Source organism: Salmo trutta, chromosome 19, assembly GCF_901001165.1.
Source record: "Salmo trutta chromosome 19, fSalTru1.1, whole genome shotgun sequence".
In the NCBI taxonomy this organism is placed as follows: Eukaryota; Metazoa; Chordata; class Actinopteri; order Salmoniformes; family Salmonidae; genus Salmo; species Salmo trutta.
In genome coordinates this window covers 55,612,107-55,663,420 of record NC_042975.1, presented here as the reverse complement: position 1 = coordinate 55,663,420, position 51,314 = coordinate 55,612,107, and the positions used below count along the sequence as shown (strand labels likewise).

Below are 51,314 nucleotides of genomic sequence, written 5' to 3'. Positions count from 1 at the left end.
ATGTATAGTGTTTTCCCCTTTATTTTTAGATAACATAATTGTGTATAAGCCTTAATTGTAATTTATAACTGAACTTCAATGATGGTGGCAAAAAAACATTTTTGAGACTTATTTAATTGTTTTTAGAAGAAGCCTAATTTGGCTTAGACGCTGTCCTTGAATAAAATAACATGGTTATATACTGAACAAAAATATAAATACAACATGCAACAAGTTTAAGATTTTGCTCAGTTGTAGTTCATGTAAGGAAATCAGTCAATTGAACTAAATAAATTGGGTCCAACTCTATGGATTTCACATGACAGGGCAGGGGCGCAGCCATGAGTGGGCCTGGTAGGGCATAGGTCCATCCACTTGGGAGCCAGGCCCAAATCAAATGTATTTGTCACATGTGGCGAATACAACCGGTGTAGACCTTACCGTGAAATGCCTTCCCTGTAGCTCAGTTGGTAGAGCATGGTGTTTGCAACACCAGGGTTGTGGGTTCGATTCCCACAGGGGGCCAGCACAGAAAAAAAAATGTATGAAATTGTATGAAATGTATGCATTCACTACTGTAAGTCACTCTGGATAAGAGTGTCTGCTAAATGACTAAAATGTAAATGTAAAATGTAAATGCTTACTTACAAGCCCTTAACCAACAATGCAGTTGAAGAAATAGTCAAGAAAATATTTACTAAATGGAATTAAATAAGTAACAAAGAAAATTACATTAATGAGGTTATATACAAGGGGTACGGAGTCAATGTGCAGGGGTACAGGTTAGTCGACGTAAAAAGTTACAATGTATAGATAATAAACAGTGAGTAGCAGCGGTGTAAAAACAAGCAGGGGTGGCCATTGATTCATTGTTCAGGAGTCTTAATAGCTTCTACCCCCAAGCCATAAGTCTTTTGGACCTCGATTTGGCGCTCCGGTACCGCTTGCCGTGCGGTAGCAGAGAGAACAATCTCTGACTTGGGTGGCTGGAGTCTTTGGCAATTTTTAGGGCCTTCCTCAGACATCACCTGGTATAGAGGTCCTGGATGGCAGGAAGCTTGGCCCCAGTCCTGTAGCATCCGCGTCATCTGACCACTTCCGTATTAAGCGAGTCACTGGTACTTCCTGCTTTAGTTTTTGCTTGTAAGCAGGAATCAGGAGGATAGAATTCTGGTCAAATTTGGCAAAAGGAGGGAGAGGTTTGTATGCGTCTCTGTGTGTGGAGTAAAGGTGGTCTAGAGTTTTATTTTTTATTTATTTTCCCCAAGTGAAGGGAAATCTTAATGCCACAACATACAATGATATTCTAGACAATTTTGTGCTTCCAACTTTGTGGCAACATTTTGGGGAAGGCTCTTTCAGCTTGACAATGCCCCCATGAACAAAGCAAGGTCCATACAGAAATGGTTTGTTGAGATCGGTGTGGAAGAACTTGACTGGCCTGCACAGAGCGCTGACCTCAAACACATCGAAAACCTTTGGTATTAATTGTAACGCAAACTGCAAGCCAGGCCTAATCACCAAACATCAGTGCCCGACCTGACTAATAGTCGTGGCTGAATGGAAGGAAGCAAGTTCATGCAGCAATGTTCCAACATCTAGCGGAAAGCCTTCCCAGAAGAGTGGAGGCTGTTATAAGCAGCAAAGGGGGAACCAACTCCATATTAATGCCCATGATTTTGGAATAAGCTGTTTGAGCAGGTGTCCACATACACTAACATGACCAAAGGTATCAGTACACTCGTAAAAACTTAAGCATAACGAAACTTGTATTTGATCAAATAAGCCATTACATTTTTTGTTGACCAAATTCGACACTCATTGACATACAAAAACTCCTTGCTTGGTGAGAGAAAAAACACCACCTGCTGGAGAAGACAGATTTTGGGCCCAGTTATCCCTCTCGCTTTGCCTCTTCCTCTCTGGCAACTTCACTATTGATTAACTAGATTCAGGTTCACTCAAACATTTTAAGCATTGTTTTTCAAATGATAGTTACAGCTGATTTGGGAATTTTATATCGATTCACTCTCCTTAAATATTTGTCATCTGATGTATTAGTTTCTACGGAATTCCAGAGAGGACATGTTAATAACAAAATATACACTGAACAAATCTATAAAGGCAACATGTAAAGTGTTAGTCCCATGTTTCATGAGCTGAAATAAAATATCCTAGATGTTTTCCATCAGTACAAAAAGCTTATTTCTATCACAAACTGTCATAAACCGTCTCAGGGAAGCTCATCTGCATGCTCGTTGACCTCACCTGCGTCTTGAATTGACTGCAGTTCGGCGTTGTAAAAGACTTCTGTGGGAAAATGCTCACCTTCTATGGTCATTAACACACTGGAGAAGTGTGCTCTTCACAGATGAATCCCGGTTTCAACTGTACCGGGCAGATGGCAGACAACTGATACATATCGGTAGTCCTGGTCAGGTAAAATCCATATATTAGGGCCTAATGAATTTATATCAATTGACTGATTTCCTTACATGAACTGTAACTCGGGTAACTATTACAAATTGTTGCATGTTGCGTTAATTTATTTCAGTGTATTTCCCTCGTTATGTCGATCACGACTAATTTATCTTATGATCACTACATAAAAGTTGTTTTGTCGAACACAAGATAATCAAAAGTACCACAAATCATCCATTCATTTGTTCAGGTGCAGGATAACCACATCATCATGTGGCTGTTGTTTGTTCGCAATGTGGGGCATTTAAGCCCTGAACGATGCCTGACAGGCAACCTGTCTCCCAGACTGTGTGCCACTCCCAAGACCACAGCCCATTGCATGCAAGGAACAACCCAGCCAACTTGGCTAGTCTTGTGAGCTAGCTAGGTAGTCTTGTTGGCTAGCAAGCTAGCTTGTTATCTATGCTGGTTATTATCGAGCAGAACTGATATATGTATAATTGCAAGGGGCACTTCATGTTTTGTGGATAATATTTACATTTACTGTGGGTGAGCTCCATTCCTGGCAGGCTGATCAGATTCAATAGCAGCCTCAGAGGCTGATAAGTCAGGATGCTGCCTTGTAGGCTGTTTCATATGTACGGCTTCTTGCAGACAGCCGGCCGGGCGCATGCACGCTGACTTCGGTCGCCAGTTGTACAGTGCGGCTGGCTTCCTGGTTACGAGAGCAGAGTGTCAAGAAGCAGTGCAGCTTGGCAGGGGAGTTGCAGCGATGGGACAAGACTAACTACCAATTGGATATCACGAAAATGGGGAGAAAAAGGGGTTAAAAGTACAACAAAAAAATGAAACTGGTATACTTTTTTATTTAACCAGTTTTGGTCTTTAAAGTAGGGCCGACAGACAAGTTCCTTACTTTCCCCCCTTCATAAGACTCCTGAATAGCTAAACAGGTGGCTACCCAGACTGTTTGCATTGCCCGCTCCACCCTCTTTTACACTGCTGCTGCTGCTGCTCTCTGTTTATTATCTATGCATAGTCACTTTAACTCAATCTACATGTACATATTACCTCCATTACCTCGACCAACATGTGCGCCCGCACATTGACTCTGTACCAGTACCCCCTGTATATAGCCTTGCTACAGTTATTTTTTTCTTAACACATTTTTTTTAACTGCATTGTTGGTTAAGGGCTTGTAAGTAAGCATTTCACTGTTATGTCTACACCTGTTGTATTCGGCACATGTGACAAATAAAATAAGATTTGATTCCACTTGCCTCTTCCATTTTTGCGGTAATGCTGCAATTTTGGGTAGAGCAGATATCTCCATATTTTTATTACCTGCATGTGTGACAACTCCACCAGTCCTATTTATCATATAATTTACAAAGTTTATATAATTTTAAAAAATGTATTCCCCAAAATAAATATTTTTTATCAATTAGTATATTTGAGTTTAACCATAATATGTTGTATTATTTGTTCTGTCTTTTCTGGTGGATTAAACTAAAATTGCAACCAACTTTCTGTGGCTTGTTTTAATAATAGCTATACTTTGGAGATGATTTCATTTTCAAATAACCGAAAGTGAGAGGTGGTCATCTGAATAAAGGGAAAAGGGCCATTCTTGAACATTCTGACTAATCTGCTAGATAACCAGCTCAGATTTACCTTTTGTATGACTGAAGCCTTTAGTGAGAGGTCTAACGCTTTAATATTTCATTTCTGCCCTCTGAATTCATATTCATTATATAAATAGGCCAGTTTAAATTTTGTTTGGCTTGCCATTCCAAATAAAATATATTTTTTGCTCATATAATTTAAAAAACAGGTCGCTAGGTAAAGAAAATAGGTCAACTGGGATATGACTAAAGAGTTAATCAGAGTGATTTTCCACAAATAGACAGGTATTTACCTTTCCATGTTAGCAAGATCTTATCTATTTTTGCTAACTTTCTATAAAAATGTATTGGAGTGAGATCATTTATTTATTTCGGGATATGTATACCGAGTATATCCACATCACCACCAGACCATTTTATTGGTAAACTACACAGTAATGTAAAAGTTGTATTTTTAGTGATCCAATACGTAATATAGTACACTGATCATAATTTGGTTGTAATCCAGAGAGGTTAGAAAACGTATCTAGATCCTCTGAGGCTGTGGAGAGATCAAAATTATGGATTTAAAAGAAAACATGAATCATCAGCGTACAATGACACCTTTTGTCATGCCTACTCCCGTTCCCGCTCTCCGGCGCTCAAAGTCGCTGCTCTACTAACCACCGGTCCTGTCAACCCACATTTACGCATACCTGGCAACTATCATTACGCACACCTGGACTTCATCCTTACCTTGACTATTTCCCCTTTATTTAGCCCTCAGTATTCAGGCAGTATTGGTTTTGTTCACGTTCAGTACGTTGTTCCTGTTTTTAATCGGCTTATGCTCATTATTAAACTCACCTTCTGAACCTGACTCCTAGCATATACGTTACACCTTCGCTTTTAAGCCCTGCATTTCTAGCCCCTTGATATTATTGTTGGATACGATTTTAATAGTTAACACTTCTAAAGGCACATTTAAAAGTGTCCCATACAATAAGGGGATCTGCTGTACCTACAGTACCAGTCAAAAGTTTGGACACAACTACTCATTCAAGGGTTTTTCTTTTTTTTACTATTTTCTACATTGTAGAATAATAGTGACAACATCAATACTATGAAATAACACATATGGAATCATGTAGTAACGCGCTTCTACACTGCATTGCTTGCTGTTTGGGGTTTTAGGCTGGGTTTCTGTACAGCACTTTGAGATATCAGCTGATGTAAGAAGGGCTTTATAAATACATTTGATTTGATTTGATGTAACCAAAAAAGCGTTAAACAAATCCAAATATATTTCAGATTCTTCAAAGTAGCCACCCTTTGCCTTGATGACAGCTTTGCACACTCTTGGCATTCCCTCTACCAGCTTCACCTGGAATGATTTTCCAACAGTCTTGAAGGAGTTCCCACATATGCTGGGCACTTGTTGGCTGCTTTTCCTTCACTCTGCGGTCCAACTCATCCCAAACCATCTCAATTGGGTTGAGGTCGGGTGATTGTGGAGGCCAGGTCATCTGATGCAGCACTCCATCACTCTCCTTCTTGGTCAAATAGCCCTTACACAGCCTGGAGGTATGTTGGGTCATTGTCCTGTTGAAAAACAAATGATAGTCCCAATAAGCGCAAACCAGATGGGATGGCGTATCGCTGCAGAATGCTGTGGTAGCCATGCTAGTTAAGTGTTCCTTGAAGTCTAAATAAATCACTGACAGTGTTACCAGCAAAGCACCCTCACACCTTACAAAGAGACGGCAGTTGGAACCACAAATCTCAAATTTGGACTCATCACACCAAAGGACAGATTTCCACTGGTCTAATGTCCATTGCTCGTGTTTCTTGGCTCAAGCAAGTCTCTTCTTCTTATTGATGTCCTTTAGTAGTAGTTTCTTTGCAGCAATTCAACCATGAAGGCCTGATTCACACAGTCTCCTCTGAACAGTTGATGTTGTGATGTGTGTAGCACTTGATGGTTTTTGCGACTGCACTTGAAGAAACGTTCAAAGTACTTGAAATTTTCTGGATTGACTGACCTTCATGTCGTTTCCCTTTGCTTATTTGAGCTGTTCTTGCCATAATATGGACTTGGTCTTTTACCAAATAGGGCTGTCTTCAGTATACCACCCCTACCATGTCACAACACAACTGATTGACTCAATGGCAGTAAGAGGGAAAGAAATTCCACAAATTCACTTTTAACAAGGCACACCTGTTAATTGAAATGCATTCCAGGTGACTACCTCATGAAGCTGGTTGAGAGAATGTGCAAAGGTGTCATCAAGGCAAAGGATGGCTACTTTGAAGAATCTCAAATATAAAATATGTTTTGATTTGTTTAACCCTTTTTTTGGTTACTACATGATTCCATGTGTGTTATTTCATAGTTTTGATGTTTTCACTATTATTCTACAATGAAGAAAATAGTAAAAAATAATGAAAAACCCTTGAAAAAGTAGGTGTGTCCAAACTTTTGACTGGTACTGCATGTTATGTCGGAAAAAAATAAGTTATAAATTCTTCTGTCCTAGTTAAAAACAAGTTATCATCCAATAGGCTTTGATTACATTTCCAATGACATAAGAAAGTAGACGACAAGGTTGATTAAGCCTCCTCCATGTATATCTCACTTGGTCAGGATATTGAAGCCTCCATATATCCACTAGTTCCAATATATCCACGATGTTCATGATCTCCTTAAGTACATGAGGGTGATAGTGTGATTTCCTTTACGGTCCATTGAGGTATTTAAAACCATATTATAATCTCCCACCATAATAATAGTCTTGTATTGCTTGTAGGTTTGATAAATTATTATACGTATTTTCAAAGAAGCGTGGACCATCATTATTTGGACCATATAGATTAATGAGCCAAATCTGTTTATAGTCTACCTCTACCTCTACCACATCTACCTTGTGGATCTCTTAAGACAATTTGCACATTCGGATCAAAATTATTATTAATGAATATCATCACCTCATATCATCACCTCTTTTGAGTTTCGTTGCCCATGGGAGAAGTATATTTCACCCCCAGTCCTTTTTCCACACAACTTCAGATGTATTTTTTGTGAACTTGTTCTGATAGCCTTTTGGTAAAGTTCTCCATGTTTGTTGTCAAGGAAGCGAATTTGTTTTTATACAGGATGTACCGCCCCCACCTACTGTCAACCAATCATGTCAATACGGAGCTAACCGGAGATATGTGGAGCCTTCCACATTGTTACAACATTTGGGAGGCTCATGGCATCATCGTACTGAGCTCGATTTGGCCTTCGCAAGCCTCGGAGGCTCCGCACATGAGTGACACCCTCCACACAGAGCCTCTGGACCACATGTTCGGATCAAGCACAAATGGGCTTTAATCCTGCTGTAGAATTCATTCCAGCCAGCAAGAAGGTCAAAAGAATTAGTGACTAAAATGAACCAGTCACTCAGAAAAAAAGAATAATGACTCTTGAGTCAATAAAATTTGTGGTTCAAAAAGAACAAGTCATTCCCGAACTGCACATCACTATTGTTCACACGCATATCTTTGGGCAGATACGCGCTAAAGTCCAACTTCAAAACATAAATGAACCAAAAAAAATGAAACAATATACAGATCAAAAACATGAAAACAACCCATTTATCATGTTCTGTGTTGTCAGGAAGCCACGACTATTAATTGGTCAAAACGTAGAGTATGCCTTCAACCAGCGTAGATTAGAGCGTTGGACTAGTAACCAAAAGGTTGCAAGATCGAATCTCCGAGCTGACAAGGTACAAATCTGTCGTTCTGCCCCTGAACAAGGCAGTTAACCCACTGTTCCTAGGCCGTCATTGAAAATAAGAATGTGTTCTTAACTGACTTGCCTAGTTAAATAAAGGTAAAAAAAACCCAGAACTGATAATTAAAAACACAACATTTGAATAATCAAATCATTATTTAAATTCTCATTATGTAATATTTCCTTAGACAATAAAAACAAAAAACAAAATAATTTTTGTTGTTTGATTTCAGATTCAAATAAAATAAAGAGGCAGCAGGGCTCTTTTCTCGTGTTTTATCTTGTCATGTAATAGGAAATATTAATTAGACAAAAAGTACTGCTAGTTTTCATCCACATTTCCACACTTCATAAATACTGCACCCTCAACTTCAAAACTCCTAGTTATACAACCATGTAACTTAGAAATTTGATGGAAAGAAACTTGACAATTATTTATTGTTTTGGTGAATAGTCATGACTGGTTCAGTCTATCTGTTGTGTGGTAAAACAAGGATTATATTGCTGCTTATACCTTGATCACACCAACAGTATTTTGGTGCATCAGAAGTACATTCCTTTCCAATGGAATGCGGCATTAGCCTTGCAGCATTGCTTTGCAGAGGAAGTTACAGTGCGTTCTGTGTGGTGAATGTGTTGGAATTATCGAACATATGCGTCAAACTGTATGCGTGCGGCTTGAGAGAAATTGTAGCAGACGGTGAATGTTGAACTTTTGTTGCACACATATTCAGATGATGATGTGTTCTATTTTGCGCAAATGTACTATCGGTGTGATCAAGGCGTGACAGAAATGGTAGCAGAAGGTGAATGATTAATTTTTGTTGCACACATATCCAGATGACGCTGCGTACCATTTAGCGCAAAACACTTTCGGTGTGATCAAGGCGTTAATCTGGATGCAAATTCAGTTTTGAGATCCACAGGAGTCATTTGCGTAGCTGGACGTTTCTGACTGGTCTTGGAACTATGATAACTGGATGGGATATGTAGTGATTTTGCCAACACAGCCTATGCCCCTTAACCTTTTATAAACTATCGCATTTGTTGATTTAAATCGGAATGTATTAGTATAATGAGTAATCCAGGAATGGAACAAGCTAATTGGCTCGAGAAAAGTAGATAAAATAGAAACTCTACAGAGCTACAATGAATTGCTAAATTACCTCTGGACACGAAGGGTCTACAGAGCTCCTCCTCATGACGCGATGCAGCCTACACTTCCGTATTTCCGCTGTGTCATGTGCATAGATTTCAAGAAGCTAGACAAGTCTTCCGTATGCGCTGTCTAGACCCGGTGTGTCTAGAATCCTTCTTTCTATGCTGTGGCCATTTTCTTCAGTGGAACGTTTTCTTGGTTACACAACGGCAGTAGACTACTTGAATAAGCCACAGGTTTTGACTCAGAAGGACAAAGTCGTCCATTTGGAGCGCTTATTCGGGACACAAGATCAAACAGATCTCTTTGACCTAATTCTGAAGATAGTTAAGGCGGTCGTTCAATATGCTTTTGGGCAAAGTGAGCTTGACTCCTGCTTTGTGCACAGCACTTCGTATCTCCCCTGCCTTTTCCGGGTAAGTAAATACGTTCTCACTGACAAAACAGCTTTAAAATGATTTATTTCTATACATTCAATCATTTTCAATTCGTATTTCTATTCGTGTAGGATTCAGAAGCAGATCGGAGTAGCCGCCACGCAGAATGCCCGCCTCTATGCTTCTTCTCAGGCTGCGGAGGTAGGCAATGTAAGGACGGGGCAATGTAAGGACAGGGCGCTGTCATAAAAAAGAACTCTCACAGCCATGCACTCGTTTTCCTGGTACAATTGGAAACATTGTATCAATGATCAAACATTGTAACAGTGATAATTCTAAGCAGGAGCGTTTGTTGCCATCTTGACAGCTCATAGGTAATGTGTTCAGGTGTTGAAACAAACGATTCTGCGTCATAATGTTGTATTAATAAAATGTTATCCAAATTAGATAATAAAGTGTAACTGATAAAAGGATGGCATTGCTTCCAGTGGAGGTAACCTATATGGACCTACCATATCCATCAGGATATGTAATAGCATCGAGAAGTGGGGGAAAGTTCACCGTGGACTCACGTGACTCCAATGTAGGTTATAGGTGGTTCTGAGTTCTATTTCCATTCAATGATAGACAGGGGACAGCAGGACATAGCCAGGTCACACAGTACATGTTTCTGACCAATGACCATGTCAATAGAGTACATAATAACCATAAAACCTAGTGGTCAAACAGGGAAATGGTTCCAATTGTTTTTCCACCATACATTTTTCCCATAGGGGATTGTAGAAACACTTAAAATAAGGGCTGTTGGGTGTAGGCTTACCCTGGCGTGAAGTTTTGATAACCATGTAAATCTCTCTCAGACAAGGTGACTTTTATCAATATATTTTCCTGTATTTACCTCCCAAAAATAAAACGCTAATGTGGCTATCATAAAGGATATTTTCTCCAAACAATTTGAGGGAGTGTGCACATGTGGCTATTCTGTGTTGAGTGTTAACAAAGAAACAGGTCCTCCTTTATGCTTAATTTAGAGTTATGTAACTTTAGTTGTCATACATATGTTGGGCTATATGTTTTGATTTTTAATACATTGTAAGGCTGCATGATATGACTAATGATGATTTGAAAAAAGTCACTTAAAAGGCATGAGCTCTACTTAGTTTTTTTGCGCAGGCTGTACACAACTCATCAGTCTCTCATTCACAATTTGACAAGCACTTGATAATGCCTCAATTTCCCCAGCTGCATCCCCTATATGTGTGGCCGTAATGCCCCCTAAAAAAAATCCATGCCTTTTGCGGTCAGTGGCCGTTGTGCCCTTGGGCTGAAATAATAATAATTATAATTCCCTTCTGGCTGCGTGCCAAAGCAGCTCTCATTCACATGGTTCTCTGTCACACGATTGGGTCTTTCTCACAGGCTAGTGAGAAAGTGTGAAGACTGACATATCGGAGACGCAACTGCACACATCCTTATCGCATTCCAAGGTGCATATTGGAAGAACTGTCCACATTTACTTTTTGTCAGCCAACAAGATGAGTATGCCTAACGAACAGCAAAAGTGCTAGCCTATGTCAATCTACTATCCCCCATAGTACAAAAGTTGACCTATTCTGTGCAATAAATAATATTCCAAACATAGTCTGGGATAGTTGTGGGATGCGATAGATCCCAAATTAATACAACCACTAGCATCAAAAAACTATTTTACGCAATGTGGCTGACGCAACAGATCAGAACGTTTAGCTTAAAATGTTGATAAACTATTAGGCTATTTCTACACATTATAAGCACAGCAATGCGCACACCGCAGTAGGCTAGAAGCATGAATGTCCCATTAGCTTGAAAACACCATTATCAAAAGTGACCCAAATGAGATTATGCATGTAATGCTTTTATTATAAAGGTGCGTTCTTATGGTGAAAATGATCTTCCCGAAACTTCAAACTCACGCTCTGTGTATGTATGCCAGTTAGGCTCTACACCCATTGTAAAGCGGATTAATGTGCTTAATTGTAAGAAGTTATTTGGCTACTAGTTGTGATACAAACCTTATCAAAACATATAGGACTATGGGCTGGGCTGGGCTACATGAGGTGTGATACTAACCTTATTAAAACATATAGGACTATGGGCTGGGCTACATGAAGTGTGATACTAACCTTATTAAAACATATAGGACTATGGGCTGGGCTACATGAGGTGTGATACAAACCTTATCAAAACATATAGGACTATGGGCTGGGCTACATGAGGTGTGATACTATGATTTGAAAAAGTTGCAAAAAAAGGCAAAGGGCTGTTTTTTTGCCTCAAGCTGGGCATCATTCACAAGTGATGGGCTATTGTTGTCTGCCATCACACTATTCTTGATTTAATCTTTACATACACTAAATAATATATGTGTGAAATTAGTTTTGATTTAGAATGGACCATTATCATGCACCTGTCTCAACAGGGGCAGCTGAAAAATACATGTCATCTCTACACTTAAGTAATGAATGTAGCATGTTTTTCCCATGGTTCATTTTCATGCCAGCCAGGTAGTCTATACTCCTGTTGTAAAGATAAGCAGTGTACTTAATATTAGGAAAGTTGAGAAATAAATATAGTAGGCCAAGCCTATAGAAAGCTGATGGGATCCTCCTCTTTTTAATACATCACACTTTCTCACGAAATTGCATAGCCTATAGAACTGTTGCTCAACAGGAGCTCATGGGCTCTCATTAAGTGTTTGATTAGATTTGATTATATTTGCATTGATGACAGAGTTATTAGAGGGACAATAGAGTGCTGAGTACCAGGCAGTTAGCAAGTTTGGTAGGCTACTAATGACCATCAGCAGCATCAGAGCTTGGAAAAGCCTAATTACTGTGATTAAACAGTCACATGGAATTAGACTGCCTTCATGACTCGTGATCAGCGGTGTGGCGGTAATACTGTCACCGTAACAACCCTAATCAAAACGTCACGACAGGGTGAACCTACACAAAACACAGCCCTTATTTTAAGCCTTTCTAAAATCCCCTATAGGAAAAATGAATGGTGGAAATACGATTGACCACTAGGTTTTATTAGCGATTTCAGGCCATGTTGAACATTTGTTTTTGTTGACTGAGTGAATAAAATGGCACCTCTGAAATAAAATTCCTCTCTCTACAGTTTATTATTGTGCCCCACGATGGAATCGGGGAGTTGACTGGGGATCTTTCTGTCTGTCCGTTTGTTCGTACGTTACTCACACGTGATATTTGAGAGCACTGGCATTGGGTGAATGATGCGTCTTGCCATAGACATCTGGCACTTACAAAATATCACTGGTAGGCCAGATGGTGGCGCTATAACAAGTGATTGAAAATGCATACATGAAAAGGTCACGCCCTCACCCCGTTTGATCTAAAGTCATGAAATTCAGTACATATGGTGCTTTCACTTCAAGTGGGAACTCGAAAACAAGAGGTCAAATCATGACGTCAGTGATCTCCAGGTCGGAAAGTCGGAGCTCTAGAAAGATGCCCAAGTTTCCGACTTGGAATTTTGAGTTGGATGACCGTTCAAAAAAAAATCCCAGTAGGAGCTTGTTTTTTTTCCCCCCCAGAGTTGTTTTTTTCCCCCCCTCTCACCTTCCCCCCCCTCTCCTCACAAGGAACAAATTTGCCTCATGGACCCATACGGTCCGCCATGATGGATTTTCTGCCATTAACAATTTTGTGAAAAACACTTAAAACGCTACTCTTCTGGCACCGAATGACCGATCTGCATGAAACTTGATATGTGGCATCTATGGACAACTGTCTCTCAACGCAATATTTTATAGACTAGTACTGAAAACATCATGGCTGCTATTGACCAATAAACAGTCACATGGGCATAGTCTTAAAATATATAAATCAGTCAAGGATATTTGTTTTGTCACACAATGTGGTACACATGTTCCAAACACTGTCAAGACTTGACATATGCAAGAACATTCATATCAACCACACGGTGGCGCTATAATGGACACATGTTTATAGCTCTTGATTTGTTTGACTCTAGGCATAAATTTGGCACATGTTCAGGGATATGAGTCTTGCTAACCCACTCGATATCCCAGACACCACTGGCCTGATTTTGACAACTTGGGTGAATGATGCGTCTTGCCATAGATATCCGTAATTTACAAAATTACACTGATAGGCCCAAGGGTGGCACTATAGTAATCAACTGAATTTCCGAACATATATCAAGCATGTTGTCCCATTTTGAGCTTAGTGTTGTGACTAATTGCCCCATTCGTGGGGGACATGTTTAATGTTGCCTTGTTTTTAAATGAACACTCAGATTCTTAAGAGTAATATATTATTGTTTCTTTCATATTTAATCCTTGTGTATAGGAGCAGGGTCTTCTACTGTAGCTTTGACAAACCCTTCGCTATTGTTGCCTGTTTCCCCTGTCTAAAGTACTGTACCACTCCATTCAATTATCCTGATCCTACCTATCAATAATCCATCAGAAATTCAGTTCTTTCAGTCCCTATCTCTCTAACATATTGTAACCGTAGAATTAGAATGAGATTATATTTCTATGGTGGTAATCTCTTCCCTCTTTTCTCTGTATGACATTGCTTGTTTGTGTTTGTCTCTCTACAGGCAGTGCTGGACAAACAGGCTGTTGGCACCGCCACAGCAACCAAGGCAGCCACTGCCAAGAAGGCACAGAGCGTGGTATGAGTGGAAGACTTATGACAAAAATAACAACACTCATATTCACCCCTGTGTTTTTAGATCAACCTTCCTCCCTATAAAGTACTGCTTTGCTGAACTTGTCCATACTGGATGAGGCTACTGTTTGGGTCTCCATGTTTTAAAGTTCAAGATCAACAATTATGACTGAGCTGCGCTTAGATCCCTCTGAAATGCGTTAGAAAGTACAGTATGCATTTCCTGCTTTTTTGTGACAGTTGATGATAATCAACATGACTCCATATATCTCTTGTAGGAGTCCCAGTCTTTCGCCGTCAACATGTTCAAGGGTCAGATCAACCCCTCACAGGTCTTTCCCTTCCCCTCAGGTGAATGGACTAGTCATGTTTAGCTGTCAATGCATACATGTGTTGTTATGCAGCCACTTAGCTATTATGTAAAGGAGAGATGTTGGAAAAACTAACGGTTGTGGACTTTTTGCTGTTTTCCAGTGATGAACGAGGAGCAGACCCAATTCCTCCAGGAGTTAGTCCCACCCGTTTCCAAATTCTTTGAAGTGAGTTTCAATTCACCTTTTCTTTTTTTGTGACCAAATGTTTATTTTATTTTACAAATAGTAAACCACAGCACATAATTCCTCTTAAGTTATTCAAGCTACATTTCTTCACTGCCACTAGATTTGTCATCAGGGTCATGTTCATTAGGGAACACCGTAGCAAAATGTTTCTCAGCGGAAAACGAAAACAAGCCTTTCTTATTGGACAAGTTCAGATAGTTTCGATTATTGTCTGTTTTGGACCGTATTCCTCCATTTCATTACTATTGAACATGACCCAGGTTGTAACTGACCTCTGTCTCTTGGGCTGGCTCATGGGTGCTGTAGAATAAATATACATACATACATACATACATACATACATACATACAGTTGATGTCGGAAGTTTACATATACCTTAGCCAAATACATTCAAACTCAGTTTCACAATTCCTGACATTTCATTCTAGTAACAATTCCCTGTCTTAGGTCAGTTAGGATCACCACTTTATTTTAAGAATGTGAAATGTCAGAATAATAGTAGAGTGATTTATTTCAGCTTTTATTTCTTTCGTCACATTCCCAGTGGGTCAGAAGTTTACATACACACAATTAGTATTTGTTAGCATTGCCTTTAAATTGTTTAACTTGGGTCAAACGTTTTGGGTTGCCTTCCACAAGCTTCCCACAATAAGTTGAGTGAATTTTGGCCCATTTTTCTATGAGATTAAGGTCAGGGCTTTGTGATGGCCACTCCAATACCTTGACTTTGTTGTCCTTAAGCCATTTTACCACAACTTTGGAAGTATGCTTGGGGTCATTGTCCATTTGGAAGACCCATTTGCGACCAAGCTTTAACTTCCTGACTGATGTCTTGAGATGTTGCTTCAATATATCCAAATCATTTTCCACCCTCATGATGCCATCTGTTTTGTGAAGTGCACCAGTCCCTCATGCAGCAAAGCACCCCCACAACATGATGCTGCCACCCCCGTGCTTCACGGTTGGGATGGTGTACTTCGGCTTGCAAGCCTCCCCCTTTTTCCTCCAAACATAACGATGCTCATTATGGCCAAACAGTTCTATATTTGTTTCATCAGACCAGAGGACATTTCTCCAAAAAGTACGATCTTTGTCCCCATGTGCAGTTGTAAACTGTAGTCTGGCTTTTTTTTTATGGCGGTTTTGGAGCAGTGGCTTCTTCCTTGCTGAGCGGCCTTTCAGGTTATGTTGATATGGGACTTGTTTTACTGTGGATCTAGATACTTGTTCTGTTGTTCTGGGATTGATTTGCACTTTTCGCACCAAAGTACGTTCATCTCTAGGAGACAACGCGTCTCCTTCCTTAGCGGTATGACGGATGCGTGGTCCCCGTGTTTATACTTGCGTACTATTGTTTGTACAGATGAACGTGGTACCTTCAGGCGTTTGGAAATTGCTCCCAAGGATGAATCAGACTTGTGGAGGTCTACCATTTTCTTTCTGAGGTCTTGGCTGATTTCTTTTGATTTTCCCATGTTGTCAAGCAAAGAGGCACTGCGTTTGAAGGTAGGCCTTGAAATACATCTGCAGGTACACCTCCAATTGACTCAAATGATGACACTTAGCCTATCAGATGCTGCTAAAGCCATGCCATAATTTTCTGGAATTTTCCAAGCTGTTTAAAGGCACAGTCAACTTCTGACCCACTGGAATTGTGATACAGTGAAATAATCTGTCTGTAAACAATTGTTGGAGAAATTACTTGTCATGCACAAAGTAGATGTCCTAACCGACTTGCCAAAACTATAGTTTGTTAACAAGAAATTTGTGGAGTGTTTTAAAAATGAGTTTTAATGACTACAACCTAAGTGTATGTAAACTTCCAACTTCAACTGTATATATGGTGTGCTGTAGGAGGTGAATGACCCAGCAAAGAATGACTCCCTGGAGAAGGTGGAGGACAGCACCATGGAAAGCCTGAAAGAGATGGGGGCCTTTGGCCTGCAGGTCCCCCAGGACCTGGGGGGCGTGGGGCTCACCAACACACAGGTGAGAACATACACCTTTATCTCTATACACACAGTCTTTTACAACTAATCTTGTGGGGACACACAATTCAAAACATTTTTTTTCTCCCTAACCCGTACCCTAGTTTCTAACACTAAACCCCATTGAAATAGCATTTGACCTTGTGGGGATAACAAAATGTCCCTGTTTGGTCAAACTTTTGTTTGTTTACTATTGTTGTAGGGAATTCTGGTTCCCAACAAGTATAGTTAAAAACACACACACGCACACACTGACCTGGGGGGCGTGGGGGTATCAACACACAGGGACGCAGACAGACAGACACACACACACCTTAAGAGCTATACCCCAACCAGGATGCAGGTAAGCAGGGATACCCTTTTACCTCTATATAGTAAGAACACACTCTATTCAGAGTACTGTACCAACGCAGAAATACCCTTTTACCTCTATACAGTAAGAACACACTCTATACAAACTTTGAATTGCTGTGGGTTCAGAGATGCTATCTGTCTCCAGATAACAGGAGATACTGTGTTTTAACATAGCACAGAATGGGTGACTTGTTTGCGCTTTTGAGATTTTCAGTCATCTATTTCAAGCCTGTCACTTCATAGACTGATGTGAGATATGTTCATCTGGCAACAATTAGAGAATATCACCGCCGGTCTGGAGCAAGCAGTCGCACTTCGCTTCGCTCCACAGGTAATATTACACTTCATTACATTACAACGGTTTGGTTTGTTTGATCTGAGCAATTTTTCTTAGCTAGCTACATAGCCGTCTTTGTTTCAAAGATAATTGTGTAGTTTAGAGTAATTATCGAGGCTAGCTATTTTTTCGTCCTCCTAACGTAGTCAACACTGCTAGCTAGCTAGTCAACACTGCTAGCTAGCCAACCTCTACCGACTAGCAGCACTGTAGAAACTATTACATTACAACGGAACGACTTGATTAGTGTAGTGTTAGTTAGCTAGCTACATAGTTGTCTTTGCTGTCTTTGAATCTAAGATAATTGTGTAGTTTAGAGTAATTATCGAGGTTAGCTAGCCAGACGCGACGCCTTGTCCAGACTCCAGACTTAGTCAACACACCTAGTCATCAAACCCACTGCTAGCTAGTGGGTTTGCTAGCTAGCCAACCGTTACCGACTAGCAGCGCTGTAGATACTAATACATTACAACGGAACGATTCGACTAGTGCAGTGTTAGCTAGCTAGCTACATAGTTGTCTTTGTCATAGCTTGATAATTGTGTAGTTTAGCAATTATCGAGGTTAGCTAGCCAGCTATTTCCGTCCCCCGCGACGCCATTGTTCCATACCTAGCCAACTATTACCGACGAGCAGCATTGTAGAAACTAAATGCATTACAAAGGAACGTCTTGATTAGTGTTATGTTAGCTAGCTACAAAGTTGCTTTTGTATCATGACAAGGTGTAGTACTGAAACTATCGAGGTTACCTAGCCAGCTACACGTTCAAACAAAGTCAACAACGCAGCCACTGCTAGCTAGCCTACTCCACCAGCCAGCAGTACTGTATCATTTTCGTCATTTTAGTCAATAAGATTTTCGCAACGTAAGCTTAACTTTCTGAACATTCGAGACGTGTAGTCCACTTGTCATTCCAATCTCCGTTGCATTAGCGTAGCCTCTTCTGTAGCTTGTCAACTATGTGTCTGTCTATCCCTGTTCTCTCCCCTCTGCACAGGCCATACAAACGCTTCACACCGCGTGGCCGCTGCCACTCTAACCTGGTGGTCCCAGCGCGCACGACCCACGTGGAGTTCCAGGTCTCCGGCAGCCTCTGGAACTGCCGGTCTGCGGCCAACAAGGCTGAGTTCATCTCAGCCTATGCTACCCTCCAGTCCCTAGACTTCCTGGCGCTGACGGAAACATGGATCACCACAGATAACACTGCTACTCCTACTGCTCTCTCCTCGTCTGCCCACGTGTTCTCGCATACCCCTAGAGCATCGAGCCAGCGGGGTGGTGGCACTGGAATCCTCATCTCTCCCAAGTGGACATTCTCTCTTTCTCCCCTGACCCATCTGTCTATCTCCTCATTTGAATTCCATGCTGTCACAGTTACCAGCCCTTTCAAGCTTAACATCCTCATCATTTATCGCCCTCCAGGTTCCCTTGGAGAGTTCATCAATGAGCTTGACGCCTTGATAAGTTCCTTCCCTGAGGATGGCTCACCTCTCACAGTTCTGGGTGACTTTAACCTCCCCACGTCTACCTTCGACTCATTCTTCTCTGCCTCCTTCTTTCCACTCCTCTCCTCTTTTGACCTCACCCTCTCACCTTCCCCCCCTACTCACAAGGCAGGCAATACGCTTGACCTCATCTTTACTAGATGCTGTTCTTCCACTAATCTCATTGCAACTCCTCTCCAAGTCTCCGACCATTACCTTGTATCCTTTTCCCTCTCGCTCTCATCAAAAACTTCTCACTCTGCCCCTACTCGGATGGTATTGCGCCGTCCCAACCTTCGCTCTCTCTCTCCTGCTACTCTCTCCTCTTCCATCCTATCATCTCTTCCCTCTGCTCAAACCTTCTCCAACCTATCTCCTGATTTTGCCTCCTCAACCCTCCTCTCCTCCCTTCTCTGCATCCTTTGATTTTCTCTGTCCCCTATCCTCCAGGCCGGCTCGGTCCTCCCCTCCTGCTCCGTGGCTTGACGACTCATTGCGAGCTCACAGAACAGGGCTCCGGGCAGCCGAGCGGAAATGGAGGAAAACTAGCCTCCCTGCGGACCTCGCATCCTTTCACTCCCTCCTCTCTACATTTTCCTCTTCTGTCTCTGCTGCTAAAGCCACTTTCTACCACTCTAAATTCCAAGCATCTGCCTCTAACCCTAGGAAGCTTTTTGCTACCTTCTCCTCCCTCCTGAATCCTCCTCCCCCTCCCCCCCCTCCTCCCTCACTGCGGATGACTTCGTCAACCATTTTGAAAAGAAGGTTGACGACATCCGATCCTCGTTTGCTAAGCCAAACGACACCGCTGGTCCTGCTCACACTGCCCTACCCTGTGCTTTGACCTCTTTCTCCCCTCTCTCTCCAGATGAAATCTCGCGTCTTGTGACGGCCTGCCGCCCAACAACCTGCCCACTTGACCCTATCCCCTCCTCTCTTCTCCAGACCATTTCCGGAGACCTTCTCCCCTACCTCACCTCGCTCATCAACTCATCCTTGACCGCTGGCTACGTCCCTTCCGTCTTCAAGAGAGCGAGAGTTGCACCCCTTCTGAAAAAACCTACACTCGATCCCTCCGATGTCAACAACTACAGACCAGTATCCCTTCTTTCTTTTCTCTCCAAAACTCTTGAACGTGCCGTCCTTGGCCAGCTCTCCTGCTATCTCTCTCAGAACGACCTTCTTGATCCTAATCAGTCAGGTTTCAAGACTGGGCATTCAACTGAGACTGCTCTTCTCTGTGTCATGGAGGCTCTCCGCACTGCTAAAGCTAACTCTCTCTCCTCTGCTCTCATCCTTCTAGACCTATCTGCTGCCTTTGATACTGTGAACCATCAGATCCTCCTCTCCACCCTCTCCGAGCTGGGCATCTCTGGCGCGGCCCACGCTTGGATTGCGTCCTACCTGACAGGTCGCTCCTACCAGGTGGCGTGGCGAGAATCTGTCTCCGCACCACGTGCTCTCACCACTGGTGTCCCCCAGGGCTCTGTTCTAGGCCCTCTCCTATTCTCGCTATACACCAAGTCACTTGGCTCTGTCATATCCTCACACGGTCTCTCCTATCATTGCTATGCAGACGACACACAATTAATCTTCTCCTTTCCCCCTTCTGACAACCAGGTGGCGAATCGCATCTCTGCATGTCTGGCAGACATATCAGTGTGGATGACGGATCACCACCTCAAGCTGAACCTCGGCAAGACAGAGCTGCTCTTCCTCCCGGGGAAGGACTGCCCGTTCCATGATCTCGCCATCACGGTTGACAACTCCCTAGTGTCCTCCTCCCAGAGTGCTAAGAACCTTGGCGTGATCCTGGACAACACCCTGTCGTTCTCCACTAACATCAAGGCGGTGACCCGATCCTGTAGGTTCATGCTCTACAACATTCGCAGAGTACGACCCTGCCTCACACAGGAAGCGGCGCAGGTCCTAATCCAGGCACTTGTCATCTCCCGTCTGGATTACTGCAACTCGCTGTTGGCTGGGCTCCCTGCCTGTGCCATCAAACCCCTACAACTCATCCAGAACGCCGCAGCCCGTCTGGTGTTCAACCTTCCCAAGTTCTCTCACGTCACCCCGCTCCTCCGCTCTCTCCACTGGCTTCCAGTTGAAGCTCGCATCCGCTACAAGACCATGGTGCTTGCCTACGGAGCTGTGAGGGGAACGGCACCTCCGTACCTTCAGGCTCTGATCAGGCCCTACACCCAAACAAGGGCACTGCGTTCATCCACCTCTGGCCTGCTCGCCTCCCTACCTCTGAGGAAGCACAGTTCCCGCTCAGCCCAGTCAAAACTGTTCGCCTGCTCTGGCACCCCAATGGTGGAACAAGCTCCCTCACGATGCCAGGACAGCGGAGTCAATCACCACCTTCCGGAGACACCTGAAACCCCACCTCTTTAAGGAATACCTGGGATAGGATAAAGTAATCCTTCTACCCCCCCCCCCTTTAAAAGATTTAGATGCACTATTGTAAAGTGGTTGTTCCTCTGGATATCATAAGGTGAATGCACTAATTTGTAAGTCGCTCTGGATAAGAGCGTCTGCTAAATGACTTAAATGTAATGTAAATGTACTGTACCAACACATAATACACAGGTTAGCAGAAATACCAGCACACGTGCGCAAGGATGCATATACAGTGCCTTTGGAAAGTATTCAGACCCCCACATTTTGTTATGTTACAGCCTTATTCTAAAATGGATGAAATAAATATTTTAATCCTCAGCAATCTACACACAATACCCCATAATGACAAATCGAAAACAGGATTTTTAGAAATTTTAGCAAAATTATATATAAAAAATATATTTTTAAATTATTTCCGTAAGTATTTAGACCCTTTGCTTTGAGTCTCGAAATTGAGTTTAGGGTCATCCTGTTTCCATTGATCATCCTTGAGATCTTTCTACAACATGATAAATTCAATTGATTGTACATGATTTGGAAAGGCACATACCTGTCTATATAGGGTCCCATAGTTGACGGTGCATGTCGGAGCAAAAACCAAGCCATGAGGTTGAAGGAATTGTCCGTAGAGCGCCGAGACAGGATTGTGTCGATGCACAGATCTGGGGAACGGTACCAAAATATATCTGCAGCTTTGAAGGTCCCCAAGAACACAGTGGTTCCATCATTCTTAAATGGAAGAGGTTTGGAACCACCGAGATTCTTCATAGAGCTGGCCGCCAGGCCAAACTGAGGGAGAGAAGGACCTTGGTCAGGGAGGTGACCACGAACTCGATGGTCACTCTGACAGAGCTCTGGAGTTCCTCTGAGAACCTTCCAGAAGGACAACCATCTCTGCACCACTCTCAGGTGCCTTTATGGTACAGTGGCCAGACGGAAGCCCCTCAGTAAAAGGCACATGACAGCCCGATTGGAGTTTGCCAAAAGGCACCTGAAGAATCTGACCATGAGAAACAAGATTAACTGATCTGATGAAACCAAGACTGAGCACTTTCTGACCTGAATGCCAAGCGTCCTCTCTGGAGGAAACCTGGCACCATCCCTAAGGTGAAGAATGGTGGTGGCAGCATCTTGCTGTGGGGATGTTTTTCAACTGCAGGGACTGGGAGATTAGTCAGGATCGAGGGAAAGATGAACGGAGCAAAGTACAGAGAGATCCTTGATGAAAACCTGCTCCAGAGCGCTCAGGACAGACTGGGGTAAAGGTTCACTTTCCAACAGGACAATGACCCTAAGCACACAGCCAAGACAACCCATTAGTGGCTTTGGGACAAGTCTCTGAATGTCCTTGAGTGGCCTAACCAGAGCCCGGACTTGAACCCGATCGAACAGCTCTTGACCTGAAAATAGCTGTGTAGCAATGCTCCCCATCCAACCTGACCGAGCTTGAGAGGATCGGCAGAGAAAAATGGGTCAAACTCTCCAAATACAGGTGTACCAAGCTTGTAGTGTAATACCCAAGAAGACTCGAGGCTGTAATTGCTGCCAAAGGTGCTTCAACAAAGTACTGAGTAAAGGGTCTGAATCCTTTATGTAAATGTGATATTATTATTATAATTATTTTTTTTTATACATTTGTACACATTTCTAAAAACCTATTTTTGCTTTGTCATTATTGGGTATTGTGTGTAGATTGCTGAGGGGGAAAAATATATTTTAGAATAAAATGCGGAAAATTTCAATGGGTCTGAATACTTTCTGAAGGCACTGTAAGGTGTTGGTGGTGTAACTGCTGTTTGTGAAGGATGCTACCATGCTACCATAAAGTTCAAGCCATGTCTTAGACCACTGGATAAAGAATGTGCCTGTAGTAGAATATCCATCCCTATGTCAAAACAAGTCAGCATGAAACTGAGCTATGTATGTTGCTTTTGATAAGGATGGCTGCAAAATAACCTTCAAGACTCAACAATTTTTTTTTACCTTTGTGTCCTCTGACGATAGTACACCAGACTGGTAGAGTGTACTGTGTAAATTAAGTACGCTAATGTTTTAATGTCCTTTTTATTGAACAGTATGCCAGGCTGGTGGAGGTCGTGGGCCAGCACGACCTGGGGGTTGGCATCACTCTGGGTGCCCACCAGTCCATCGGTTTCAAGGGCATCCTGCTGGTTGGTAGTCCCGCCCAAAAGGAGAAATACCTGCCCAAGCTGGCCACAGGTGAGAGAGAGAGGCGGCAGGTAGCCTAGTGGTTAGAGCGTTTGTCGAATCCCTGAGCTGACAAGGTAAAAATCTGTCGTTCTGCCCCTGAACAAGGCAGTTAACCCACTGTTCCCCGGTAGACCGTCATTGAAAATAAGAATTTGTTCTTAACTGACTTGCCTAGTTAAATAAAGGTAAAATAAAGAGTCTGGAATGGATGTTTCTGATCACTATGCACTATTCCAGCTTTGTCGTTATTCTCTCTTAGTCATTTTATTTGGTTCTGCCTATGTATTATTATTATTATACCTAGACTGTAATTCCATGTATAAGGCATTTAAAATCTGTTGTCCTTATTTCTCTTCTTTTTCTTCCTCCTTTTCTTTCCTATTTTTATCTAGGTGAGACCCTGGCTGCTTTCTGTCTGACTGAACCAGCCAGTGGCTCTGACGCTGCGTCCATAAAGACCCTCGCTACCCTCTCTCCCTGTGGAAAACACTACATCCTCAATGGAGGCAAGATCTGGATCAGGTACTGCAGGACCACCAACATTATGCTATCATTTAGTATGGCAAACACACTGTTTAGCGTGGTTTATGTCTTGTACACATTCATAGCTACATTGGAAGTCGGAAGTTTACATACACAGCCAAATACATTTAAACTCAGTTTTTCACAATTCCTGACATTTAATCCAAGTAATATTAGGGGTTCCTAATATAGAGTTGTGGTTGTATACAGTATTGCTATTGTTTTCTTTGACTTATCCTGACTCTGTGTGTCTGTGTTGTCAGTAATGGTGGTCTGGCTGAGATCTTCACAGTGTTTGCCAAGATGCCCATGATGGATGAGAAGACAGGACAAATGAAAGACAAAATCACAGCCTTTATCGTGGAGAGGAGCTTCGGAGGAGTGACACAGTGAGTGGTGGATGGAGGGATTGGTGATGGATACAGATATGGAAGGGTGGAGGAAGGGAGGAATTTAAGTAAGAGTATGTACTGTATGTTTCTTAGAAGCCTCACATGATTGTTGATTTAATGACTATCCCAGTCTCTATATTACTTTTCTGTCCATCCACAGTCTTGTTTTAGTGAATATTTTAAGAAGTTTTTGTTCTGAAGATGCACATCCAAATTTTAAACAAGTTGCAGACTAAAAGACAAAACAAAAACATTTTAATTAATTTCGGGCTTTAAGCAACCCCCCCCATTTTTCTATTACGATCTTGTCTCATCGCTGCAACTCCCCAACGGGCTCGGGAGAGGCGAAGGTCGAGTCATGCGTCCTCCGAAACATGACCCGCCAAACCGCACTCCTTAACCTCTGGGATTTGTGGGACGCTAGCGTCCCACCTCGACAACAGCCAGTGAAATAGCAGGGCACCAAATTCAAAACAACAGAAATCTCATAATTAAAATTCCTCAAACATACAAGTATTATACACCATTTTAAAGAAACTTCTTGTTAATCCAACCACAGTGTCCGATTTCAAAAAGGCTTTACGGCGAAAGCAAACCATGCTATTATCTGAGGACAGCACCCCATCAAACAAACACAGACAATCATAATTCAACCCACCAGGCACAACACAAAAGTCAGAAATAACATAATGCATGCCTTACTTTTGAAGATCTTCTGTTGTCACTCCAATATGTCCATTAAACATCACAAATGGTCCTTTTGTTCGATAAATTCTGTCGTTATATGTCCATTTATTTGGCGCGTTTGATCCAGAAAAACATGACTACAAAATATCTCATAAGTTACCTATAATCTTTGTCCAAACATTTCAAACCACTTTCCTAATATAACTTTAGGTATTTTTTAACATAAATAATTGATAAAATTTAAGATGGGATAAACAGCGTTCAATACCGGAGGAAAATAAAGTGGAGTGTGCTTTCTGGTCACGCGCCTCTATCAAACAGTACACTTCACTCGAGCCTTGTTCTGAACAGCCATACTTCTTCATTACACAAAGGAAAAACATCAACCAATTTCTAAAGACTGTTGACATCCAGTGGAAGCGATAGGAAGTGCAAGCAACTGCCTTAGAATTCTAGATTCCCAATGAAAACCCATTGAAAAGAGAGTGACCTCATTTATTTTTTTCCTAGTTGGTTTGTCCTCGGGGTTTCGCCTGCCAAATAAGTTCTGTTATACTCACAGACATCATTCAAGCAGTTTTAGAAACTTCAGAGTGTTTTCTATCCAAATCTACCAAATAATTAATATCCTAGCTTCTGGGCCTGAGAAACAGGCAGTTTACTTTGGGCGCGCTTTTCATCCGGACGTGAAAATACTGCCCCCATCCCAAAAGTTCAATCCCGTCCGCTTAACCCGAAAGCCAGGTGCACCAATGTGTCAGAGGAAACACCCGCCTCAAGGAGTCGCAAGAGCACGATGAGCCAAGTTAAGCCACCCCGGCCAAACCTTCCCCTAACCCGGACGATGCTGGGTCAATTGTGCACTGCCCTGTGAGACTCCAGGTCACGGCCGGTTGTGACACAGCCCGGGATTGATCCCGGGTCTGTAGTGACCCCTCAACACTGCGATGCAGTGCCTTAGACCGCTGCTACACTCGGAAGGCCCTAAACAAACACTCTTATCCAGGTGACATATTGTCAATGCATTCATCTAAGGTAGATAAGACACAACAACGTGACTACATGTATCGTTAACATTTCATTACCTTCTACCTCCTCCAGCGGTCCCCCTGAGAAGAAGATGGGCATTAAGGCGTCCAACACGGCGGAGGTGTACTTTGAGAATGTCCCTGTACCCATTGAGAATGTCCTGGGGGAGGTAGGTGGCGGCTTCAAGGTGGCCATGGCCATCCTCAACAATGGGCGCTTCGGCATGGCCGCTGCCCTCTCCGGCACCATGAAGGGAGTCATCACCCAGGCTGTGAGTAACGCTGTGTGGGACTATCCAAATAAAGTGTTACCTCTATTTGCCCTTCAGTTGAGTCTGTCCTAGTCTCATTGAAGCTCTATTACTGTATTGGTTTTAGCACTTCTTGACCTCCCATACTGACTCTTGTCCTGTCTCTTTGCCCAGGTGGACCATGCAGCCAACAGGGTCCAGTTTGGCAGTAAGATCCACACCTATGGAGCTATCCAGGAGAAGTTGTCACGCATGGCTATGCTGCAATATGTCACTGAGGTACACAGAATATCTATTGATTGATAATCGATTTATATCTTGCTTTTCCACACACTCAAAGCTCTTTACATAGTATGAGGAGAAACTCACCTCAACCACCACCATGTGTAGCACCCTATGGGTGATGCCGTGGCAGCCATTTTACTTCAGAATGCTCACCACACTTCAGCTGACATGGTATCAGTGGAGGCTGCTGAGGGGGTGACGGCTCATAATATTGACTGGAACGGACCTAGTTGAATGGCATCAAATATCTGGAAACAATGTGTTTGCTGTATTTGAAACCATTCCAACTATTCCGCTCCAGCCTTTACCACGAGCCCATCCTCCCCAATTAAGGTGCCACCTGTGCATGGTATGCTTACAGCCACTGGCAGAAAGACGGAAGCAATCACATAATACAAATCATAATCCATTACTCAATCAATCAATCAACCAAATGTATTTATAAAGAACATCATCAGATGTCACAGTGCTATACAGAAACCCAGCCTAAAACCCCAAACAGCAAGCAATGCAGATGTAGAAGCACGGTGGCTAGGAAAAACTCCCTAGAAAGGCAGGAACATAGGAAGAAACCTAGAGAGGAAGGCTCTGAGAGGTGGCCAGTCCTCTTCTGGCTGTACCCGGTAGAGATTATAACAGTACATGGTCATTAAGGCCAGATTGTTCTTCAAGATGGTCAAACGTTCATAGATCACCTGCAGAGTGAAACACTAATCAGTGGTTGTAGAGGGAGCAACAGGTCAGCACTTCAGGAGTACATATCAGTTGGCTTTTCATAGCAGGGCATTCAGAGGTCGAGACAGCAGGTCCGGGATAAGGTAGCATGTCCGGTGAACAGGTCAGGGTTCAATAGCTGCAGGCAGAACACCTGACTATGCTGCTGATCCAGTTGACTGGGGATGGGGACAGCCAGGAGTCATCATGCCAGGTAGTCCTGAGGCATGGTCATAGGGCCCAGGTCTGCTGGGAGAGGGCGAGAGAGACATGGGAGAATTAGCGTGAGCATACTTAAGATCACACAGGACACCAGATAGGACACACACACACACACACAGACTATTGCAGCATAGATACTGTGCACTTAGACAGGCGGGGTTGGGGGGCATTGTGGCCCCATCCGACGTTACCCCCGGACAGGGCCAAACAGACGGGATACAACCACACCCACTTTGCCAAAGCACAGCCCCCACACCACCAGAGGGAGATCAACAGACCACCAACTTACTACCCTGAGACAAGGCTGAGTATAGCCCACGAAGATCTCCCCCACGGCACGAGCCCGTGGGGGAGGACCTACTACAGGACCTACTACAGAGATGAGTCTTCAGTAAAGACTTAAAGGTTGAGACCGAGTCTGTGTCTCTCACATGGGTAGGCAGACCATTCCATAAAAAATGTAAATCTATAGGAGAAAGCCCTGCCTCCAGCTGTTTACTTAGAAATTCTAGGAACAATAAGGAGGCCTGATTCTTGTGACAGTACATATAGGCACAGTACCAGTCAAAAGTTTGGCCACCTACTCATTCAAGGGTTTTTCTTTCTTTTTTTTTGTTTTTACAATTTACTACATTGTAAAATAATAGTGAAGACATCACAACTATGAAATAACACAGATGGAATCATGTAGTAACCAAAAAAGTGTTAAACAAATCAAAAATCTATTTTATATTTGAGATTCTTCAGAGTAGCAACCCTTTGCCTTGATGACAGGGAGCTTCTTTTGGTGTCCTACTGTGATTTTCATGTCGTCTTCTCCCCTCCCCTTTCTTTCAGTCTATGGCCTACATGATCAGTGGGAACATGGACAGTGGATCCAAAGATTACCATATTGAAGCTGCCATCAGCAAAATCTTTGCCTCTGTGAGTACAGCACTGTCTGGTTTTATCCTGTCCTCTTTTAACAATTTCACAACTATTACTTCAATTGTGTACATTTTCCATAAGAAATAATACATTGCAAAATGAATGCATTTTCATAAGAAACTTCAGGACACACAATGTATTTTTGAATCAGTCAGAAAATGTATTGATTGATCCAGAAGTGCATAGACTGTAAATACTAAAATAAGACGATTAGTGTGTTTTCTGACTGTAAGACAACAGTTGCCTGCCCAGAATGCAACCCACTTTGAAAGGCTTGACTTAACAAAAGCCCATTGAGATGTGCACGATTCAAGACGGGTGTGCTTCACACTAGTGGTGTCTAAAAAGTTTGATCCCTTCTGGATCCTTGGCTTTCCCACCCGACCAGATATGCATAAATATATTTTTTTAAAACAGAACCGTTCTGAATGGACCTGACGACAGTCAGACCCGTTCCAAAAAGGCCCGTGGAAAAACAGATCCAAACAGACCCGTGCTGGTTCGGATCTGAGAGACCCGTTCAGATTCGAGAGTAGAAGGAGAGAGAGAGAGAAAGAACCCTCCTCAACAAACAAGCGATATTGGCCAAATGATCCACAGTTACGTGTCCTTAACTGTCTTTATAGATGTACTATTGTACATCTATTGTAAAGTGGTTGTTCCACTGGATATCATAAGGTGAATGCACCAAATTGTAAGTCGCTCTGGATAAGAGCGTCTGCTAAATGACATAAATGTAAATGTCTTTAACAAAAGAAAATCGATATGTAGCACACTGAAATGTATTGGTTTTTACTTTCCTTAAACAATGGTTCAGCAATGGTTCAGCTTAAACAAAACACTTTTTGCATATATAAATAACTGGTTTCGATTCTTAAATACATCTACAATAATAATAGTAATGATTATAGCCTAATGATAAAACAAATGATAATAAATACGAAAATAAATACGTTTGAAAATGTGCATCAAACCTGAATAGCAAGTAGCACACAGTCTATTTGGCCGGGCCAACATTCTTCTTAACTTTGTCCTCTAAAACCTGTCCCCAAGGACATTCCCCTTGTAGGCTTCTTTTCACTATAATCTTCCTCCTCTAACTTGTATTTTACTTCAATGAAAAAGGCCTCCATCTTTGCTATCAACAGTAGCCAAGGCTCCTTTCACTTGCGCGCTCTCTCTCTCTCCTCAGCAGCAGGAACATGTGACATGAGCAGCCGAAACCAGTTTCAGCTAGACATAAGCTATACGTTTTGTTGTGTTGCAATTGGCTGACACCGATAACAACACAGTTCTCATCCACTCGCATACATTCAATTAATTGAGCATGGTTCAGTCAGGTCCAGTCGGTAAATCCATTTTAATTGCACATACCTGAGACTCATGGCAATTATATCAAACTGACCCAGATCCGAGACAAAAGTCAGAATTTAGGACTCGTACCCGCTAGGGTCCAGGGTCGGATATCGGATCTGTCGGACCCGTGCCTCTACTTCATGCTGCTACAACAGCAGAGAAGTTTAGCCTGGCGCTCCAACGCTCCTGGTTGTTGTGGAAATTGACCCACTACTACTGTTTACTTTGCATCTATTCTAGGTCATCTCACTGAGTCTACCTTTAAACCCAACCTAACTTGTGGCTTGCCCCATCACCTTATGCACTACTGCCCCACAGTGGCAAGAAGTGACATCCCCAAAAACACACAAACTACACAACACATAAATAACTCCTAGCCTCGCACTCATTGGCTATTTTATGTCCTTAACACTCCAACTGAAACTAAATAATATAAAAATGAAATAAAAATGTTTTTGTAAAACAAAATAATCTTAACTAATAGAAATAAAAATGAATACAGTGGGGCAAAAAAGTATTTAGTCAGCCACCAATTGTGCAAGTTCTCCCACTTAAAAACATGAGAGAGGCCTGTAATTTTCATCATAGGTACACGTCAACTATGACAGACAAAATGAGAAAAGAAATCCAGAAAATCACATTGTAGGATTTTTTATGAATTTATTTGCAAATTATGGTGGAAAATAAGTATGAAAATTACAGGCCTCATCCTTTTAAGTGGGAGAACTTGCGCAATTGGTGGCTGACTAAATACTTTTTTGCCCCACTGTATAAAAGCCCAAAACTATAATAACCTTGGCTCTCTCTCTCTCGTGTAGGAGGCTGCCTGGGAAGTGACTGATGAGTGTATCCAGGTCATGGGAGGAATGGGCTTCATGAAGGTGAGTCTGCATCACTGGATGGCTGCTGGGATTGTTGGGATTGTTGGAAGTGGTTATGTGTGTGTCGTACATAGAAATATAATGGTTTTATACAGGGGTGAAAATAGATTTCTTCCCAGTATGTGTATGCACAAAAAAAAAATTATGAGCCTAATAGAATGACATATAGAATCCCCATTAATTCAATAGGATCTCTGTGGACCTGGAAGTAAATATTATTTTTAAATTTTTTGTAACAATATTTTTATTGGAATTTCACAATTTTCACCCAAATTAAGAGATGCAAAAAAACAGCACACACTTACACACACCTGTGTGTGTGTGTGTGTGTGTGTGTTATTTATATTTATATATATATATATATATATATATATATATATATATATATATATATATATATATATATATATATATATATATATATATATATATATATTATATCTCTCTCATCTTCCCCTCCCCGCCACTCTCACCCTGTCTCCGTCATTGTATCTCTCAATACTTACATTTTAAACGAACATACAGACAGAAATTAAACACAAAAGCTCAGTTTAAATAAAGAAGTTATTAATAAAGAAGTCCAACACATGGAACGTACAGTGTAATTCTGAAACAAATAGATCACCACCATTCTAAGAGAATCCTTGCAGCATAATAGCTGATAAATCAGGTTCTAGGTCATTTAGATAAGGTTCCCATACTTTGTAGAAGTGATCTGTTTTACAATGTGTTAGGGTGCCTGTGTCAGTTTTACATTTAAGACACTGAGGAGAAGAGGAAGAGGGGCTAAAAGCATGCCTGTGATCTGGGGATATATGCAATCTGTGTATTATTCTTAATTGGATTGCTCTAGTACGATTACAGATAGATATTGTTTTTGCATATCTCCAAAATGTCCTCCCTCATCTCTTCGTCAATAGTAACAGACAATTCTTTCTCCCACACTTGTTTCAGCCTCTGTGTGTCAACAGTAGAAAAGGACATTAAAGCATCATAAAACAAAGTTAGACATTTTCCTTTGTGGGGGGAAAAAAGCATTAATTCAATGACAGACACGTCAGGTTGCCAATTAAGGTGGTGCTCTTCAAAATATAATGTCTTACTTGTAGAAAGAGGAAGTCGGTATTTCTCAACCATCTGCTCAAATGACAATAAAATCTGCAAATAAATCATTTAGTCTGCCCATGCCCTTATTAAGCCAAAAGTTAAAGCCAGCATCCAGCAATCCTGGACCAAAATCTGGGTTGTTAAGAATTGTGGTAAGAGCAGAGGTTAGTTTGGACCTTCCCAAAAAACATTGAACTGACCTCCATGCTTTGAGTGTTAAGTGGAATGGGGTTATTGCAGTGATCCTTTACAGATTTGAAGCTTCTGAAAAATAAAAGATCCTGTAAGGAGTATTTAGGAAAAAAAGTCTCAATGTCTAACCAAATAGAGGAGTCATCAGTTGTGATCCAGATAAAGCCTGCATGACCTTTTTTAATGTGTCATAAACTTGATGGATCACTCACATAATAGAGGACGAAACAGAAAAAATGTCTGATTAAACCTGCAGTTCCTCACAATAAAATGACAGCTCTTAATAAGGATTGTTTAAAAAGACCAGCTCTATACAACATTAAAACATTGTTTTGAGCTGTCAAACAATCAATTCAGTAGGCTCCTGTAAGCTTGCCTACCTGCGCGCATTCGTCCACTCTGAAATAATTCCTGCAACCGTACAGTGCACTGTACACCCGCCATTTAATGAATGGAAAAGACATCTGTTACAAAACACAAAAAAATCTAATGAATGAAATTCAGCGATTGTCATTTATTAGGCCTACCTACACTTGTAACCTGAAATGATGTGTCATCTGCTGTCTGTGCGTTTCAGTCTCAGCCACTCATCTCTGCCTTTGGCACGATGAGAACAGAGGCATTCTACAAACTGCATTGTGGAGTGTATTCTATATGTTTTCAAGACCATTCGCTCATGTTTCATGCGACTGACATGGGGTAATGATAAATAATAGCCTAGAGTTTTTGGCATCTTTGTTTTAACTATTGTGATAGACTCATGTTCGACTGGTACGGCGTACTTTCATCCCTGGTTTAATGTCAGCGTCTTACATAGAAATAGATGTAGATCACTACAATGGACATTGTTGGTGTGTAGACATGACTACAGAGAGGCGCTATTGTTTTACGCTGGGTGTGTGTACTTACTGGGAGTGACTAGGTGTGGTGCCTTTGAAGACTGACGTCTTATGGCTGTTTCCTGTGGTCTGTATCCAGGGCTCTGGTGTGGAGAGGGTAATGAGGGATCTTAGAATCTTCAGGATCTTTGAGGGAACCAACGACATTCTCAGACTGTTTGTGGCTCTCAACGGATTCCAGGTACACTACATGTCACCCTTTTTGTCTGAATGATCATACTGTCTTTGTATTTGAAATAGAAATAGAATTTAGTCTACCCAATATTTCAAATCAAATGTATTTATATAGCCCTTCTTACATCAGCTGATATCTCAAAGTACTGTACAGAAACCCAGCCTAAAACCCCAAACAGCAAGCAATGCAGGTGTAGAAGCACGGTGACTAGGAAAAACTCCCTAGAAAGGCCAAAACCTAGGAAGAAACCTAGAGAGAAACCAGGCTATGAGGGGTGGCCAGTCCTCTCCTGGCTGTGCCGGGTGGAGATTATAACAGAACATGGCCAAGATGTTCAAATGTTCATAAATGACCAGCATGGTCAAATAATAATTATCATAGTAGTTGTCGAGGGTGCAACAAGTCAGCAACTCAATAGTAAATGTCAGTTGCCTTTTTCATAGCCGATCTTTGAGAGTATCTCTACCACTCCTGCTGTCTCTAGAGAGTTGAAAACAGCAGGTCTGGGACAGATAGCACATCCGGTGAACAGGTCAGGGATCCATAGCCTCAGGCAGAGCAGTTGAAACTGGAGCAGCAGCACGGCCAGGTGGACTGGGGACAGCAAGGAGTCATCATGCCAGGTAGTCCTGAGGCATGGTCCTAGGGCTCAGGTCCTCCGAGAGAGAGAAAGAAAAAGAATTAGAGAGAGCATATTTAAATTCACACAGGACACCGGATAAGACAAGAGAAATACTCCAGATGTAACAGACTGACCCTAGCCCCCCGACACATAAACCACTGCAGCATAAATACTGGAGGCTGAGACAGGAGGGGTCAGGAGACACTGTGGCCCCATCCGATGATACTCCCGGACAGGGCCAAACAGGCAGGATATAACCCCACCCACTTTGCCAAAGCACAGCCCCCACACCACTAGAGGGATATCTCCAACCACCAACTTACCATCCTGAGACAAGGCCGAGTATAGCCCACAAAGATCTCCGCCACGGCACAACCCAAGGGGGGGGCACCAACCCAGACAGGAAGACCACGTCAGTGACTCAACCCACTCAAGTGACGCACCCCTCCTAGGGACGGCATAGAAGAACACCAGTAAGCCAGTGACTCAGCCCCTGTAATAGGGTTAGAGGCAGAGAATCCCAGTGGAGAGAGGGGAACCGGCCAGGCAGAGACAGCAATGTTCCAGTTGTAGTAATTATATTCCTATGGCGTTTTCTATGTCAGTGTGAGATATGGAGAGTGAATGGTATTGATCTTCCTGTTGTTTCCAGGATGCAGGTAAGCACCTGAAGTCTCTACAGAAGGCTCTGAAGAACCCTCTGGGCAACGCTGGGCTGCTGGCTGGAGAGATGACCAAGAGGGCCAAGAGGTCAGTGTGTAACACGCTGTTTAAGAAGCCCACTTGTCAACACACTAGGGCGGACCCCATTTAGTCGACTAGTCGATTGTTTGGTCGACCGAGATTTCTTTAGTCGGGCAGTAGCAAAAAAACAAATACAAAAAAATATCATGGTGTACAAGACACATGTCTGATTTGCGCTGAGTGGACTGATCCATTGTGGAGGCCGTGGGGATGGCTCAGTCCAAGACGTGCTACTGTAATTGTATATGGATATATTACATAAGAATGATGGTGTAACACTAATAAAAATTATATTATTTTAAAACAAATGCGCTTTCTCCCTCGTTGGATAGCGGTCGCTGTCCACGGTTCTGAAACACATCAGTGCGCTGTTGAATTGGCGACTTTTCCTAGACCGTGTTGTTATTTGCACAATAGTAAAGTTAACCAGCATATTGTTGTTGAGAACAATGCGGCGGAGGCAGCAGCAGAGGGAGGAGATGAGAAGCCCTTGACTTATTGTCTAAGAAAAGTGAGGAGAGAGGAAACCCCAACATAATTAGGTCCTATAATTAACAGTCTAACTGTTAATGTGCCTGGCTTTATAAATCATCAATATATAGATCTACAGCAATAAGACAGATCCTGCTTCTGTTGCCTGTTTGAATGTTTCTTTAATAGCCTACTGATGAGCATCAAGTCTAGCACAGCATGTCAAGTAAACAATTTCACAAATTCGGCTGTTTTAATCTTTACTTTGCTGTAATAAACGCTACACTTTATTTTTTATTTTTTTATTTTTTTTAAATTTAGAACAGCCTCTCTGGTATTATTTATAATTTATTTACTGTTTACACTGTTCTAAATTGTTGGAATATAAAAAATATTTATAATAATAACAACTCTCTTTTTTATTGTTATTATTTGTATAATAATTAATGTCATTATCATTAGGAGGCTTAGTAAGCAGCCTTGTATAACCACCGTCGAGCTGTAGGCCTAAGAGCACATCCTGTTCAGTCTTTAATACCGTAACTTACTTAGGTCTATATTTCAATACTTCTATAGGCTACTGTATCAATAAATCATTCATTAGTTCATGTCATTCATGATTTGAAATTCAATCAAGCATTTTAGTTTTAAAAGGAAATAAATTGAATAAATAATAATTGAATTGCCTTGAATAATTAGCTTACCGTAATTTCCGGACTATTAAGCGCACCTGAATATAAGCCGCACCCACTGAATTTAAAAAATATTTATTATTTTGAACATAAATAAGCCGCACATGTCTATAAGCCGCAGGTGCCTACCGGTACATTGAAACAAATTAACTTTACACAGGCTTTAACGAAACACGGCTTGTAACAAAAATAAATAGGCTTTAACAAAACACGGCTTGTAACAAAAAAGAAAAAATTAGCAGTAAGCTTTAGTTGTCTTTTTGCACTGAGTCAATTCCTCACGCTGCTGTTTCCAACGTCTTATCATCGACTCATTAAGACCAAGCTCCCATGCAGCAGCTCTATTTCCTTTTCCAACAGCCAGATCAATCGCCTTCAACTTGAAAGCTGCACCATATGCATTTCTCCGTGTCTTTGCCATGATGAGGGTGACAAAATGACTACCGTAATCGGAATGATTGGAAGTTTGAGAGCGCTCGATTTAATCTAAACAGTAAACAAAAAAAGTTGTTTGACCTTAACCCGTTCGGCAATTTCATTGGTCTAATGAAAGCTTCATGCCGCCAAAAAACTGAGCACGTCACAGAATGTGTTTTTTTGGAGAAAAAAAATTGAAAGCGGGAAAAATCCATATGTTAGCCGCGTCATTGTTTAAGCCGCGAGGTTCAAAGCTGGGAAAAAAGTTGCGGCTTATAGTCCGGAATTTACGGTAAACAATAAATAAACCTTTTAGATTTTGGAAATTTTAATTCACGAATGAATTCAACTGTTTTTAGTCTTTGCGGTAATAAAGGTGGACAATCAGAACTGTTGTCCGGGAGTTTCACCCTATTGTCATGATCGATGGTTTCAAGTTTGTATCCGTACATTTTTTTGACAAGCTGATCATAACAAAAAAGAAAATACTTCTACATTTTCCGCAGTGTAAATACATTGCAAATAGGCTCGGGATAACTCCTGACAAAGTTGGGTAGTTGAAGTTCAGTGCTTAAATGGCCAAATTGATTAGTCACAGGAATCAGGACTAATAAAGCCAATGTAATGGCCTGTATTACAAACGGTGGGCCTACCACATGGATGGGCATTCATAAAATTACATTGTGGGCCGACATGGTAGGCTACATCCTAGTAAGCACGAGCAAACATCTTTTTTTGGTCCTGTCTGGATGTTGCTTTTTGGTGCTTTACAAACGGTAGGCTTATCACAGATGGGCGTTCATCAAATTATTTTCAGGCAAAACTGTGGGCTACACCTTTTGGACTGTCATTTTTTTGGTCTCACTTATGGAGAGTAACATTTCCAACCAGAATAACCTACATTTGTTTGGCGAACTCCAAGGTCCTCTGGTAATACTAGTCCCAGCGAATCGACATCCCTGTGTTTTGAGAGAAATGCCTGCGTTTGACAGATGTTGCTTGCGGTTTTCACAAGAAAACAACAACTGATTGGATAAATTGAACTAAGTGCTGTGCATAGGCTGCATGTAGGCCATTCACATAGAGTTGATAAACTTTTACAATGAATGCTTTGTTTGTTTTGTGCTTTTCAGTTGAATATTACCAAATGCATCAGTAAGAAATATTGAGCCTATTTAATGCAACCCTTACTGTTAATAGATGGCAAAGCAGCAGCATACAACTGACCTAAACCCTTGGAAATGATAAGTTGCTTTCTCATCCATAGCCTTAAAATGCATCTCAAGTGCAATTGCACTGTTTAGCTCACATCTGAAGGCTGGGGGGAATTTAGGACGTACTGCGGCTCGCTAAAAAATCTTAATGATTATGATCACACTTCCTCAATTGAAATATTATGGCTACACTAAAGGAGAGATGGTTTAGAAACTTGGGAAGAAAGCTGGAGTTCTCAGTGTGACCTGATCACCTGGACATGTTGAAATACTTTATCTTCACGCCTAGAATAAAAACCTCCAGGCTTCCTTCATAACTATCAATTTATTGGGAAAATATAAAGAATTACATGGGGCAGTATGGAAAAAAACTAATCCCATCCGAATCATCCTCTGGAATAAGGGACATTCTGGAGTAATAATTACATGACAAACGTTCTCTAGTAATACTAGTCCAGTGCGAACAGGTCTTAGGTTACTTGCATGCGTCACGTAAAGAGAGCAAGGGTTAAGGGAATAGGGAATGTTTTTCCTAAACAAATGAGGGATTTCGAAAGCAACTTCAGTCAGAAATGGCTGTAATTATGTTGCAGCTTCAGCAACATGGACAGCGCGATTAACACTTTGATGTTCTGTTGTGGTCGCAACAGCAGGGATGAGAGAGAGACAACGGGTGCTAGTCAGTCACTCGCTGTCTTTTTTCTTTTTAGCACAGCAAGTCTGAGCCCGGCCCGGCACAATCAAATCTATTGCTGGTCAGACTCCCTCTAGTCATTTGTGTGTCTTAATTATTTAATCAAACAGTGTGCTTGAAGGATCAGACAAGCTCAGTGAATATAGTTGATGTGATTCAACCACATAGGATGTGTCAATATATGGAAAAATGCATGTTTAAAAATGTCAACCAATCGATTGGTCGAAAGAACAGACAACTCTTGGTCGACCAATTTTTATTTTATTTTACTCGGACAGCCCTACAACACACACTCCCTAACCGTCTGTCTCGTTCTTGTTATCCAGGAGGGCAGGTCTGAGCACTGGCCTCACTCTACAGGGATCAATCCATCCTGAGCTGTCTCACAGTGGAGATCTGGTGAGAGAGATTCAAAGCTTGCATTGACCTCCGTGGCTGTATGTATCCATCCGTGCCATAATGTCACTGTAAGTCTAAGACTCCCAGTTGATTGACGTCTGTATTTCTTCCAGGCTGTTAAAGCTATCGAGCACTTTGGAGTCACTGTTGAGGATATGCTGCTCAAACACGGCAAGAACATCCTCCGTGAGTATTGATAATGCACTGTCAACCTACAGTACATAAGAATAACTAAATGTGTGAACCTGATTTAAGGATACCCAACTAGCACATGTGGATCCTTGAAATTTGTGGGAACGTAGGTTTTTGTTTTCCCATTGGTTCTGGGAACAAAGTCATACATTTCCTGACTAATAAAACTAAATGTTTTTTAAAAGCTCTGAGAACGAAAGTGAACATTTTTTCCCTGTTCTGGGAACATCAATTTTTAGGTTGCTGGGAGATTATGAGAACCAGGATGAAGGTAGCATGTAAAGTTTTTTTTTTTTTTTTTTTTTTTTTTTTTTTTTTTTTTTTTTACTGTTACAAAGCTGTACATTTTTGTCTATTCAAACAGACCCCATAACAAGTGAGAGGATAGAGAAAGGTTTTGTTGAAGCTCAGAATGGAATGTATGTTTTTAAATAATTCTTAGAACGTTATTTGAGCATTACTAATGTTTTCTTGTGTTTGTTATGGAAAGTTTTCTGAATGTTCTGAGAACTTGAGTTTAAAATGAACCATGAGGAAACCTGCAGAAAACGGTGGTGGAAATTCTACCTTTAATTAATAATGAGGAGAGGCAAAATCAATAATCAATCAAGGTATTACTTTTATAAAAAAGTATAATAATGAGGCTGGTTGTGCCACCCACGCAGGTGAAATGGAGCGAGAGCCTCCTGTACAGGATCATTTATATAGTCAAGCTACCCAATGCAAGCATCTGCAAAACGTGTGTGTGTGTGTGTGTGTGTGAGAGGGGAGACAACTGGGTGAAAAGGTTGCCTCAGTCTGTCGCACCTGTGTGAGGACAATATGGCCAGAATGACAGGAAGTCACTCCAGACATACTACCTCTAACAGTAGCTCAACGGTTCCCCCAAGCTGGGCAAGCGAGTGCCTTTGACTGTCGGCCCAGATGATGTATGGTTGTACTGGTCACACACACACACACAAACTATGACTCTTTCGCCCAGAAACAGGCTCCAAACAGAACAATAGCTCTATCACGGGTGTGCAGAATTGAACACTTTTCATTTAACACTGCTCTGTCTTCAGTTAGGCTAAGAGGAACCAGTTAGTTTCTGGCAGTTCTTGGCTGAGCGGCCAGATATCATGGGGTCATTCTACACAGGCCTCTTATTAATGCGCAGACACACTTTTCTATCTTATGAGTTATTTCCTTTGACAATCTCAAGCCCAACGTCTAGGCTTAAAGACAGATATTTCAGTACACAAGCATTAGTAAGGTTTAACTTCAAAATGCCCTCACAAAACGTTATGCAGAAGTACTGAAATTCCCACAGAAGAACGTTTTCACATTCTCTGAATGCTCTGAGAACATGCCTTTTAAATAGAACCATTAGTAAACCTGTAGAAAACGTTATGCTGCTAGCTGGGTATCCTGCACCATACCCAGAACGTTGTGGGAAGGTTGTATGTAAAATAACCATAGGACAACGCGCTCTAAGAAACATATGGTTCTCAGAACATTATGTGCTAGCTGGGTAGTGTTTAATGGCTAATGTTATTTCTCCTCTCCATTGCAGATGAGCAGTTCGTGCTGAAGAGAGTGGCAGACAGTGCCATTGACCTGTATGCTATGGTTGTTGTCCTGTCCAGGTAATACTGATCCTTACTAAACATGTTTTATTTGTAGAAATGCTGTATTAGAATCTGTATGTTGTCTGGTGTTTATTATACTGTACGGCATGTTCTTTGCTTTTGTGACATCAACTCTGCTCTCTGGTCCACTCTTACCCAATGGGTCGTTCCACTTCAAAAAGAGGATTTCCACACCCACCATCTCAGATTGCTCTGAAATAATTTGTTGTTAGAAACAAATGAGATTAACATTCCTGCATCATTATTTAGTTGAAATATAATTGGATCTCTGAGAAATTTAACGGAAAATTCCCCCCAAAAACGATATTTTGGTATTTGTTTCATTAGTCCCAAAATGTTTTGCATGTCAGCCATCAAGATCTGCAGCATCATACAAGCTGCATTTCTGTATTTTGAAAGTTATAGATCTTGATTGCTGACATGCAAAACGTTTTGGGACTACATCAGCAATTAACTAATGAAACAAATACCAAAATATAGTTTTTGGGTGGAATTTTTCTTTAAGCTGTTTAAATGCTTCCAAATTGCCCGTTTTTAATTTATAGGAATCATATAATATTCAGTAAATATAGTACCAAACATCCGATTTGGACAAAACCTTTTTTCTAACACTGAGTTAGACGAGGAATCCTACCACACCCCTGCCAGTCCCACCCCAACAACGAATATGTAGTATCAGTTCTCTATGTCTGACATGTAGTATGGAGTTGCGGCTCAAAGTATTGTTTCTTCATCCTATGTAATGTATTCTCAGTGAAATTATTTTTCTCTTCAGAGAAATTAGTCATCAAATTTTATGTCACATGTGCCGAATTTCAATGGGTGTAGACTTTACCATGAAATATTTGCTTATGAGCCCTTCCAAACTATGCAGAGTAAAAAAAATAAAGAAATAAAAATAGTAACACAAAGAATAAAATGCACAATAATGGAGCTATGTACAGGGAGTACCAGATCAATGTGGAGCTATGTACAGGGAGTACCAGATCAATGTGGAGCTATGTGCAGGGAGTACCAGATCAATGTGGCGCTATCTACAGGAAGTACCAGTACCAGAGTGGAGCTATGTGCAGGGAGTACCAGATCAATGTGCAGTGGTATGAGGTAATTGAGGTAGATATGTTCATGAAGGCAGGGTAAAGTAACTAGGCGTCATTGAAATGTAGATTTATGTCCCATCCTACATGCTGATATTATGAGATTCTGAACACCAAAGGATGCTATTCCTGCGATTAGGTGAAAAAATTGTTTTTAATCCCTTCCCAGTATTAAAAATTCTAGTTTCATGTCAGGTTAAACAGCAGTTACCTAGCCATGCTTTCTACTAGAGCTGTCTTCTACCTCTCCACTGTTTTGAGAGAAACGTCCTGCTGTTCACTGCAGGTGCATCGATGTTCTAGTCCCAAAGCCAGCCAGCCAGGCAAAGACCCCGCCAGCTCTGAGCAGTCCACATGGTCCTAAAGCCAGCCCGTTAAACCGCTAAACTGCATTTGACTTTTAATCAGAATTGGAATGATTTTTAGTAGCCAATTTTTTTTTGTAATTGTTGTTAAGTTAGGGTATGGTGACTGGGAGCGGCAAGTAGCCTAGTGGTTAGAGCGTTGGACTAGTAACCGAAAGGTTGCAAGATTGAATCCCTGAGCTGACAAGGTAAATAAATATCTGTCGTTCTGCCCCTGAACAAGTCAGTTAACCCACTGTTCCTAGTCCGTCATTGAAAATAAGAATTTGTTCTTATTAACTGACTTGCCTAGTTAAATTTTAAAAAACCTTTTTTAAATACTCTGCCATACCAAATTGATGCCTCTGCCTGTAAGCAGTCTATTAACAAGGTACACTACATGACCAAAGGTTTGTCAAACATCTCATTCCAAAATCATGGGCATTAATATGGAGTTGGTCCCTCCTTTGCTGCTATAACAGCCTCCACTCTTCTGGTAAGGCTTTCAACTAGATGTTGGAACATTATTGCGAGGACTTACTTCTATTCAGCCACAAGAGCATTAGTGAGGTCGGGCACTGATGTTGGGCAATTAAGCCTGGCTAATCACCCAGTCAGTGTTCCAATTCATTCCAAAGGTGTCCGATGGGGTTGAGGTCAACGCTCTATGTAGGCCAGTCAAGTTCTTCCATGCCAATCTCGACAAACCACATTTTCTGTATGGACCTCGCTTGTGCACGGGGGCATTGTCATGCTGAAACAGGAAAGAGCCTTTCCCAAACTGTTGCCACAAAGTTAGAAGCACAGAAAGGTCTAGAATGTCATTAATTGTATTCTGTAGCGTTAAGATTTCCCTTCGCTGGAATTAAGGGGCCAAGCCCAAACCATGAGAAACAGCCCCAGACCATTATTCCTCCACCAAACTTTACAGTTGGCACTGTGCATTGGGGCAGGTAGCGTTCTCCTGGCATCCGCCAAACCCAGATTCGCACTGCCAGATGGTGAAGCATGATTCATGACTCCAGAGAACGCGTTTCCGCTGCTCCAGAGTCCAATGGCGGCGAGCTTTACACCACTCCAGTCTACACTTGTCCTTGCGCATGGTGATCTTAGTCTTGTGTGCGGCTGCTCGGCCATGGAAACCTATTTCATGAAGCTCCCGACGAACAGTTCTTGTGCTGACGTTGCTTCCAGAGGAAGTTTGGAACTCTGTAGTGAGTATTGCAACCGAGAGCTACACGCTTCACCACTCAGCGGTCCTGTTCTGTGAGCTTGTGTGGCCTACCACTTCACGGCTGAGCCGTTGTTGGTCCTTGACATTTCCACTTCGCAATAACAGCACTAACAGTTGACCAGGGCAGCTCTAGCAGGGCAGAAATTTGATGAACTGACTTGTTGGAAAGGTGGCATCCTATGATGGGGCAACGTTGAAAGTCAATGAGCTCTTCGGTAAGGCTATTCTACTGCCAATGTTTGTCTATGAAGATTGCATGGCTGATTTTTATGCACCAGTCAGCAACGGGTGTGGCTGAAATAGCTGAGTCCACTAATTTGAAGGGGTGTCAAAATACTTTTGTATATACAGTGCATTCGGAAAGTATTCAGACCCCTTGACTTTTTCCACATTTTGTTACATTATAGCCTTGTTCAAAAATGTATTAAATTATTTTTGTCACTCATCAATCTACACACAATACCCCATGATGACAAATCAAAACTAGGGTTTTAGAAATTTTTGCACATTTTTATATAGAAAAAACTCATCAATTACAGCCTCGAGTCCTCTTGGGTATGACGCTACAAGCTTGGCACTGTATTTGGGGAGTTTCTCCCATTTTCTGCATATCCTCGCAAGCTCTGTCAGGTTGGATAGGGAGCTTCACTGCACAGCTGTTTTCATGTCTCTCCAGAGATGTTTGAGTCTCTGCTCTGGCTGTGCCACTCAAGGAAATTCAGAGACTTGTCCTGAAGCCACTCCTGCCTTGTCTTGGCTGTGTGCTTAGGGTCGTTGTCCTTTTGGAAGGTGAACCTTTGCCCCAGTCTGAGGTCCTGAATGCTCTGGAGCAGGTTTTCGTCAAGTATCTCACTGTACTTTGCTCCGTTCATCTTTCTCTCGATCCTGACTAGTCTCCTAGTCCCTGCCCCTGAAAAACATCCCCACAGCATTATGCTGCCACCACGCTTCACTGTAGAGATGGTGCCAGGCTTCCTCCAGATGTGAGACTTGGCATATAGTCTGAGAGTCTTGAGGTGCCTTTTGGCAAACTCCAAGCAGGCAGTCATGTGTTTGATTTAGAGTGCTGCAGAGATGGTTGTCCTTATGGAAGGGTCTCCCATCTCCACAGAGGACCTCTAGAGCTCTGTTAGAGTGACCATCGGGTTCTTGGTCACCTCCCTGACCAAGGCCCTTCTCCCCGATTTTCTCAGTTTGGTGGCCAGCTCATTTAAGAATGATGGAGGCCACTGTGTTCTTGGGAACCTTCATTGATGCAGAAACGCTTTGGTACCCTTCCCCAGACAAAATTCTGTCACAGAGCTCTACGGACAATTCCTTCGACCACATGGCTTGGTTTTTGCTCTGACATGCACTGTCAACTGTGGGACCTTTTTTATATAGCCTTGTGTGTGTGCCTTTCCAAATCATGTCCAATCAATTGAATTTACCATGGGTGGACTCTCAAGGATGATCAATGGAAACAGGATGCACCTGAGCTCAAAGGGTCTGAATACTTAAGTATTTCTAAAAAACTGTTTTCGCTTTATCATTATGCGATATTGTGTGTAGATTAATGAGGATTTTTATTATTATTTTTTTTACTCATTTTAGATTAAGGCTGTAATGTAACAAAATGTGGAAAAAGTGAAGGGGTCTGAATACTTTTTGAATGCGCTGTATAGTGTATGACAGCAACCCATGCTTTGGTTTTGTTGGAAACTGTTTCAAATTATAGCTTTTTAGCGTTTGTGGTACAAATCCAATGCATGTCAATGGTACATATATTAGCATTTTTACGATTCGTGTTCAAATCATGCTAAAGTAACTCATTTATGCTACTTATAGATGATTTGGATATGAAGCAGGAAATGCTAATAATATATACCATTGACTTGCATTGGATTTGTGCCCCAAGTGCTGAAATGTTAGCATTTGAAACAGTGGCCAGGAAAACAAAACCAAAGCTTGGGTTGCTGTCATACCTTGTCCATAGACTAAGGAAACCAATATGTTGTTTTGTAATTTGAGTAAACTATCCCGTTAACATTGAGGGGGAACAGCACCATCTAGAGGTCAGAACCTGGTAATATCAGGATATAGGATGGGAATTAAACCTAATAACTTCAATGACAGATTTCTCTGAACAGGATAAAGGTTAAAAAAAATCCCCGAGGATGCATTACTTAGGATGACTAAACAATACTTATATGAATCCTATAAATTAAAATGGGCAATTTGGATCGAATCAATTAGCTTAGATTCTCAGAAATGTTGTTGCAGGAATGCTAATCTTATCTGTTTCTAACTACAGAAACTATTTCAGAACAATCTGAGATGGTGGGTGTTATGGCTTGGAACGACTCCAGTAGAAATATAGGTTGCCATTTGTGTAACATGCTATATTCTGTGAAAAAGATGAAAGCATGACTTGGAATGATATCTCCCTCTCTCCTTCTCTCTTTCAGGGCATCCCGCTCTCTGAGCCAGGGTCATGCCTCTGCCCAGCATGAGAAGATCCTGTGTGAAACCTGGTGTATCGAGGCAAGTGTGTCTCTCTCACACACATACACACATACATACATACATACATACATGCATACATGCATACATACATGCATACATACATACATACATACATACATACATACATACATACATACATACATACATACATACATACATACATACATACATACATACATACATACATACATACATACATACATACATACATACATACATACATACATACATACATACATCCATCCATCCATCCATCCATCCATCCATCTCTGGAAAAAATTAAGAGACCACTGCAAAATGATCAATTTCTCTGGTCTGTGTTTGGGTAAAATTAACATTTTTGTTTTATTGTTATGTTCACAAAAAACATAACAATTATTTTAAGAATTATAGATACAGAACTCCTCTATGCACTCGATGTCCGATTTTAAAATAGCTTTTCGGTGAAAGCACATTTTGCAATATTCTTAAGTAGATAGCCCGGCATCACAGGGCTAGCTATTTAGACACGCAGCAAGTTTAGCATTCACCAAAGTCAGATTTACTATAAGAAAAATGTTATTACCTTTGCTGTCTTCGTCAGAATGCACTCCCAGGACTTCTACTTCAATAACAAATGTTGGTTTGGTCCCAAATAATCCATAGTTATGTTCAAACAGCGGCGTTTTGTTCGTGCGTTCAAGACACTATCCGAAGGGTAAATAAGGGTTACGAGCATGGCGCATTTCGTGACAAAAAATGTCTAAATATTCCATTACCGTACTTCGAAGCATCTCAACCGCTGTTTAAAATCAATTTTTATGGCACTTTTCTCGTAAAAAAGCGATAATATTCCGACTGGCAAAGCCTGTTTACATTCAACGAGAGAAAAAGTAAAAGCATGCTATCCCCTCATGCACGAGCCTCGTCTAATGGCCCTCTGATAGAGCACTTGCCAAACGCGCTAGTGTGTTTCAGCCTGGGCCTTGAATTACGTCATTCAGCTTTTTCCCGGGTTCTGAGAGCCTATGGGAGCCGTAGGAAGTGTCACGTTACAGCAAAGATCCTCAGTCTTCAATAAAAAGAGCCAAGATGAACAGCAACTTGTCAGACAGGCCACTTCCTGGTCAGAATCTTCTCAGGTTTTGGCCTGCCATATGAGTTCTGTTACACTCACAGACACCATTCAAACAGTTTTAGAAACTTTAGGGTGTTTTCTATCCAAAGCCAATAATTATATGCATATTCTAGTTACTGGGCAGGAGTAGTAACCAGATTAAATCGGGTACGTTTTTTATCCGGCCGTGTAAATACTGCCCACTGGAGTCCAATCAATGAGACGAGATTGGAGATGTTGGTTAGAGCTGCCTTGCCCTATAAAAAAAAAACACAAAATTTGAGTTTGCTATTAACAAGAAGCATTGCCTGAACCATACATCGAACAAAAGAGATCTCAGAAGACCTAAGATTAAGAATTGTTGACTTGCATAAAGCTGGAAAGGGTTACAAAGTATCTCTAAAAGCCTTGATGTTCATCAGTCCATGGTAAGAAAATTGTCTACAAATGGAGAAAGTTCAGCACTGTTGCTACTCTCCCTAGGAGTGGCCGTCCTGCAAAGATGACTGCAAGAGCACAGCGCAGAATGCTCAATGAGGTTAAGAAGAATCCTAGTGTCAGCTAAAGACTTACAGAAATCTCTGGAACATGCTAACATCTCTGTTGACGAGTCTGCGATACGTAAAACACTAAACAAGAATAGTGTTCATGGGAGGACCACAGAAGAAGCCACTGCTGTCCAAAAAGAACATTTACTGCACGTCTGAGGTTTGCAAAAGTGCACCTGGATGTTCCACAGCGCTACTGGCAAAATATTCTGTGGACAGATGACACTACAGTTGAGTTGTTTGGAAGGAACACACAACATTATGTGTTGACAAAAAAAGGCACAGCACACCAACATCAAAACCTCATCCCAACTGTAAAGTATGGTGGAGGGAGCATCATGGTTTGGGGCTGCTTTGCTGCCTCAGGGCCTGGACAGCTTGCTATCATCGACGGATTAATGAATTCCCAAGTTTATCAAGACATTTTGCAGGAGAATATAGGCTATCTGTCCGCCAATTGAAGCTCAACAGAAGTTGGGTGACGCAACAGGACAACGACCCAGAACACAGAAGGAAATCAACAACAAAATGGCTTCAACAGAGGAAAATACGCCTTCTGGAGTGGCCTAGTCATTGTCCTGACCTCAACCTGATTTGAGATGTGGCATGACCTCGAAAGCTGTTCACACCAGACGTCCCAAGAATATTGCTGAACTGAAACAGTTTTGTAAAGAGGAATGGTCCAAAATTCCTCCTGACCGTTGTGCAGGTCTGATCCGCAACTACAGAAAATGTTTGGTTCAGGTTATTACTGCCAAAGGAGGGTCAACCAGTTATTAAATCCAAGGGTACACATACTTTTTCCACCCTGCACTGTGAATGTTTACACAGTGTTTTCAATGAAAACATATAATTGTGTGTTATTAGTTTAAGCAGACTGTGTTTGTCTATTGTTGTGACCTAGATGACGATCAAATTTGCATCCTGTAGCTCCAACTCCAAAAAGTTCTGGGACACTGAAGTCCCTGGAGAATAAGAGCACCTCCTCTCAGCTGCCCACTGCACTGAGGCTAGGAAACACTGTCACCACCGATAAATCCACAATAATCGAGAATTTCAATAAGCATTTCTCTACGGCTGGCCATGCTTTCCTCCTGGCTACCCCAACCCCGGCCAACAGCTCCCCGCTCCTCGCAGCGACTTGCCCAAGTCTCCCCAGCTTTTTCTTCACCCATATCCAGATAGCAGATGTTCTGAAAGAGCTGCAAAACCTGGGCCCGTACAAATCAGCTGGGCTAGACAATCTGGACCCTCTCTTTCTAAAATTATCCGCTGCCATCTGTTCAACCTCTTTCATATCATCCAAGATTCCTAAAGATTGGAAAGCTGCTGCGGTCATCCCCCTCTTCAAAGGGGGTGACAATCTAGACCCAAACTGTTACAGACCTATATCCATCCTGCCCTGCCTTTCTAAAGTCTTCGAAAGCCAAGTTAACAAACAGATCACTGACCATTTCGAATCCCACCGTACCTTCTCCGCTGTGCAATCCGGTTTCCGAGCTGGTCACGGGTGCACCTCAGCCACGCTCAAGGTCCTAAACGATATCATAACTGCCATCGATAAAAGACAGTACTGTGCAGCCGTCTTCATCGACCTGGCCAAGGCTTTCGACTCGGTCATTCACTGTATTCTTATCGGCAGAATCAACAGCCTTGGTTTCTCAAATGACGGCCTTGCCTGGTTCACCAACTACTTCTCAGAGTTCAGTGTGTCAAATTGGAGGGCCTGTTGTCTGGATCACTGGCAGTCTCTATGGGGTACCACAGGGTTCAGTTCTTGGGCCGACTCTTTTCTCTGTATATATCAATGATGTTGCTCTTGCTGCAGGTGATTCCTACGCAGACAATCCCATTCTGTATACATCTGGCTCTTCTTTGGACACTGTGTTAACAATCCTCCAATCAAGCTTCAATGCCAAACAACACTCCTTTGGTGGCCTCCAACTGCTCTTAAACGCTAGTAAAACTAAATGCATGCTCTTCAACCGATCGCTGCCCTCACCTGCCTGCCCAACTAGCATCATTTCTCTGGACGGTTCTGACTTAGAATATGTGGACAACTACAAATACCTAGGTGTCTGGTTAGACTGTAAACTCTCCTTCCAGACTCATATTAAGCATCTCCAATCCAAAATGAAATCTAGAATCGGCTTCCTATTTCGCAACAAAGCCTCCTTCACTCACGCTGCCAAACATATTCTCGTAAAACTGACTATCCTACCGATCCTCGACTTCGGCGATGTCATTTACAAAATAGCCTCCAACACTCTACTCAGCAAACTGGATGCAGTCGATCACAGTGCCATCCATTTTGTCACCAAAGCCCCATATACCACCCACCACTGCGACCTGTATGCTCTCGTCGGCTGGCCCTCGCTACATATTTGTCTCCAAACCCACTGGCTTCAGGTCATCTATAAGTCTTTGCTAGGTAAAGCGCCGCCTTATCTCAGCTCACTGATCACCATAGGAACACCTACCCGTAGCATGTGCTCCAGCAGGTATATCTCACTGGTCATCCCCAAAGCCAACACATACTTTGGCCGCCTTTCCTTCCAGTTCTCTGCTGCCAATGACTGGAACAAATTGCAAAAATCGCTGAAGTTGACTTATATCAACAGTCAGAACCTTATATCTCCCTCACTAACTTTAAGCATCATCTGTCAGAGCAGCTTACCGATCGCTGCACCTGTACATTGCCCATCTACCTCATCCCCATATTGTTATTTACTTTTTTTGCTCTTTTGCACACCAGTATTTCTACTTGCACATCATCATCTGCACATCTATCACTTCAGTGTTAATCTGCTAAATTGTAATTACTTCGCCACCATTGGCCTATTTATTGTCTTACCTCCTTACTCCATTTGCACACACTGTATATAGACTTTTCTATTGTGTTATTAACTGTACTTTTGTTTATCCCATGTGTAACTCTGTTGTTTTTGTTGCGCTGCTGTGCTTTATCTTGGCCAGGTCGCAGTTGTAAATGAGATCTTGTTCTCAACTGGCCTACCTGGTTAAATAAAGGTTAAAAAAAATCATTTTTTTTAACCTTTTATTTAACTAGGCAAGTCAGTTGAGAACTTGTTCTTGTTTTCAATGACGGCCTACCGGGGAACAGTGGGTTAACTGCCTTGTTCAGGGGCAGAACGACATATTTTTACCTTGTCAGCTCGGGGATTCAATCTTGCAACCTTTCGTTTACTAGTCCAACGCTCTAACCACTAGGCTACCTGCCGCCCCCATGACCAATGTATGCAGAAATCAGGTATTTCCAAAGGGTTCACAAACTGTTTCTTGCCACTAGTGTGTGTGTGTGTGTGTGTGTGTGTGTGTGTGTACACTGTACATACACATGTCTGATCTCTGCCCCCCATCCCTCCACCAGGCCTATGACAGGATCATGAAGAACGTCAAGGACCTGAAGTCTAGTTCCACCACCCAAGTCTTTAAGAACATGAAGGCCATATCTGCTGCCGTAGTGGAGAATGGAGGCATTGTCGCTCCTCACCCTCTGGGTTTCTAAACCAGCTCATAGTACATGTCTAACATTACCAGAAACATACTACTCCCTGAGAGAGAGGTCCTTTTCACACTACTGAACCAATCCAAGCTGTACTGTACTGGCTGAAACCATGCTAGAAAGGAAAATGTGAAACCAAAATCTGAGCCAGTATGGTTTGGGTCGGCACGATAATGCGAAAAGGGTAAAAGAGAGCTCTCCACTGCATACTTCTCATGTCCTCGCCTCTTTCTCAAAGCCCATTGGAGGAGGTCAGAGGGGATGTAACTTTTCTCATCCAATGGGTCTTGAGAAGGAGGCGAAGAGAGAATGCAAGTAGTATGCAATTGAGATTCTTCCATTGTCTCAAAGACCCTCTGCAGAAAAAACGTAATTCTTCAAGCCTCAACGTCACAATGCATCACAAGCCAGGCGGATCAACTATCCTTCCACATGGTTCTGACTGTTGATTTACTGAATGTAAAGTCTCTTTTACTTTTACTATATTTATGGCCTTTTAAATAATATGTACTGTGATCTTGACATCTGTCCAGGATCTCATTTGGAACTAACCATATATGTATGGTGGTATTTATCAAATGACTAAGATGTGGGGAAAGACAAAGTTAGTTTGTTGAAGGTTTTTGTATTAAGTTGAGATTTGGTTTTGGGTTGCTGAGACTGTTTGGGACAATTCTGAGGAAGGACAGTTTGAGGAAGTATAGTGACATCAGTCTTGTATCTGGGATCTTTGAATGCAACACTTTGCGTTCATTGTGACTAAATTCTCTCTACCTGTCAATGTACAGAGTTGTGTGTGTGCTGCACTCACAAATGGCCTCCATCTGAAATGGCATGCAAGGGAAAATAGGGTGCCATTTCAGAGTCACCCATGGTCTCTCCCCTACT

The 51,314-nt window shown here is 41.9% G+C and overlaps 1 protein-coding gene across 2 annotated transcripts; it reads left to right on the top strand.

Annotated features, from left to right (window-relative positions):
- The first annotated feature begins 9,021 nt into the window (after positions 1-9,021).
- acadvl (acyl-CoA dehydrogenase very long chain) lies at positions 9,022-50,608 on the top strand. 2 transcript variants are annotated; one of them, XM_029701807.1, is made up of 20 exons: positions 9,022-9,357; positions 9,450-9,519; positions 13,951-14,025; positions 14,300-14,372; positions 14,496-14,560; positions 16,436-16,570; positions 23,227-23,371; positions 23,755-23,884; positions 24,148-24,273; positions 26,065-26,263; positions 26,417-26,521; positions 28,301-28,387; positions 30,565-30,627; positions 32,905-33,006; positions 34,275-34,372; positions 38,181-38,253; positions 38,367-38,439; positions 40,001-40,073; positions 45,199-45,274; positions 50,292-50,608. In XM_029701807.1, exons 1-20 carry the CDS (start codon positions 9,287-9,289, stop codon positions 50,427-50,429), a joined length of 1,977 nt encoding a protein of 658 aa, XP_029557667.1. In that variant the 5' UTR covers positions 9,022-9,286; the 3' UTR covers positions 50,430-50,608. The 2 variants fall into 2 exon arrangements, with proteins under 2 accessions (XP_029557667.1, XP_029557666.1); XM_029701806.1 differs by having other exon boundaries at positions 9,450-9,528.
- Positions 50,609-51,314: the final 706 nt, after the last annotated feature.

Excerpts from the sequence above, each read along its gene's own strand:
- acadvl (XM_029701806.1), top strand. The coding sequence starts at position 9,287 with ATGCTTTTGGGCAAAGTGAGCTTGACTCCTGCTTTGTGCACAGCACTT. Across the intron at positions 23,372-23,754 it reads CCTGCCCAAGCTGGCCACAG|GTGAGACCCTGGCTGCTTTC; the intron begins GTGAGAGAGAGA and ends ATTTTTATCTAG. Across the intron at positions 45,275-50,291 it reads GTGAAACCTGGTGTATCGAG|GCCTATGACAGGATCATGAA; the intron begins GCAAGTGTGTCT and ends TCCCTCCACCAG.